Source organism: Numenius arquata, chromosome 2 (genome assembly GCF_964106895.1).
Source record: "Numenius arquata chromosome 2, bNumArq3.hap1.1, whole genome shotgun sequence".
NCBI lineage: Eukaryota > Metazoa > Chordata > Aves > Charadriiformes > Scolopacidae > Numenius > Numenius arquata.
This window is the reverse complement of record NC_133577.1, coordinates 126,472,660-126,544,748: the sequence shown is the minus strand read 5'-3', so window position 1 is coordinate 126,544,748 and position 72,089 is coordinate 126,472,660.

Genomic DNA, 72,089 nt, shown 5'->3' with positions numbered 1-72,089 from the left:
ATTTCCTCTGGTCCTGTCATTATTCCCTTGGGAGAAGAGGCCAACACCCACCTCTCTACAACCTCCTTTCAGTAGAGGGCAATGAGGTCTATGAGGTCAACATGCTTGCTGTGTGTGAGATCTCAGGGATGGTACCTGACGTTTTCCCTTCAGACTTGTCATAAATAAATGAACTGGGGAGAAAATAGTGAAAAGATTTGTGCAACTGTTGAATTACTGCAACTGATGAAAAACACATAGCCATAGAATTCTGACAAATATCTTCAGCTCACAGACAGCAAGGTCACAAAGCCTGAACTGAGCTGCAAAATTACAAGTATTTACCTCTCATTGAGTTAACATGGCCTAAATTCTTAAAGGAAAACAGCCTGCCTTTGGATTCAAAATGTCACGACAGCTCAGGACAGGAAGGCAATCTCTTAAAGTTGGTTTGAAGTGGTTTAAGACAACACTGTGCCTATTAGAAAAATACAGCTCAGAAGGTGGTAGTTACTGCACGTCTAAGCAAAGCGCAGGAATTGATGGTGACTTAAAAGCTGCTGGGTTGTGTTACACCGAGCAAACAGGAGCACATTTCATCTGATGGGTGGTAACCCAGATGGCAATATCTTCTCAAGCTGTTCCTATTTGGTCTGCAGGAGCATGCCTATGCTTTCAGCAACCGGGATGGTAAAAATTTGGTCACAAGTGTGTGCTGTTGGATACTGATCATATTTTCTGTCCCAACACAGCCACAGATTTAAGTCTAAACAATACATAGGAGGATGTACTATTTAAATTAGGGTGCTATGTAGTAACAAGGCAGCACAGCCTGAATTCTCTGAATTGCCACTGCATCCAAGTCCCTGTGATCTTAAACAGATCATGTCCTCTACATCTATTAATTACATTGCAAATTCGCCTGATTGTGTGACTGTCTAACATATTCAGTGTCGTGGCTGTAAATTCTGTTAATTACAATTCTGCCAGATGGGTGACAGAAAAGGGAACAAACTCCAAATTTCTGTGAAAAGTTAAAAGAAAAGAAATGCCATTCTGTTTTTCACGTAGCAACTGTTAAACCAGATCCTGGTCTATGTAAACTGACCAGCTCTATTGCTGGTGTTTGACAGATTCATACCAGCTGAAGATATGACCCAGTGTTAAACGAACAGATGATTCATGCATCTTTTATATTAAACATAAAAATGATGTTCTCTAACATAGTTTAATAGGTACTTATTGGGTGCCAAGTTTCCACTGGTGCCTTATAAGTATACTGACTAATGATAATTAACAGATCTTCTTGGAAAGCAGTAATTTTCATATATTCCCTCTACAAGATTTTTAACTGTTAATGCAAGTTGAATTAACTATTGCTGTAGATGGATCTATAATCCTTAGCTTTTGCTTTTTTTTTACCCTCAGCATTGCAAAGAAATGATCATAAGACACTCTAGTCTCCATCACAGGGGTAGCAAGGACCCTCAGGGAATTTCCCAGGGCTGACTGCAGCAGGGACTTTCTCAGGTAAAGCCGCCCATGGTTGTTGCTAAGCAAGTTGAAAAATGTGTTGACATTTTCATCCGCAGTTTTTTTTTTGCGTTTCATGATCATGGAAATGAATGTGATTTCCCTCCAAAGGTAACGCACCTTTGCAAGGACCTAGAAGCACAGTGGGGGGATTTTTGCAGTGTTGAGATCCTCAGGCTGGTACTCATTGAGTCTGAGCAGCCAGGCAAAGGGATGCCATATAAAATGGAGAAAGAAAACTTCAGACTGCTATTTGCACTGCACTGAACATGGGGAAAGAGCCATCTGGTCCACAGCAAGATCCTCATATAAACAGGTTAGGGAGCTGGGCACCACCCTCGCTAGTCCTGCAGCATCTGAGACCACTGTCCCCCTCCTCGGACTCCCCTTTCTCATCTAGAGTCGCTCCTGACAATGCGAGCACTAAAGGAATGTTTGTGTTCTTTTATATGAGAAAAGGCAGTAAAAACACAGCCCAGGGTCTGAATAATACTGACTCACACCGAGAGAAGCCAGCCAGGCTCTGCTGATACTGATGTTTTACTTTCCCCAAACTAATGAACTAATTCACTACTTCAGAAGGAAAAAAATAATCCAAAACATTGGTGGTTTTGTTTTTTTTTTTTTTATGCCTGCTAGTGGGAAGTCCTGACAGCCCAGGCTTTCCCTGAAACAATGCAAATGAATGCCATCCAGTTATTGGTACCTTTATCCTTTGTGGGCTGCAAATGCAGCAGAGCTGTGCATATTTAGTGTCTGCGAGGCACCTTAGATAATGATCTTTCTCTGATACAGTATTATTGCTGTTTCTGGCAGACTCTAGAAGTGCAGGCTAATTGCACAATGTCAGATGGTAGGTGTGTTATTGGTTAAAACTATAAGAGGCACATCAGCAGAGCTTTTTACAATATAATAGGCACTGATTAGCCAGTCATGTAATATGGCAGGAAAAGTTTCACCACTCACTATTTGCTTTAAGTTCAGGAGGTCTGAATCTAAACTAGGAATAAAATAGGGGCTTGAATCTCTTATTACGGGAGTGAAGGATTAAGAAATTGCACTGCCTGAAAAATCTAGTCCTTTCACTTTACTGATCTCTGTGCCACGTTTTGCCCGCTCCAACACCCATTCCTTGGAAAAATGCAGTTTGTCATTTAGCTTTTCCCAGGCTGGTGATACCAAGAACTCTTTCAAATCCCATCAGAATCACCAGTAATTTAACCTATCAAATAAGATTAGGGTTTGATCCTGCAAGATGAAACAAATTCATTTGTGTAGAAGGATGTGGCCCCTGGTTTTTAAAAGCCCTATAGCAAACTGTATCAATGCAGATTGCAGTGGTAGCATTTAAATGATAAGAAAAATTCTTAGACCCCAACTTACCTGCTTGAATTGAATCTAGAGATGCCTCTTTCCAGAAACCAAGAGACTGATACTCCAAAAATCCCAAGAAGGCATTTCTCTATTAACGCTGAATACATGAGGGAGGTGCTTAGGTACTAGATGGCAGCATAAAACCTTAATAAAATTCACTTTAATAATGACATCCCAAATAACCACACAGTACATTATTGATATACTCACTGGGTTAGCCAAGAAATGAATTTCATTTCACTGCCATCCTGTATATTGCAGTATTGCAATTTCTTCTTTGTAGCTCCAAACAAACTTTTTGGTAAATATTCAGACATTAATGAAACCTCCATGTAGACTCCACCTTTTCCCTAAACTTAAGAAAAATAGATAGATAAAGAAAAATATAATTTTATTTTATATCAAAACTTTGTTACTGGTAAAACTACACTCCTTAAATATAAAATATTTGAACCATTACCTTCTCAGAAGTGCTCTCTTCTGCAAACTTCAAGAAGTTATTTCTGTTTTCACCTATTTCTCCCTGCATTTGTGCTGTGAATGAAAGCAGTAGAGAGAAAAATTTGCCCAGTAAATCTTATACTGAAACAAAATATGTTCATAATTAGTAGTCTTATATGTTGTTTCTCATTTGGACCAATCCATTTTTATTTCGCCAGTTTGGGAAATGCATGACAAATCTAACACTGGTTTGTAGAAACTTAAAACTGAGAAATGTATTGAATTCAAGAGAGGTTGGCTAAGTTAGATAATAGAACAGAGTATCCTGTTAAAAAGATTTATAATCTGCTTTTTATTTTTCATTCTGGAGGATGTTGGCATTCTCCATTTACTCTCATAAGCCTTTTTCATGGCAATATCCATAGTTCATAGACTAAATTCTGAAAGCATTGTTACATTTATCTAATCCAACCTCCTACATAACACAGGTGAGGGCATTTCATTAAGTGTTTCTTGCACCTCGAAAGATACTTTTACAGCAGCTATCATAGCCATGGTAAACTGCCAACACCTTTCTCTCAATTTATGCTCTGTTACAGTGAACTCTCATTGCCCCAGCCCAAAGTGCTACACACTGCCATTTACTTTCAACAGTTTGTGGTTGCACTTTCACTCTCCCAGACTGCTGGTTCTTTAGATTTATCAACTAAATCCACATAAAAGGGCAGAAATAGAACCTGCATGATGCTAAGTTCAGATGAATATAGAGTAAGCAGTAGTAAGACAGGGTATATTGAGTAAGAAATATAAGAAGCAAGCAGCAATTGAAGGGCTCTTGAGCATTTTTCTAGGAAAGGTCCTCTAACCTTTGTGCATTGCACATTGTGCATTTCAATTGGATGTCAAAGCCATCTGGATCCATAGCTCAGCTGAACATAAAAGAGAGCCTACTTGACAATGGCATGAAAATAAGTACTACTTATTATTAACATTTTGGGGATCTTTTTTTCCCCCCGATGAAACAAAACTTTTGAAATCATCTATATTCCACAAGTAACAACAATTGCGTTTCTGATTCTCTGCCTTACTTTTTTTTTCATAAAACTTTGCATGAGCATGAGGAAACTCATATCTGTTATGAAGTTTTGTTGATATGGCAAGGTCACCCAGCCTTTTGCAGACACAGCTGCTGCTGCTCCATGGCACACAAGCAGATGAGAAAGGTCTCATCTGAAAGCTGCTTAGCTTTGTTGGCACATCAGGTCTGTAGCACCAATCGAGCACGTCAAATCAGCATGGCAGCACCTTCAAACTGAGACTTGAAAATGTGTGGTCACCCACAGCACACGTGGAGCAAGCACAGGTCTGTCTGCAAACGCCTGTACAAACACCTATACAAGCCTGCATGCTATTTAGCATAGCAAACCAGGCCCATACAGAATTCACACAACCATCGTGCCTCTGCTTCTGCCGTAGATGGCCTACCAAAAGGACCACAGAGGTATGTTAGCGACCAAAGGGAACAAGAGCCCCAAATGAGCTCGAAAATAGCTTTCTGCAGCTTTGACTGTGATCTCTACTTACCATATTAGACGTGATCATTTTGTTGTTCTTTTATGCTTTTCCATGTTTTCCAAATCCAACAGTTTTCAACTCTAAATTCAAGAAACAAACTTCATACAGGGTGGACAGTTTTTCCATTGCACTGCCTACAGTGGGTCCCTTATCACAACATCCAGATGTTGTTGCTTCACAAATAATAAATAACACAATTTATTTCATATCCAAAGTTGTTGTGCTGGATGACTCCAAATTGTGTCTCTCTTCCCAGATAGGTGGTCACTGTAATATCTGAGAATCTCAAAAGCATCCATCTATTATCTGCATGAGGAAGAAATGTATTCTGTTTTCCTACAAATGAGAAAAGGTCTCAAAAAGTAGTAAGTGAATGTCCAAGTTCTTAGATCTGGAAATATCTTCTAAATCCAAGTAAAGCATTTTCATTATTCTCAAACACAGTAGTTCTCAATGACACCATTAGTGGGACTGTTGTGCTGAAGGAAAGTAGAAGATTTCAAAGTATTTAGGATAGACCTTGGGAAACATTCTCCATCGTATTAAACGTTAGTGGTCAGGTGCGAAACCCCTTGAACCAAACTGAAATCGTCCATTTATGTCAGTAAGTTTGGACTCCAGCACAAGACGTGCTGAATTTCACTTTGAAATGTTTTATGGGTACCAACCAACTGGTATCATCTTAATTTCCCTCCATCTGTACCTAAATCCAGAATCATCCAACTGATATGCACCAGGGAAATGCCCATATTTTCACCAGAGTGCATTAAATTTATTCCCTTATTTTACACCCATTGTGAGGAGGTGAAAAGAAATAATTGCATTTACTTTTTTCAGTTACATGTCATTAAACTTGCCATGTCAATGCACTCTCTTTTAGTTTGTTCAGGAAAAGGTAATTAACATAAAGCCCAAATGTTAAATGCACAGCCAGGGCATATTTTTAATTGCTTTTAGTCACTTTTAGAAAAATAAAGGGACGGGGCATTTTCCTCTAGTTCCTTTTCTCATCAGATTTCAGATTCCAAACACAAATTACAGTCCATTTGTATGCAATTTTGGCTTTTCTTTCTGAGGCAGCTGGGCCTGACTGTTGCGTGTGAGATTGAGCAGGACACCCTTCGCACTGTAGCTGGTTTTCAGCCTTCAGCGAGGAACAGAAAAGTGCCAAACACTTCATTTTCCAACACTTCCTACTGACAGGTAGGTTTTGGTTATAATGGCAGAAATAAGAGATATCCTAAGCCTCTGAACAAAAGTTGTCTACCTTCAGACTAGGCAACAAAATTTGTGCTTCAACCAATTTGTGCTATAGTGAAAGCTCTGACTACATGACTTTCTGTAAGTGGAAATTTAATCTAATGCTCAATACACAACAAAATCCCAGGGCTAGGAATGGAATCAAGGCAAAGTCAAATGAGATAGGGCAGGATTTTAACAATAAAGTTAATTAACCATCAGAATGACTTCATAAGAAAAGTGCTGGGTTTCCCTCCCTTTGAAGACTTTAAAATCAAACATCACTGTCTTTCTGAAAGATCATCTCTAGCTCAGCCAGAAGTCATTGATTAAGTTTAACACAGGAATTACTGTGTATAATTTTGTGTTATGCAGGAGGTCAGAGGAACCAATAGGTTTTTCAGGCCATAAAATGTAATTTCAGTATGGTGGTGCCAAAAGCTTGATGCAATACATTAAACCCAGATGTCTCAGAGCAATGGATGTGATACGGGAGTGAAATCTAATCTCAGCAAAAAAAAATAAATGATTTAACATTGCTCTGGCTTTTAAAGACGAGATATAGAAGCCATGGGATCTAGCGACTGGCTCTGCTCCCAACTACTTCTGCCAGCGAGGAAACCTTGAGCCTTGAACCTGACCACTCTCTCACCCACGGCTGATCGGGACAATGACCATTCTGTACATTCAGCATGGTTTCTGCAGTGCTTCTCTGTTAAATTGTGTTTTCCATTGCAATTAGGTACTACAAAGAGAGCCTCATACAGCATTCAGTCACAAACTGCTAATAGCTGCTGATTCTTCCTTCCGCAGAAACATACATTAAAGAGCAGAAGATATTATCAGGCTCGTGCTGAGATTTAGAAGTCCTCTGTGTGGGTGCAGGAAGAGAGAAATGGGAGGAAGAATAAGAGGGGTGATAAAGAACTAACACAATCTCTTCAAAATTAGGAAAGGAAAAAAATTCCTGGATCGGTCTTGGGAGGCAGACTATTCATCTGAACCTTTGTCCCTTTATTTGCCACTGAAAAAAATTGAAAAAGGGAGATATGAGATTATTTGTTTGAATCTAGACCTTGTCCCCATCTTATGGGAAATCTATATTAGTTGCAGATTGCCTGCTTTATGTTTTTTTTATAAAGAACAATTTTTTTTCAAAAGGCTTGACTCCCCCTGATGTCCATGGGATATTTAGCATTTGACTATAATGCAAGCAAAATTGGACCGATGCTGAGAAGAATGTCTCTCCCATATGCCATAATGAAACCTCCCCTTGTGTTTATGTGCTTTTTAAAGCATGTTAAGTGATTATGATGGGGCAGACACTTTTAATATATAAATCTCTAGAAAATGACAGGACATTTCAGAAGTCTCCTGAGTGGGTAGGAATCCTGAACCAACTGTTATTTCATATTTAATACCATTCCTTTTCTCCCCAGAACTAGGCAATCCTGATTAGGCTTTACTTTTTAATAAAATAACAAATGCAAATAACAAATGCACGTACAGTAGTGCGCATATAAAATTTACATTAGAGCTTTTCTGAGAAAAGCTTTAATGCTGTGTTTGAAGTCATTTTATTTTTACAGAGTGCTGCTTGTTAAAAGTTGTAAATCCGTTTCTGTGTTGCTGAGGATGTGTCTAGCTCTCAGTTAAGTGGAAATGTATAATCCTCCTCATTCATTTGCTTTGCTTCAGCTCGTGGTGCTCTCTGGGCTCAGTCCTGGAAGGTGCTGGGTACTCCCCAGATACTTGTCAAGGTGACTGAACCACAACTAGACCTTCCTCCCTTATCAAGGCAGTATTTTGCTTTCCTGAATAAAAGCCAACCCTTGTCTCCTCCTGTCCGCTTTGTACATTGCTGCAAAAAGGAATAGAGAAATGTTGCAGACTTATGTTTCCAGTTTTCCCACCTCCATCCACTCACTGAGCAGCCGAGCTGAAGCTGTGGGAGAAGCTGGATGCTGTGTGCATGGCACTTTCCCCCTGGGTGAGGAGAAGACCACGAGGCAGACTGGGACTTTGAGGATCTCAGTCTTTTTCATAGCTTCTCCTCTCCCAGCCACTGGGCCAGTGGGTGTGCCTAAAATGAGCCTGAAGTCTAGTATTTCAAAGACATTTTAACAGCTAGCTATTGCTGTGGGACTTTGGTGACTAGCTACTTCAAAACCCAAAAACTGTGCCTGAAAATTAGTAGCAACTGGAACCTCCCATTATTTGTGGAATTCTACTGCAAAAATAGAGAAATAACTAAAACAGAGCAGAATCACAAGGGGAAGGTGACTCACTCTTTATTTCTCAAGGCACCAGAGATGCTGAAGGCCTCCTGCAGTCACACATTTCAGCCTCATAGAGGTTTTGCCTGTCCTGAAGATTGCCAGGCTGGTGCTGATCTTTGGGAGGGAGAACACCACACTGCACCGTTGTACAGACCTGGACCCACGACCCTTACATGAATTTTCTCTTTGCTTCTGAAAGGATCAGCTTTTCTCCCAGTTGCATTTTGTCTGAAGTATAGACAGGGTAAGGTGGTTTTTATCCGGAGACTTTTAGGTTAATGTGACAGATGCCAGAAGTCTGATTAGACTCTTGTGTGAATTCAAAAAAAAACCCCAAAACTCCTTCAAAACATGCCCTTCTTGCTCAATGGAACCAAGCAACTTTGTTTTCCTCCTTCAGGTCTTTTTTTAAATGTAAATTAATTCAAGGTTATCACTTCCCTTCAGCATCCCCCGCTTCACTGGAATTACTCTTAATTTACTTTGATGAAACATACAATATTAGTCTTAATTAGAAGCCTTGGGGACAAACCTGTGTAGGCTCATGACACAGACACCTTGTACTTTTGTTGGAGCCTCTCTTCTTTGTAATTCGGGATGCAGGAGTTTGTCTTTCAGCAAATGATAGCCCTGATATTTTCCAGCTTTATTGATCAGTTAAGTAGTCAATGACTTCACAGAGATTTCCTGATAGACTCTGACTTACACTTAACTAGCTCCTTAAATCAGCATTTGTTGTCAGAGGGAGGAAAAGCAATCTCAGTTAATTGGTTCATATGACCAACCTATCTTACACATGCACTACGTTTCAAGAAGTAAAAATTAACAATTAACTAAAAGTTCAACAGAACTGGCCAATGAGTGACATAAAGAATGAAACTGTCCCCAGAATCTTTTTTTCTCTCTCTTTGGGTATATTGCATGAAAAGAGGGAGGACGGGTCTGCTTGACAGGCTGCCTTTGCTGTTGTTCAGCAGAGGCATGTGACTTCCTACTTGGCAACAGCTACAAAGCTGCTGGTTTCTTTCCAGAAACCCAAGTAGAAAACTGTTTTGCATTCAGTTTGATGGAGTGAAACATCGCAGTTTTCCATGATATTTGAAGAGCACAAAACCTAACATGGGGAGGGGCTTTACTTTTTATATATATATACACGTAAATATATGTACATATATATAGCCATGTACATATATGTATCAATTTCAACGATATGTATCAATCGATACAATCAACGCTATATATCAATGATATGTATCAATATATATCAAAAGATGTGGAAAGAGGCAAAGTTTATATGTGAGTGGCACGAATGTTACTTGTACAATGGAATGATCCTTTATTTTTGGAGAAAATTAGAGGCCCACGGTTGTTCATCCCACCGTTGCTCCTCAGCAAGCTAAAATAATACAACAGGCTGCTCTCCCTCACTCCAGTAACCTACAGAATGTTTAATTTGATCCTTTTGCACCTCTTCCTCTATAGCCAACACTCACACAGCCATGAATATCAAACTCCAGATGTTTGAGATCTTGGCAGCCGTGCCCCGCTCCTGAACCTTGCCATCAGCTGTAGCAAATGGCTGTTACCGAGAGCGGTTGTTGACCTAAACATCTTCTGACAGCAGCTTCACCCTGCCCCGATGATTGGCATTTCCCAGAGAGCTGATGTGTCTGATGGACTGTATCAGTTTCGGTACTTCATCTTTCAGATTCAGTCGCTGGTAAAATGAGTTCAGTCCTCACTGTGCATAATTCAGTAAATGCTGCATCAGCTTTAGCATGCTCTGCATTTAATTTATTAGGAGAAGAGATACATTTCGTACGCACAGATTGATTGCTATTTTACTAGGTGATGTGTTTCAATCAGCAGGTGATATATGTCATTTACCATATTACACTGTTTCAGATGTTGATATATAGTTCGAAGGGAGATGTACTCAATTTAGCAATATTTTCTAAAGCATTTTGACATGCTTTTCATTCAGTAACATATCCAGTTTTTCCTTCTATTATGTAGTTTGTCAGGTGGGGTTTTTTTTGTTTGGGTTTGTGGGTTTTTTTTCTTAAACATGTGATTTATGGATGTTTCTCCTCATTTAGACTCTACTTAAACCTTTTATCACAACCTCACTCTGTTTTGCTTATTTATATATCAGAAATGCTTTTGCGTGTAAACTATTACACATGTAAGCCTCTACATACAAAGCAAAATTAGTAAATTACTAGAGACATGGTCTAAACATTACAAAATGCTTATAACAGTGGGACTCTGAGGTGGGATCTTAGGACGTTGCTTAAATACCACTGAATTCATAACTTGCTTCACATGCTCACTAATTTTCTTGTTGTGTTTTATTACTTTCTAATTTTCCCTATATGAATGTAAGTAGAAAAAGATTTGTGCTAAGTTTTGTGGACTTGAGTAACTCCATACATCCTTTCAAAGAGCTCACAGTCCTGAGATGCACATTTAGGAAATGTCTTCATTTCCATTTGTGCTAGAGCGACATTTTCTGAATTTCCAAGCTGACAACAGTTCTACCACTCACAAACAAATGCTGTTGGACAAAAAGCATATTTTTTCTCCTTGTAAAAAATGGGCCATGTTCCTCAAAACATATTGGTATGCAGTTGGTAGTAGGCAATAGATAAATGTTTTCTCTGAAGAAAGATGAAACATCAGATTAAGCTGCAGCTTCACATAACACGTTGCAGCTGGAGGTTCAGATGAAATTCAGGCAACTTCAGTTCTGCCCTTTGTCATTCTGGAGTGGATGCTCTGAGATAGAAACATTTGGCTTGAATCATGAGGTTTATCAACCTAACCATGCCCCAGCACTCTAACTTTGCAAAACACTTCACAGACAATATGCAGTCCTTAAAAAAACTTCCTTAAAAACTAAGAATGTCAGTATTCCACGCAATTGTTAAAGACCGCGTGACATTCTCAAGTGAAGCGGAGATTTAATCCAGAAACAAGAACAAAGTTTTGTCTCACCTTTGTGTGCTTCAATTCTGCACTCCAATCCTTCAAATAGCTGCTGCAATTCAGAATATTCTCTAATGTTTTTGCTGTGAATGATTTCGCTAGTGCATTCAGGGCACTTAAACTACGTTTCTCCTCTGAACTGCTCTCTGGAGAAGGCGTTCTCACCCTGGTAAGTATAAAGACAGCCAAAGTATACAAATCTCCTAACTTAGGTACCTACACTGTAAATACCCTCTAAGGGACTCCTGCTAGAGAATGTAGCATTAAGACATGTAGTGATACCTAGAAGAATTACTAAAGTGTTGTCACAGGCAGGCAGCTATGTATCATTTTTCTGTCACTGAGCACCTTTACAGCATTAAAAATGTTCTAAGTGCTCAAACTATGTGCAAAGTAAACCCATTTTAAACCAAGCCAGGTAAAATATAAGCACTAAAATGTTTGGCTTGTTTTTTCTTTTTCTTATTTTCCCCACACCAGAAAATAATCATTTGTGAGGCTGTAAAATGTTGGAACAATAAAAGCAATTTTATAAAATGTTTTAACAGTTTGAAAAACATCCTGCTTGAAGGATGAGGAGTATACATATATATATATATGGGGCTGGGGCTTTTGTTATTATTTTTTTTTCTTTTCCACACTGCTTTTCTGACTCACAAAATGCTTTAGTTCATTGAATTTATTAAACGAAAATTGTGTGCCAGTGTTTCTGATCTGGTGATTGGCTGAATATATCTCTTGAGAACTGTGGGAGAGAAGAAATTCTTATTCTTTGTTTTTGCAATGCCATCTCTGGAGGTAGATCCAGAATATTGATATCAAGGGACCCACCTAAAGCTTATTGAAATCAATAGGAAGACTGACCGTGGTGATAATGATACGTGCTATTGGCCACAATTTTGGAAAATTCTTAAGCAACAGCTTTATACTGCAATGGGATTTCAGTAAACATTTAAGCGCTTTGCTGCACCGAGATTACATCCTGCAACTGGGGCTTATATACCTGCATTTATCAAAGCTGGTGTGTGTATATGCTTGCAGGTGTGTGTACCTGTGCCCAAATGAGCAATACATGTAGAGCTGCTATGCCTTTATTACTGAGAGCAGGTATCCAAAAACCCATCACTCAGATAAGATAATACAGAACTGCAAAAACTCACTGGTTTCTCCAGCTGCATCCTCCCGTCTGTCTCAGGGAAGCAGTTATGTTGTTACACTTGCCAGGCTGTCACCAGCTATTTCTCTAGTGTGGGGAGATCCTGACACCAGCCATCAATATATCACATCTAAGTTATGTTGTGCTGAACACTCACATACAATTTTTCAAGCTATACGGGTCTGTGTTCTGAATAAGGCCTTTTAGATGAGAGTAGGGTCTGTAGCTGATTTACATCATGAGGTGAACTGAATTACAAGAAAAAATTCTTTTTATTCTAACTTGTTAATTTTAAAGCTTGTTTATGTTTACTTCAGACTCTGAAGTTTCATGGAGATATGAACAGATCTGCTCTCTTGTTATCCAGATATGATATCCAAAAATCCTCTATCCACAAGAATTAATTTGAGCTCAAAAGGTTTTGCTGTGCCATAGTACCACATAAGCCATCAAGTAAGGAGTTTAAAAATAAGGGAGAAATCATGTTGGTAGGCTTTGTCAATGCAAGAGTTCTGGTAAACGTCGAATTACAAAAGGCTGCCGGTGCCTATGGGTCTGAGAGGCCAAAAAATGTCACTCTCAAGCAAAACTAGAGCAAAAAAGTTTGAGAAGCTGCATCCAAATGTTGCTTTGGAAGATCTTTTTCATGTGAGTTTGTTTTGTTGTTTTGGAACTGCAAAGCCCTCAACAGTGATAATAAGGATAAAAATGTTATGCTACTCTGGAGAGTGTTTTGTGGTAGCGTTACTTCTGAGTGTATTTTGTGCTGCAGTTAGGTACTGTATTCGTAGCGGTTTGGGTTTTTGTTTCTTTGTGGCTGCTCTGTGCTAAATTACTGCAGTGCAAAAGTTTCCCAACTCACTTTTCTCCACTTCCTCTCCTGCTTTCAAAAAATGCTACTTCAATAACTAGCTGAAGATCACTTGCTGAAGAGTCCTGTGTCTATTTCTCAATCATTTTGCACTAAATAGCTTTTGGTTTATGGTTCACAATAAGCAAATCCTTACTTGCTGGAACATAATTATTTCCAGTGGCCATGGCACCACATTAATCCTGAATTATTTTTCTGAAATATTAGCTGCATAACATACTACACCTAAATAAAACAGCATTCGCCTCAAAATTATGTGAAACTGTAAGAGGATAGCAGTTTATTTTAGAGATGCGTAGGAATGATAGACAGACCCAAATAGTTATCTACGCATGTCCAGATGGTACGCTTTAGTGATCTGAGCTTAGAAATGTATGAGAAAAACTTGTGATTTCTAATCTTGGTTCTGACACCACTTCCCTCTGTGGCCTAAGGCAAACCACTTAACTTCTCCATGCCTCAGTTCACCATTTGCCTCTAACTTTCAGTCTATAACAGCAGCTGTTTTCACTTTCTTTGGTAATTAGGCAAGCCATCTCTTGCTTGGGGCCTGGCATTAAAAGCTACCCCCATGCTTAAAGAATAGAGGAGATTTTTTACGTTGGTCACACTCATTTTTCCTGGTTTCCAATACTTCAAAGTTTCTTTTGACATATCTTCCATATGATAAAAGAATCAAGATATTTAGGTTCCTGTAGATGTAATAGCTGAGCAGCCCACACATGACACATTATATCTGCTGCCTCTCCAGTCCCAAGTGGAGTAAGGAAACACAGGCAAGGACTTCAGGTACATCATCATGACTTTGTTATTTATGATGCAGCCATTGGACACTGTGGTTGTATCTATATAATTGAATAAAACAGGCCAGGGACCATTTTCTGCTGCCAAGACTTAGTGTATGCCTCACACTCATAAATTACATAATTTTTGCCCCCCAAATAGAGTGGTTATATCCAAACTGCCTATGGCGATTGGTCTCTTTCATACACTATCCCTTCTGCCACTGGGGGAGGGAGAGGTTTACTTGGAATAGGGTTAATTGGCACTGGACGAAACCACAAGGGATAAATCTGTATGTTGCATGAGGACCTCCTGAAAGGATGTTGTAGAGAGGTGGGTGGTGGCCTCTTCTCCCAAGGGAATAATGACAGGACCAGAGGAAATGGTCTGAAGTTGCGGCAGGGGAGGTTTAGATTAGATATCAGGAAGAATTACTTTACTGAGAGAGTGGTCAGGCACTGGAACAGCCTGCCCAGGGAGGTGGTGGAGTCACCATCCCTGGAGGTATTTGAGAAACGTGTAGACATGGCACTTCAGGGCATGCTCTAGTGCCCGAGATTGTTGGTTTGTGTCTGGGGGTGGGGTGGGTTGTGGTTGTGAGCGTTTGGTTTGGTTTGGTTTTGGTGTTGGTGTTCTGGAATTTTTTGGGTGTGGGTTGTTTTGGTTTTTTGTTGGTTTTTTTTTTCTTTTTTTTGTTGTTGGTTGGACTCGATGATCTCAAAGGTCCCATCCAACCAAAAATATTCTGTGATTCTGTGATTCTGTGACTGCAGGCCATTCTCAAGCCATAGACCTGTTTTACTTGCCTGGATGGATATGGACATATCCCAGGGAAGTATCCTTACTGATATGTGAGGAATAAGTTTAAGAAATAAAGCCTTTTAAATGTTATAGTACATTCTCTGTAGATAACTGAGATACCTGAAGTTCTGATAAAAGTAATAATACCTAACAGGCTACTCTTTGGCAGTGAATCTCAAAATGTACAGGTAATAAAATATCATCATCTCCACTTTACAAATGGGAAACTATGACCAAAAGAGAAGAAATAACTTATCCAAAGTCGTTTACCACACCTTATAAGTGGGACAGGACTCAGACCTGAGGCTCCCAAGACCTGCTGGGTATGCTATGCTGTGGGAAACAACTTCCCAAGACCAAACGGTGGTTAGATTTTATTTAGACACTTATATTGTACAACATTTTTACAAGATTAACTGTAATTAAAATAGTTTGAGAATGAACTAGCAAGTTCCAGGATGATTAGTGACTGGTCTCAGTCAGGAAGTTTTTCCCAGACCTAAGTTTCCTCAAATGTTCGCGCTGCTCCTCTGATTGGGAAATATATTTCTTCTTTTTGACATATGAGAACATTGCCTCATATCTTGGCAGTGTCTTGTTCAATGACATTACCTACCTAATAAATTTTTAAGTAGCCTTTATTTTGATGGCCATACCAACTTACAACCTTGACATCCACTAGTATATCCAACAAAATCCTTCTTCTCCCTGTTCATTTGCAACTGAACACAGCATTTATGGAAGAATTTTTGTTATTGGTCCCCGGATGCATGCACTTGCCCTCAGTGTTATTGAATTTCATGCCATTTCTATTACTCCAGTTTTCAGACTCATCCAGTTGCTCCTTGCAGATCATAGCATCATAGGATCATAGAATGATTAGAGAACTTAAAGATCACCGATTTCCAGCACCCCTGCCATTGGCAGGGACACCTCCCACTAAAGCAGGTTTCTCAAAGCTTCATCTAACCTGACCTTGAACACCTCCGGAGATGGGGCATCCAAAACTTCCCTGGGCAACCTGTGCCAGTGTCTCACCACCCTCAGAGTAAAGAATTTCTTCCTAGTAACTAATCTAAATCTCCCCTCTTTCAGATTAAAACTATTACCCCTCGTCCTATCGCTCCGCTCCACTCCCTGATAAAGCATCCCTCCCCATCTCTCATGTAGCCCCTTTAGGTACTGTGAGGGGCTATTAGGTCTCCCTGGAGCCTTCTCTTCTCCAGGCTGAACAACTCCAACTGTCTCAGCCTGTCTTCATAGGAGAGGTGCCCCAGCCTCTGATCATCTTTGTGGCCCTCCTCTGGACTTGCTCCAACAGATCCATGTCCTTCTGATGTTGGGGGCCCCAGAGCTGAATGCAGTACTCCAGGTGGGGTCTCCCCAGAGTGGAGCAGAGGGACAGAACCCCTTCCCTCGCCCTGCTGGCCACAGTGCTGGGGATGCAGCCCAGGATGCAGTTGACTTTCTGGGCTGCAAAGGCACATTACCAGTGAATGTTGAGCTTCTCATCAACCAACACTCCCAAACCCTTCTCCTCAGCGTTGCTCTCAACCCATTCTCCACACAGCCTGGATTTGTGCTTGGGATTGCTCCAACCCACATGCAGGACCTTGCACTTGGCCTTTTTGAACTTCATGAGGTTCACACAGGCCCATGTCTCAAGCGCGTCGAGGTCCCTCTGGATGGCATCTCTTCCCTTCTGATGCTCTGAACCTCACTGTATCATCACCAAGCTTTATTAGTGTACTTTCACTTTCTATGCCAGGATTGCTTGTGAAAGTATTAAGAAGTATTGCTCCCAAGGTTCCTCTATTAATCTTCTTTCGGGCTGAAAATTTCTAATCTCAGCAGTACCTGTTGCAGTTTGTTGGCTAACTGGTCTGTGGGCAACCCCACGGTTCTCTGTCCTCTTCACAGTTTAACATCTTCCTGGTTTATCCTTCAGCTTTAACTTTTATATGGTTTTGCTGAAGTTCATGCTCCTTTGCTGAGGAAATCAGTGTGGTTTGTTTTTTTTTATAAATGAAAAACAGTCAGATTACTCCAGCAAGATATACCTTTGCCATCCCAAATTGTGTTTTACTCATTTTGCTGAATATTTTTAATTTTCCTTTTCCTTTGAGATTTGTTTCAAAGCTTTTATACTGTTCAGGTAAGACTAACAAGTCTGTAGTGAGTTGGATCATTTTTCTTTCTACTTTCTGAAAATAATCCCTATGGCTTCAACTACCTATGCCTTAGAGATTTAGTGCTACTGGCTCTGTAACTTCTTGTTTTGTAATTCAGGTACATCAGGTCACCCTGACTCCTTTTAAACCCTCTGAGTTTTGTTTCTTAATAATTTCCATTTCCTTACCTTGGTGTGTATTAGTCATCCTGCCTTTGCTACTGTGTTCTGCATTGCTGTTCTTATCAGCCACTTCAGTACTAGTAAATAAAGCAGGGCCTTGGCACAAGCTCAAAGACTGACAAATAACTGTCAATGCCATTTAATTGTAGTGGTACAATTGACCTATGCAAACTAGTACAGACAGACAGTGCCCATACCCAGCTCAGGGACAGGTCTGAGTTAAAACTCTGTATGTGACCATCCTGCTTCGGGAGGTATAGAGAATTTAATCATATCAATACTAGCACTTGCTCCACCCACATGCAAGATTTTATGTTCATTTTATTCATTAGCATAGCTGTATCCATTGAAACCAAGGCACAGTATTCATTTAGATTAGTTCATTATCTTTCCTCCCTCCACTGCTAATTCTTACTTTACAGTGAAAAAAAACAAAGACCGAGGTACTCAGTAACTCACTAAGTTTGGTACGGCCCTCAAAAGAGAGTGAAACGAAACAGGACTAGAAATGCAGAGAGTGGATTTTTATATGCCTTTATAGATTTCTTTGTCAAGCCTCTGGCTTGTAAGCGCCTCCCTGCTTGTGTCTTTTTTTATTCTCTCCATGTTGTGATTTTATCTATTTTCTTTTCTCTTTTGGACAACAGGTTATTTAACTTCTCTCTACCCTTTCCCCTCCCCATTCTGTTGTCTCTGTTGTCTTTTTATAGCTTTGTTTGGCTGATTTGGGTTTGCATGATTTCTCACTCTAATAACCTCTTCCTGTGAGGGTGACAGGGAAGGTGCCATGGAGGGTGGAAAACTCCTTCTTCTTTGTTGTTGTCTCCTGTGTGATCTGACAGCCTGGGAGAGGAACACAAAAGTGGGAGGGATGGAAATGGGAGGCACCAGAGCTGCCAGAATTCCCCCCTTTCAACATTTCTGCCAGGTTTTCTAGAAATGACAGGTTCTTCCACCCTTTTGTTCGAGCCTTTCAAGAGGAGAGGGTGGGACTGAGTGGCAGTAGCATGAAAGGGTGGCTGGAGAAAGAAAATAGTCATAGGCTTGATGTGACAATTTGGGTTTGCAAAGGCTTCACCTCAGGTGAGTTTCTTTTTGCACGATCCAAACCAGCTGTGGTTTGGCTGTAGGTACCGTTTAATTCAGAATGGCTTGTTCTAGGGGAGCTGGGCAAGAGGAGGGCTCATATGGCTGTTCTGGTTTATGGTCTATTTAATCTCAGTAAGGGGGTAAAGACTTCAAGAAAGGACAAAAAGCAATGAAAATAAGACTAATGTTCGGTCTTCTGTGGCTAAGAAGATTCTGAGCTATTACAACATCAAATAACACAGCCAAACCCTGTCACTGTTTTCTCTCTTTATTTTCTGCCAAGTACAGAGCAGCTAGAGACCAATGGCCTGTTCAACTAATTTATAGCAGCTTTGTTTCACCTTCACATTGAAAAAAAAAAAAAAAACCCAAACAAAAAACCAAAAAAAAAGCAGAGCATTGATTTCTTCCATTTTACCACATTTTGGTAGAAATCTGAAGACAGCTCATTTACTGTCTTCAGAGCTCCTCTCCTTCCATCCACCTACTCATATGTCACTCCCTTTAATAGTCCAGTTTCTTACCCCACTGTTAAAACTTTTCCCACCACCCTCATGGTGCTGCTCTTAATATTTTTTTGCCATAGTTTTTCATTACATTTTTTTTCCTTGGAAGATGCTGTGGCGGTGTGCTCTCCCTGTTTTTCCCCCTCTTCTTCCCCCCCGCCCCCGGCTCCTGCTCGGGCCATGGCCACCATGGCCATCACAACATCAGTTGCGATAAGTTGCATCTGGACTTTGGGGGATGGCTGGCAACATAGCCAAAACACTGTCTGGAGTGGAGACCTACACATTTTATTCCCGTGAGAATATGACTATAGGTCAATTATCTTACTCTATAAATAGTGGACAGCCCAAGAGCCCTTTGAGCTCTCCTGTATGGCAGTGGGCTGCAAGCCAGGATCTCCCCTTTTGTGAGGATGCTCGCTTAAGGTTCTACTCCTCGAGGCTGAGAGATTCCTTGCTGCAACAGATTCTCGGTAAGTGACTAATAGCATGCTAAACTTTGAAATCTTAGCTAAGTAATATAAAGGGTTGATTGTGCATATATAATCCTTTAGACATAAACTGTTGACCAAGTTTGGGACTAGGATTGGATCCAGATGCACCTAGACTCCTGTCTGAGAAGGAGTTTAGAAAGCAAGCGGGTCCTTTCTGAACCTCGTGACTCAACAGGAGGGTCTCCCTGACAGCTTGTCTGACCCTGTCCTCTATGCAGTAAATAATAGAGTGTACCTTGACATCGAATCTCGTAAAACACTGTCACATTTATTACTAATTTTGTTAAATCACTGTTTCACCTTAATAAATATTTCGCTACTTCTCTCTTATGAGAGAAGTTAATCACTCTGCCCGCAACAGATACCAAAAAGTATTCTGGCTCAGGAGAGCTGCCCATTGGCCAAACTGGCTACCATGCCTTGTTTTCCAGGAGACTGAGATTATACATTTCTGCCTATTAGAAGGTCTGTTTTCAAAATTACATTAAACCCCAGTACCCCTAGTAAGGAGCAACTTACATCACGTTTAAGATTTAAAGAATTAGCCATGTGGGGTCAAGGTTGCTTAAGATGAACAATTTATGCTGGATTTGTAACACCTAAAGACCATCTCAAATCTGTTGCCACAGCTCAGTTCTGAAGGACAATGTCATTTCACTACATTCCTCTCTTTTGTTTTTGTTTTATAGCAGGTAATTATTCAGTATTCCCATTTATTACAGCACAGAGCAAGCAGTCATCAGTAAGTCTGTTGGGGCTGGTTCTGGTTGGGCTCCTGAGAATCACTTCTGCCTCTCTCTCCATCATTGCTCCCCTCTGACATTTAGTGGCTCTTCACAATCACGTTTCTAATTTATTTCCAGGGGATCTCTCTGTAGGTTCCTCCTTCAAAACTTGGACTTGGTTCATTTCCTGGCACTGTCCTTCAGGGTCTGGAGAGGGAATGCTGATGACTCAAGTAGTTCTTGGGCGCAAAGAGAAATCACCCTCCCAAAACCTCAGAATACCACTCTGCATGCCAGCTGCACCCAATAGGCACCAAAGCTGGCAGTAATACGCGTTCAGTGAATGCTTTTATCAGTGGCTTTGCATGCATCTAAAGGACTTGCTCTGCCTCCTGCTGCACGTGGAAGGAAACCAGGAAAAGCTATGGGTCTTTTTGCAAAACCTTTCATTACAATGTTTAAAGGCTGAGTTTATAAGAACAAATTATGGATCTTTGAGATCACATAGACTTAATTAGAAACACTCTAAATATAACTTTTGCCAGAAATTTTAATAAGTATATTTGGGTGGCTCATTCAACTTTTGAATCCATAATTCCCTAATGTTTTGAAGTCCTTTCTATGAAACTGCAGACCATCCCGATTATAGACATTTCTGTAATACATTTTTTGTTAAATACAGCTCTAATTCTGCCTGTGACTTAATTTAATGTTAGACTCCTCAAAAAGACAACCTCATGTTAGTGGGAACAGTAATTCAGTATTTAAGCGTAGTTTGCCATCCAATAATGTCTTGCACAATGCCAAGATGCCCTTCTCCTGCATTGGGTGGTGAATTCCATGCCCCAAGGCAGTAAACCCCACCAGTCTGCAAGGTGATCCAGAAGCTGTTCCCATTGACTCATGAATGGATGTCATCTCCAGACCATGGGGCTGATGTTCTCTGGGGACAACCCTGAAAGGAGCCAGGGCAGCGAGTCCTTTCTACGAATGGAGTACTGGGGTTCCCCCACCTACCCTAGTGCCTCTGGACTCCTTCATGCTTGTGGGGCTGAGCCTTCAATCACATAAGCCAGCAATCCATGGCTCAATGTATCATTTTGTCTTTTACACTTCTCCATGATCATGAATCACGTCAGGTTGTCATTACTCAGAACCTGTGATCTGGTTCCTCTAAGTACTACATCATGAGCTACAGAAAATTCTCATTTAAATGAGTAAGATGCAGTGGATATATTTTGTAATTCCCGTGCCATTTTACACTGATAGCCTTAAAGATTTTCTGCAGTGTCTCATCCTGTGCTGCAATCCCTGCAAATTTATTCCACATTATTTCTGAGACTGGATAATTGTTTCTTATATTTACATTATTATATTTTCTAGGTTTCTTCAATCTGTACACTCTCTGAATCAAACCTAAGCTAAACATGTTTTTAAATCTAATATTGCCTTTTTATTCCTGCAACTGTATCAGACTTGATCAGTACCAGCTAAAGATAAACTTCAAATCACATAATCCTTTACTTAGAATTAGTTTCATGCTATGCGTTCTCAATTATACTTGTCTTTCCTCTATGTATTTACATTTTCCATTCATTTTTTTTTTCAAGTGATCTATGTTTAGTTTATCATTTATAAGCATTTTGTTATTTTTTAATGAAAAAAAGTCATTCTTTGCTTCAGCATTTTTCAGACAATCCCCATGCAGAACTGCTTTATGTTGCCACCTACGCTGTCCCCTGGAAGAAGGCCTGGTGTGCACGAGAACTTGTCTATTTTTCTGACTAAGTTGGACCATTGATAGGTACTACCTGTACCTGCAAAACTTGTCACTCTCTACTCTCCTGATCAGTGAGTCGTGAGATGTTCTGTTTTGTCCCTGCTACTCTGGGCTCAAAACTCTTGCAAAATGATTGTATTTATTTCTAAATGCTGGATGTTGTCTGGGTCTGTACATGTTCCCACTTCTCAAGCACCCTTTTTTCTTTGACATTTTCTTGCTGTTTATTCTACAGCATCTCTTCCAAATTTCTCACTTTGCTGTGACCTCCTGCTTCCCAGCTTCCTCTCCTGCTGGTCAGTCTGTCGAGAGTAGCTGCAACTTGTTTTCCTTTTAACATTTTCGATCTGCCTTGAGTATTTCTGCAGCTTGGCACATCCTGATAGTGTTTTCCCTAAGTCTAAATCTATGTCTTCCAGGAGTCCTTCCTTGCAGCTCTGGAACTTTGATGCTGGTCACTATCTGATCTCTGTTAATGCAGCCTGACAAAGTACTAGAGTTACACATCTGACTTATTAATTTAAAATCAGTCAACAAAAACTTCAAAAGGACTCTTCCTCTTTTTTTCAGTTACCAGTGAAATCTCTCTTTTTCTGAAGTTTCGCTTCTCTTGGGAAGGCAATATTCCCCAAATTTATGAAGCTTACCCATTTGTTCTGGCTTAATTACATCCAGCTAAAGCCAACAATGGTACTGTAAGCTCTAGGTCAATGCCGTGGATTTAGTTCAGTATGAACTAAATATCTCTGACAGCAAAGTCTTAACAACTGTTAAAAATGGACTGTTGTGAGCTCTTTCAAAGCTCATTTGAAAGTACTCAAATATTATGGCACTTTGGAAAGGCAGACCCCTCTGTATTCCTGCTTTCCAAAGCTGGGACAGAGAAAACTGCAATATTTGACTGGCTTCTGATTGGAAGAGCTCTGTCTTTTTAAGGTGACTTCTATGAAACCAGTTGTCCTGGTTTCATCTGGGACAGAGTTAATTTTCTTTCTAGTAGCTGCTGTGTTTTGGATTTAGTATGAAAATAATGCCAATAACATGTATTGTTTTATTTGTTGCTAAGTGTTAGTCAGGGACTTTTTCAGATTCCCATGGAAGCTGACAGGGAGCAGACAGGACAAACTGGCCGAAGGAATAGTCTGTACCGTAGATATCATTCTCAGTATATAAATTGGGAGAGGCCAGAAATCTGCAACCACTGCTCAAGATGGGCTCAGCAGCTCATTTCCCGGGTGGTGAGAGTGACTTGTGTTGTATCACTTAATTTTATATATTCTTTTACCATTATTAATATTATTAGTAGTATTTTCCTCTTCCATTAATTTTCTGTTAAACTGCCTTTATCTCAACCCATGAGGGTGGGGGTTTTTTTGGCTTATTTTGCCCCTCATTTTTTCCCTTTTCTCCCCACCCTACTGGCGGAGGGTGGGGGGAACTGAGCGAGCGGCTTCATGGTCTGAGTCACTGGCTGGTGTTAAACCACAACACCAGTGCAGCTGAAATACCAAAAAACAGGCAAAAATTAAAATAAAATAATGAAATTAAATAAAATATAAAATATAAATTAAAACAAATCAAAGCTTCATGTCCTAAATTGTAAATTAGAAACAGTTATCAAATAAAAAAGAAAAAAATACATAAAAGAACCCCAGAGACTGCAGCTCTTGTATAGTGTCTTGATCCCAACTGTTGTGCTGTTAAAAAAATCTTGTAAAAATATCTTGTATGACTCATGGTAAAACTGTGAGAAGTGGTGATATGTGCTTTCAGGCCAGAACTGGGACCCATGTTTTGCTTAAATGTTAAGCCAATTAAACATGGGAAATACCGACTCGTTAAATAACTGTGATAAATCATTTCTACATTTGAATATTTATTATAGAGAAAGAATCCCAGTGTATAAGGTCTCATACTTTGAAGACAATGCTGTGTGAAGTAATCATACAGAACTGCCTGTTTCAGCCATGTTATAGTATGAATTGTACCAAGCACCTGTTAGGGCTTTGGAAAATTGTGACATCAGTTCGGGCTGGCTGACCTTCTTGTACCAAAATTGATAATTCTTGGGTCCAGCTTAGATCTGGACAGTCCTCCAGGATCTAAAAAAGCTGCAAGTAATAGCTTTCCATGCTATTTCCAACCTTTCACTTTCTAATTCCAAAGAAGATGCTTTGGTGAAATGAAAATACAAAGAAATAGCACAGGTAAACAATTTATTGAGAGTTTTATGTTTGCTTAGTAGTTTTCATACTTTTTCTTTTTACAATGCTATCTAAGCAGAAGAGTAACTTTGAAATACAAAGCATCATCTTGATTACATTGAGATATATAAAAGGTATTTAAAACACCATTTTAAATACAGACTACGATGCATTCTTTTATTGATTGAAAAATCTGTGCTTGTGATTAAAGGCAGGTTTTTAAAACAATTACACTTTTCTAAAAAAAAAAAAAAGAAGAATATGGGCTAAATTGTTTCATTAACATTGAGACACCTTTCTGGAAAAAAAAAACAAAAAACACAACCACATTAAAATTAAATTTGTGTGTGATTACTTCAAACATGTCCTTATTAGTAGCTACCTAGATGATCGTGGTCCTTCATGCATTCATGTTTAGTTCCCAATTATTCACAGTTTGTTAATTGGTGTGATATGGGCTGAATATTGATGGTACAGGCTGAATATTATTTCCATACCAAAGGAGCCAGCATGTTTACTGTCCACGTACACAGCAAAAAACAAAGTTCCCAACAGATCTGACTTTGAAATTTGGCAAACACCCTCTCGTTGTGCTGTATGTTGGCTCATTATGCAGATAGCTGTGCAACATGCATGATGGAAAATAAAATGCAATACAATTAAAAAAAACAAACAAATAAATAAATAAGAACAAAGTAAAATGGCTAAGTTCAGTTGTTTAATTTGTATAAGCTTCTTGAGAAGCTCTGGACCCAGTAGATGATTATGATAGGTATAACAGTGGTGTGAATTTGTGTTTCTAGTAGAGGAGGGCCAACATGTGGTGTTGGCTATCCAGGTTTACGTCCAGATTGAAAGGTTAGTGTTTTCTGTGAGGAAAAAAGCCTCAGGAATTCAGATCTGCATGAAAGTTTATCATAATTCAGGTGTTAACATCCCATTTTGAGCTCCTCTGTGCATCTGTGTTAAACCTGGCATGGCCATGAGCCAAAATTATTCAGAGGGGAGGTGAAACATCCTTGAGAACCAGTAAAAAAACCAACCTTCTCCTTCACTCATTTCAAAGCACTTTTGTTTGTTTGTCCATTTTTCTCATAGGGTAGAGCATACTTGACCAGAGGGATGCGTTAGTGAATATCAAAGCAACTCAAGCTGGAGAAGCTGGAGGTGGTGACAGTCTAATATACAAGAATATCATCTTTGAGGAGCTGGGAGAGAACCTCAAACATATCAAGAGAAACTTGAGAGATTACCTCTGAGCCAACACCTTAGTGGAGGGTCCAAATTGACACTTAAAATAGGGATTCAACGGGAAAATATGCAAGAAGTAAATGCAAGAGGTGAACAGGAAGGAGGATTTCAACAAGAGACAATACATCTGAAGGAGAACAAGACAGAGCATAACACGAGCCTCATATCCTACCTGTAAAAAAGGATTTTCTCCTAACCAGAATCGAAATGGAGTTTCCAAAGGAATAAGTACACACTCTACTACGGAAACTAGCCAGCAAAATACGGGCTCACAATGTTGTGTCTCGTCTCTTCTTCACCCTGTCCACAGTGTGCAGCATGTAAAACAAACCAGTCTATGCAAGCACATGAAGTTCTTAATGGATTTTATTTTCTTTTGAAATGGCTCAACTTAAATGAAATGTACAGAAATGCAGCTACTCTCTAAATGTTCAAAAAGCCAATGTACAAAAAGAAAAAGCATTAACATTTAACTTGCATTTGAGATGGTCTTCACCTTTGCGCAGAACGTGTAACATTAAAAAAAGTCTTATTGAAATATTGACATTTCTGATTTTCAGGCAATATAATTTTGCACATAAGATGTAGAATAGTTTTGACACAAATTATTTTCACTAAAAAATTCCAGTTTTAGTATAGTCCAGGTAGTCTATAAAATCTGCTCAGTTTGTCTGACTTAATTCCAAAAAAATTTAAAGGCATTATATAAAATAATAAATTATTTTTTACTTGTTCAAAATGTTGTGGGTTTTTTTATAAAATGTGTTAATTCAAACCTTATTTTTTCCTCAATCTGAAACAAAACACATTTTAGGTTAGAGAAAATATGTTCTAAATGAAGTAATTTTGGTTTTTTCACCTTTTAATTTGCTGCTTTTTTTTTTTCCTTTTTTTATTTCCCAGACAGTGACAATGGCTGATGACCTGGGGGAAAAAGTTAAGTTTCCAATTCTTCATACTGTTATAAGCAATGCAAGGCAATAGAAGGTCATTTCTTTTAGGTAATTCTATATGGCAGAGAGAGAGAGAGAGAGATTCTCTGGTTATATCTATACCAGCAAACTGAACTGGGTAGTGTGCAAGACACAAGCACTCACATTTCAAACATCGCCCTTCCAGTTAAATTCTCAGCACAGTCTCTGGCATCGTTTTGACTGGTCCAAATTACATTCTCCCAAAAAATCCCAAGCTTGGCACAGGGCTTAGCTTAGGCAGGAAATAATTTTTAATAGGCAGCTTGCACATATCCATCCAGCTGTAGATAGAAAGAGTAAGTTCAGCTAAATGCAGCAGAATGGTCCCTGGAACATTTAATTTTCGATTAAAGTCATAGCCTCCAAGGCTACATTTAAGATCAGATTTAACCTCCATATAGAAGCCAGGTACACAAGCTTGGCTCCAGGCAAAGCTGAAGGCTGCCTTCCACAGGAGACAGGATCCCATCAGCATCTTAGAAGCGTTTAATGAAGAAGAATATATAAAAAAAGTAAGTAAGTGGTTAGTGGCACAAGCACACAGAGCAAGTACCTGATCTTGCATGCAGACATTAAGTGGAAAGATCCCATTTCAAACAAGCTCCATTAAGAAGTCTTTGAAAACCCTTCCACGTTGAAAGTAAGCCAAGTAAACCAGTCTTCATGATCTTTTCATGAGGCAGGTTGGTAATGCTGAGGTGGGGAGAAAAATAAAGACATGAAGGAGGCAACAGCCTAGGACAAGAATATAGCTTAAAAGCAAGGAACAAATCTAAAGCTGCCATAGCTTTCCACCACTTATTCCACCAGAAAATTTGGAGTTAAATCCTGCACTCACTGTAGTCAGTAGTAAAATGTCCCCTGACTTCAGAAGGGGTTAGGTTTCACCCTTGGTCTCCTTCTGTATTTCTCTTTTCCAATTGTTCCTTCTCACCATCCTCTTTTACCATCTGTTCAAGTATCAGAACAGGGTGCTAACGCCCCTTATCACTCCAGTACATTTCCCTTGTCTCATCCACCAACAGGAGAAAAAAGAGAACAAAATACTTATTCATGAAAGGCTGAGAGCTTAGTTGCAGAGTCCACAGAGCCTCCTTTATAACAGCATGTTTCTTTTCGGGTTTATGGCAGAGGTGGATTTCTTTTCAGTCTTGCAGATCTCTGAAAAGACAAGTAGACTTGCCAAATGTACAGGCACACACACTTAGGCTTGCACATCTCAAGGCTATCAAACATGTCACATTTTATTTCTTTCACCTGCTTACAGACTGTGGACACCTGTGACTTATTGGCAGCACACCCTGGTTGCGATGGGGAAAGTTTCAGATACAGGAATTAGCTTTGTACTCCTCCGGCTTCCTGAAACCTTTTTGGATTTTTTGTCAAACATTTAGTATCTGTTTGAAGCAATTTTGTGTGTTTAAAATAATAACACAAAAAGAAAAAAAGAAAAAGAAAAAAAAAGAAAAAGAAAAAGAAAGCAAAAACAATCTTTCTTTGGAATTCTACAAAAGCCTACACCTAGGAAAGCAAGGAAAACCTAATGAAACCCAAAACCATGTAATCATTTATTTTTTCTTACTACACAATAGCTTCACTTGTGGAAAGTGGAATCAGCAATCTGCAAACTGAGCAACAGATACTCTTAGGTGGTAAGAGTTACTAAGCAGAGAGAGCTTTAGTAGCAGTTGCTAGGTAGTGCAGGAACCATTTCTGGGAGCAGATGCTACCAGGTATTCAGGATATTTGTGCTTCTCTGATCATCTGTTGCACGGGCTTCACTCGTTCAACTGACTCAGAGCTGAAAGCATTTGGAGTTTAGGGTATTTCTGTTGGATTTAGGTGGAGTTAGTGGGTTTCAGAAGGGCAGCAATCAATATGAAAGGCAACTTACCTGAAGACCATGCAGGAAAAGAGTTTTCATGCACGCATTTTGAAAGGGTTTTGGAAGCTTTGTCAATAAAACATGTATCAATATTGTGAGTTTATACTTTTTTCCTTTTTTTTTTTTTTTCTGTTAACAAATACAAAAGTCCTCCTGAGGCTTGAATGCTTACTACATTACTACAAAATATAGGCTGAGTTTTTAAAAGTTAACGGAGACCCTATTTCTTTTGTCAATTTTTTTCTTCCCAGTAAATTTTGTCATCTAATTTGACAAAATGCACTAAACTAGATTGGCAAAGCTGACAACTGGTGTATGATGATTCTGCTGTCCAAGACAGAGTGGCCAGAGCTTTTGGCAGCTGTAGGTGGTATCAACTCCTGAATCTTCTTATGGGATCTCCAGTACAGTGTAACATAGCCATTAACTCTGATGTAGTGGGCACGTATCTGCTGAAGCTGTTTCATTTAGTCTATAAAATTTAAACATTTAACAGAATAAAAACCGGAACCCTTGTCCCAGCTTCTAGCTCAATGCCTTAATCACCAAACTAGAATCCTTTTTTTTCATTGTTTAAGGAGATACTTAAAGTTTCTTATATAACGCAAAGTGGTTCCAATGAGGACAGCTGAGAAAGAAATACAGATCTAGTCCTTCAGGCAATATTCTGAGTGGCAGGAAATGTGTGATAAATTTTAATCTGAATATTGTTTTCCCTCCTCCTGGACACCTATCTCAAGCACAGACAGATCTATTAGATAAAAAAAAACAACTGACCACCACTTCCTGGGACTGATTTGTGAACCCAATTCAAACTCCTACATCTCAGCCAAACCCGTGTGGCAAATCCAGCATGAATTTGGAAGAAGGGTTTGTGACAATCAGCTGCATTTTTCACCCAGCAGTATTCATCAGCTCTTCTTTCAGGATGGCAGTGCAAGGACAGTAAGACAGAATACCGTTTTGCAGAAATGCAACTGAGTGTTTTGAGACGTGATTTGATTTTTGTCTCAGATCCATACATCAGTGATCATTAGCAAAACAGGTTAGAAGGTATGTAATCGCTTAAATAAGTGGCAGAGGGCTAGGAATCTCAGCTTGTAAATGTAATTACAGAGCCTGTCAATAGCCATTGATTTCCTTAGATAGATCACTTGAAAGCATTCAGAAAGCTGGGAATAAAATGGAGGAATGTTACAGAGCTCCAAAAGGAGCAAATAGCTTTTTCCCATCTCTTCCTCCAAGTTGTGTGCTTTCACACTGGAGCATCTTACACTTCAGCCACATCTTTTTTATCTTTGGGAGAAGAGATGCTGAGCATTCCACTGATCATTCCTCTTGTTCTCCTGTGTGTGCTGGTTTTAGTGCATTTCACGGAACTTTGGATTTAAAAAGCCTCACTAGATGCTCTAGCATGAAATGGTTACTAATCAATATTTCTGTTCTCATAGTCCATCTGCCTTCTCTGGAGTAACTATTTTCTCATTAATATCCAATATTTCTTCATATTATCAGCTTTTAAATTATGCTATTGTGAAATAAAAAATAATCCTGTAAAATTGCTCTACTTCCTTTCAATTTCTTTCCTAGAACCTTGCATCTAACCTTGTTGACAGGAGGGAATATTTAAAGACCAAGTCCAGAAACCTTTCTGCGTTTTGTTGGAATTTACACCAGGATGTATTAAATGGCACTGAAAATATCAAACAAAGCTGAACTGTAGTTGAGAAGAGAAAGAAATGTAAACTCATTGTGGAAGTCACCTGTCAGGTAATAAAAATGTGAATATCTGGGACTCCAATTCAAACAGTAGCCTGAAGGAAAATTATTATAATTAGTGCTAGTAGATAACAACCTCTTTTCTGTGCAAGAACTGATAGAGATCCAGCCAAATATTTTACAGCAGAAAACACAAAATGGGTATCATAGACAATTGCCACTAGGTATATCACATTACTCTTCCACCTTCTTATTTTCCAACATTTTCTTCATTCCTTTAACAGTTGCTGCTGTAAATCTTTCCCATGTTGTTATTTATACACAAGAATATAAATTCTATTCTGTCCACTTGGAGCTATTGAAATATGACAACATGGCTGAATTTCAGCTGGAAATAACCAGGGGAAAATTACCTTCCAGTAGAAGGTGGTTTGTTGTTTGTGGTTGGTTTTTTTTTTTTCATATTGACGTAAGGATGCTGTAAACTGCTCCACTCTCCTGCAGCACGAGGAGTTTGGAGGGCAGGATGAAAGTGTAGACAGTACAGCATAGATTTCCAGTGCTCCACTGCTTGTCTTCTCAGTGGATGAATTAAAGTAGACTTAGGACTGCAATAATTTCTGTTAGGTGAAGATTTCGGGAGAGTTAATAATCCAATCATACAGCTCAGCCATTCTAGCCTGGCCCAATCCCACCCCTTCTTGAAGACTAATGGTGAGTGCACCCACAATCAAGAACTCAAAAACTGCCTAATCCTGAAAAAACAGTGGAATTCCTCTCTCAGATAATTCAGTGACGGGTTCTGAGCTGCATTTAGAGACCTCCAAGGCTATGGTCTCCTGTGTTTACCGTATATCCCACATTCCTCTGCTTTAAGAAATTTCTGCTGGCAGCTCAGAACTAGAGGATGGAGAGCAAACACTGAAATTTCAGCCCCTGCCATCAAACAGGATCTAACAGGAATTTTATTCTTCACATTTACAGAGAAAATATGAAGCTGCTTGGACTTCCTTACTAATCTGGGGCAAAATGGAGATTACCACCACATGCTGACTGGTGAACTAAATTTTCTTAAAACAACCTACAGAAGATCTTGACAGTACAAGTCCCACAGAAGTGGGTCTAAGCCAAGTAACCATATGTGGTCAAAAGGAGTGTATGGACATTCTTTTCTTTCAATAACAACTGCAAGATAAAGAATTCACTGGCTTTTGTAGCTAGGAGATAGCCTAGGAAATATCAAGACCCTCCGCTGCATGCACAGTTGAGGATGAATATTTCCAGGGTGTCTAGCCCTTTGCGGGCAAGCTCCTTGGAACAGAAATCTTGTCTTCTTTAAGGTTTCTGAAGTCCCTGTATCCTCTGCAGCAGAAAACAGGTGTGCAGAAAGCAATAGAAAACAGCAATCTGCTGAACATGCCACCCAGATTTGAGAACAAGACAGACAGCTAGGGGAGAAAAAAAAAAAAAAAAAAAAAAAAGGAGCAATAAAAATAAAAGTTAAGTCACTTTAAAAATCCCTTAAAAACTCTCCAGGGTATTGCAAATCCCTGTAGGCATGGAGACTACATAGCTGTGGATTTTTCTGTAGAATTCTGCAGACTTTGCAAACACTTTAGGATGCCGCAGGGAGTGGATGCTTCCTAGCTGTCATTGCTGGAGTACAGCTAGCCAATTATGGTTTTGTTTCTCAGCACCTTTAATACTTTCTGTTAACTTTATCGTTTTCCCTTAATTTTTATTAAGCTAATCATAGGCTTGCAGTTGCCAGCCTGATGGACTTGGAGAAGCGGTTGTTAAGTAAAGCAAGCTTGTCCCTCGAGAGATTCTCTCACAGTCAGATAACAATTCTAATAATAACAATGATATGGGGAGGGGAGGAAAACAATAATTCTGGCAATAGAATATAGACTTCATTATGTTAATTTACTCCAAAGCATTTATACCGTGTTACTTGGCACTAAGAAATGACATTCGGCCAGTCCTGTTCATGTAGGGAATGTGGTAACATCATGTGAAGTGTTCAGGGTTTAATTTAGGGCAGGCAGGGAAACAGGGTAATGTTTTAATCCTTCATCCCATAAAACCTGCATGCAAAACCTTGTATGCCACAAGTGAAAATTAGGGGCATTTTTTGCATCAAGCAGCCCCATTTGGCTATTTACTTGCTATACAAATTACTGGCAAAGATTATTTGTTATGGCTAGCTGTAACGATTCCAGAGAGGCTCAGGGCTAGAAAAGGTATGAGGAGGAAGACACGGCAAGTTAAAACTGAGGTGTTCTGACAAGGAAGTGTGAAAACACTTTAGCGGTAGTGTTTTGCCCTCCGACTGTTATGTGTTGTGTATATCTCTTATCCAAGCCTCACTGGGGGAGATTCTGCTCTGTCAGTCACCACCAACCTCCAAGTTCCCTGGCTGATTTCTGGATAACTCAGGTTTTCTTCTGGGACTATCTCAGAGGGAACAGAGAAGCGAGAATCCACTGTTGTTTTAAACTTATTTGAAGCACCCACATTCCTCCCCTATATATGTGCTGACATGCCATGTGAAGGCTCCACAGTACGAGGATGCAAGCCATTCCTTGGAATAAAGAGACTCTCCTCAAAGCACAGAGTTTGCACAAGGAGGTTTGTACCAGACATGCAGGTTAAATGTGGGAGTTACATGATGGTCACCTGGAGTGATGAAATCTCACTGAAAGTTGAGTCCACCCAGTCTGTGAGAGGGAATAGGATTACTTCAGGGCTGACCTCACCTCCTTCTTCTTCTGATGGTCCCAATAGAGGGACCTTCCAGAATTTCAGGCTTCAAAGTGGAGTTCTGTTTGTATGGAGAGCCAGGGCACGATGAAGGAAGCGAACATCTACATCTCTCTCTGACATGGTGCTGGGTCCCATTCCACACTGCTACTCTAGTATTTTCAGCATGAGGGCTGTCTTGGAAGAACCTTTGTCGCTGCTAGCCCTGCCCCAAAGTCCTTTAGCTTTTCAGACAGATGCAGATTACTAGAGGAGCAAGGGCTAAAAATTCCATCCAAATTCTAGGCAGCCTTTAAAAAGGAAAAAGGGAAAAAAGCATGGCTTTTCTTCATCTCTCTGCCCCCCTGTTTCCAAGCAGGAACTGAACAGAATCCTAATTCCATTGAAATCAGCAGGAATCAGTTGTGCTCCCATTGACTGCAATAGGAATATGTCCTTGGTGCATAATACATGCAGTAATATTTTTTCCTATTCTCAGAATTTGGAGACGAGGAATAAAAGAATTGAAATGTGGCATAATGCAGAGGAAAAGAAGAAACTGCCCACTTATCCAAATAAATCTTTGACTACCTGAAAAAAACCCAACAAATAACCCTGTCTGGACCTACGTCTGATCATTTGCTGTCTGGTAAGGAGATGATGGAAGAAGAGAAATGCATTTAACTGCATAAGGCTCCTGAACTTCTTGAAAGTGATGTTGATTTTAAAATGGAGAGTGCCTGTACTGAAATACTGACTGTGGCCATACCAAGTGTGTGTCCAGGCAAATCCACACTTATTTTAAACTGCCTTACTCATATGCCAGAGCCCTAAACCCTGCAGTTTAGGGTACACAATATCAACATGGGCATGGCGTTGAGTAGGTGCATGGACATTTGGTTTGCCCTGAGCTCTTGAACGAGACAGATCCACTGTACCCGAGCTGACCGATCAAAAGCAAAGCCAGGTTTTTCTGTGGGTGCTACAATCATGGTTGCTTCTTGCACAACAGCATCCACTCAAAGGGGAAAAGCACAGGGAGCTGAATACTGTGGACAGACAGGTGCTTGGTGAAGCTCTCCATGGCGGTGCTTGTTGAGTAGCATGGTGGGAGCTGCCCAGGCACATCGTGAGGCACAGTCTCAGCCCCAAAGCTGCCAGCCTTTCAAAGAGTTCAACCACCCCTCATTAGGAAAACAGCAATGCAGAAAGCAAAGGCACAGGAACTACCTAATGTGGAAAAGGGGGTTCTTAAATGAGTTTCTCCACCAAAACTTTGATGAAATCTTCAAAATGTTGAAGGAAATGTAAGCATGAGCAAATCTCAATTCCTATTTTCTTTATAAATTAGTCTATATTGCACATATACTGCTGGTGTGAGAACATGTATGTGCATGTGTGTGTGGACTCGTATATAATTAACACTCATAGACTTAAGCAATGATTGCTCAGATAGTTTGTTATATTTCCCTACTGAAAGTCTTCCATTTGAAAAAAAAATAAAAATCTTTCCAGAAACCAAAGCAAAGAATGTTGGGATATCTGATCTCTTTAATACCATTTCAATTCTTGAACTGGTTTGGTTCTCTTTTTTTGTGGGGTTTTTTTGTTGTTGTTGTTGTTTTTTTTTTTTCAGTAGAACATTGCCACTGAAGTTATTTTCAGAACATCATATAGATTTTTCATTGAAACATCTGTGTTAACTTTTATCATCCTTGCTTTGCTTTGTAATTTTGGAAACAGATATAAAGAATGAGCAACCCAGAGCACAGTAATATAGTGGGAAGCATCCTTCATAAGTCAATTGAGGAATTTAATAATCTCTTTAGAAATAAGCTCTGCAGCTATGAGAAAAATGTGTGGGTTAAAGGCCTTCCAATTAAGAAAGGTTTCTCTGTGGATTTATAGGCTGGTGGTTAGCTCTTCCTGTTCGTGTTTCCATGGCAACTGTCAGGTAGATTTTCTGCTACTTGCTAGGAAGTTGGAAATGTTGAGTCTGGTTGAGCCTTTCAATTCACTGAAGCTTAAATGAAATTCTTTGCAAGGAACTGGCATTTAGCCTGGGTCATTTATTCATATCTAGAAGAGAAATCAATTATAGTAATCAAATGTGCAAATTTTTTTTTTATTGGAATTATTTTGGGTACACAGTTTTTTATTATTATTGTGCCACAATCTATTTTTAATGCTAGGGTAGGAAAGGTTTGAAATGCTGCAGCTGGCCTCTTTGCTACCGATGGCTTATGGCTTTAATTACAGCCCAAGACACACAGAGGCACGTCTCTTTTTGGTCTGCTTTTACAAGCTATAATCACTCGTGGTGATATTCATGATACCAGCTCGAATCCTGTAGACTCATTAGAGTTGAGACACCTTTATTGCGAGAAACGCAGCTTACCACCTTTTCTCTTTTCAGTTTTCTTGTCTTGTTGATTTGTTTGAATTGGGCTTGTGGAAAGTAAATAATTTGTATGCTGTTATTCAAACTTTCTGAGTACATCGTGTTTTAATTCCACATCAGAATCTCTGTGTGTTTGCGCACTTCTTCGTGCTCCTTATATTTTCCATCCCACACTGACTGCTGCTTGACAGCTCCATGCAAGCTTCATTCTTTTAATTCTCTAACATCAGATACGTAGGCGTGCACGGTGTGTACCTATACTTTCAGCCTTTCTGTAATGCACAATCTGCACCACCCAATGAGCTATGTCCTGCAGGCTTTGTGTGGATAATACCATGTAGACTTCATTGACTTTTCTTGCAAGAATAAAGCCAGCATGGCTTGGCCCAAAGACCACAGATTATCCAAACAGAGGCAGAGATGGTCTTCTGGGTAGAGCAGTAGTTATGAGCTTGGAAAACCTGAGGGCTTGCTTCCCCACTTGGTCTCTGGCTTCCAGGGAAAAGGGAGATTCATTTAGTGGCACATCTCAAACTCCACTGAAGTCCTCTCATACCGGAGTTAATGGAGCTGTGACAATTTATGCTGGCTAAGATTCTGCTCCATTACCTGAGCCTCACTCCAGCTGTATAATAGAAATAATAGCCATACCCTACCTCAGAGAGGTGTCGTGAGAATAAATAGTTAGCCAGGAAACTGTTATGATACTATGATAATGAAGACCAGAAAAATACCTGCGATAGACAGAAATCAGCATAACTGATCTGACATTTACTTTTATTCTTTCAGTCCTTCTGCTACAGAGAGACTAATAACTTGACAAAGAAAAAGTGATGCTCAGTCCTCATTTCTCCTGTTGCTTTTCTTTGCTTGCTTTGCTTTCTTGCCTTTGTTCCTTCTTTTTTATGATTTCAACTAACTTACTTTAAAAGCTTTTAAGAACCAGCTAACAAATATTTCGGTTCATTTTCACCCTCGCCTTCCCCCAGCATATTTAATTGTTCTTCTTTTTTGCTCTATTCTGCTTATCTTCATTTCCATGGATTAAGCCTAAAAGCTGCGCACACAGAAATCCAAACAAAGTTAACTTTAAAATACAAAATTACTTCCTCTGGCATTGATGAAGTACCCAGAACCAAGTCTCAGTGCTTGTCCCGGTTTGAAGTAAAACCGAACCAATTTTCTGTTCTGTAACTTTACATCCTAGCTAGGCCTCCTCTAACTCTCTGAAATTAACGGCATATTGTGGAGAAAACTGCTCGTTCTCAGAATGATAAGACCAATGTTTGTGCTCCATGCCAAGGAACGGTATGCAGGGAGGCCCTTGCTTATCCTTATTGCTATAACAACCAAGGTCAGCCAATTTCGTTATTTGCCCCCTTAGAGGGTCGGAAACGGAAAAAATGTAGAGGGGTCACATCAGTGGGGAGGAGTGGACAGGACAGGTGACCCAAACCTGACCAACTGGGGTATTCCATCCCATCTGCCCCATGCTCAGTATAAAAGCTGAGGGATCAAAGGGTCAGTCCCTTCCTGCGATGGCCGACGTCCAGAGAGGACTCTGTCTGTTCATCTGCCTTTGATCCCGATCCGTGTGTTCCTGACTCCAGAGCTGGAATCCAGTTCCCATTCATCACTGAGTCCAGTCTGGGACTTCCCCAGTGCCTGCCGGTGATGTGACTGTCATCCTGGGAGCTTGATACGGTTTTGTATATATTGTATCTATTTCATTATTTCCTTCTTTATTTTTATTTTAATATTAATTCTTCATTAAAGTAGTTTAGTTCATTCTAAACTTCTGAATCTCCTTATCTCTTTCTCCTCCTCTCTCCTCTTTTAGGGGGGGGGGGGAAGGGGGGGGGAAGGGCCATCTGCCGGTCCGGTTTTGGTAAATTCAGCCAAAACCACGACAGTGCTGTAAATTTTAGCAGTCACTTTCAGGCCACCTCAGAGACAGAGATCTGGTTTGGGTCCAAGGAGACATAGCACCTTGTGCCCTATCCAAGATATTGAAGGTATATTTAGACTGCAGATTTCGTACATACAGCTCAATTGGCTGCTAGAGGTGGTGTAGGAAGAGCAACATGACTCTTCAGTTTTCATGACTGACCTTTTGTCTTAGGCAGATTTGGCACCCCAGGCTAACCTCCTAGGTCTTACTTTGCCATATTATGTAAAGTACCTTGAAGAATAACTCTTAAGTTTTCAGAGTGGATATCTTCTTTCCCTTTGTGTCTGCCAAAGTGCTGGCCCGAGACTTTCTGTGTGTTTCCAGAGACGGTTACACCCCTCTGAGCACCAGTCTGAATTTGTGGGCTGGTATCATCAGACACACCCCAAGGAGCTGAGTGACTGGATGGATTCACAGATGCATAGGTGGGAGGAGGTGCTTCTGTAACATCCACTGCACAAGGAAAAAACTCAGTTGCTGAATGAGTGTCTGGTTCTTACAGCCAGGAGAATGTTGTGGTAAATCACTCTGATCTTGGTTAGGGGTCTATACTTCACCAGGTGTAGAGCTGAGCCTAGTCCATAAATCAGATTTCAAACCATCTCAGTCCTCAAAAGACTAAACTGTTTTGCATCACAGGCAGATAACAGAAAACCAATCTATTGCCAGTGCCACCAGCACGTATTGACAGTCCTGCTCCGAGGTCTGTATTGACTGCCCTTGCTCTCTGCTTTACGACATTAGTATTAACCAGCAAAGGAAGGAGGAGCTGTGGCTGTTCAGAGGACTGCCTCCATGACAATACAGCTCTACAGGGTCTCCAAGGCTCGGACCCTCCTCCTTTCCTGCAGCAAATACACCTGGAATAGGCAGGATTGACCTTTCTTCATCACTGTAGAAGGTGGTGGTATGACCATGATTTTGAAAAGATTTGAAAATGTTCTCTTGTGGTGCTACACAAACAGAGGACAAGGTCCCTTTATTATGGTATGGGAAATTTCAATATATTGTAGATTACAATTCCAAGAGGCTGAAGGTGTGGGTTATAACTTGGGTTTCCTCTGTATGTCTTTCTGTGGCTTTTCAAACACTGGGTTCAGGCACACACAATAAAAGAAGCCAAGTGCCTACTTAACCTCAGCCTAGCACAGCACATGGGCAAGAAGAGGCTGGGGAATAATTGCTCACTCCGCAGTGCAACTGACCCAGTAGTGATGAGTTGGCAAGCTAAGGGTGGTAGTGCTGTGCTGGAAACTTCAGTCTGCCTTGCTCTGGTGCAACTAAGCAAGGAAACGGATGGAATTGAGACTGAGAAGTATAATGTGTCCAGGGTGGTTATCGTCATGCACTGTTCTTCGCTGACAGCTGTGTGTAAAGTAATTTTTTTTAATCATCTCTATGAATACCTGCTGAATATCTGACTCCAGTACCAAAGCAGTACCATGTATAAGATGCAAGTGTCAAAATGGCAAAGGGCTGGAAAGCACCGGTGCTTGTTACACAAAACCCGAAGCAGTACATTCCTTCACTGCTGTATATAGCCACATCTGTTTTAAATGTAAAGGCTGCTGTTGCAGGTGACCTTATATACTTCCAAGCATTAGAGTATGTTAGCGAGTGTGTTTTGGAAAGGTTAAAAAAGATGTCATTTCTTTTTTCAGAAGCTATTAGTTGGATACAAGCAGAGTATTTCAGCCACATGGTGTTATTGTAGGAAATACGAGGATCACTTCAGATTCAGTAATGGCTTGTTCTTGCTGGCACTAAAGAATTGTGGCAGCTAATTAATGACTATACTCCTCCATCACAATCCCAGTATAGATTCATATTTCCATTTATGCAGGTGCTCACAGGATTATCCATATACAATTACTCTGTGGTTGTTCTCAACAGTTCTGCTGCATGGCAAGAAACAGTTTCACCAAGTCACTCTCTTTCCTTCTAAGCAAAACAGCAGAACGAAGAAATGAAAATGAGCTTTTCTTTAGATGCAATGCCTGGACTTCTTCTTTGAGGAATGAGGAGGGCTAGCAAAAGACAGGACCTATTTGACTAGTGAGGCAAGAGCATCCATGCCAAATGGCTTGCCAAACTGCTGGGGAGGGTCTTAAACTGGGTATGGGAGGGGATGGTGAAAACAACTTTAATTTACCTGGTAGAGAAGTGGGAGACAAAAGGGGCCACATTGGGTACCTGTACACAGATTAAGGCAGACAGGGAAACAGGCAGGAGGAATCAGGCTGTAGATGCAGATACAAGCACTGCTGGAGTAAGCGGGACATGGTAGGACTGGAGACCTCCCTGGGCCCCTTCCGTCCTGCATGAGCCTGTGATCTGTGACTTGAGTAGAGTTGTTTTATTTGCACTCCTGTAGAAGGCATTGATCCATGCCTGGTTTCTTGGTTCAGCTCATAACCTTTTAATTCTTCTTTCTTAATTGATCAACATTTTCTCTTTCCAGAACAATAACTTTTACAAAAATTACCTTTCAATTCTTCTCCTACTTACAGTAGTATAAATCTGAAATAGCTTCATGGAGACCAACACAGTGATTCAAATTTACGTTGCTGTCATTGATGTGTGGTTCAAGAGCTGTACGGCAGGAAGATTTTTAAAGGTGGTTGTGGAGGTAGATGAAGTTTTAGATACACTCTGCATTCTCTATACGGATATACCCACCTTTCCAACCCAGAGAACAGCTATGGAGTTTTTGAACCTCATTTAAATGCTCTACAGTGCTGATACTGAAGGGTTACTTTTTTTCTTATTTTTGTGTATAGGATCAGCCTGCACCCTTCCCAGCTCTCCTACTTCACATCAGCAGACACAGGCCAATGTCATGTAATCCCCCACCTGAGACAGAACAAAAAGGTACAGATCACTCAAGTCACACAGATGACTGTTCCTTATCTTACACCCGTTCAAATACTAGCAAGCACACATCATTAGGAAGATCTTTACATTGCATAATTTAAATCTGAGACATAAATTTATTTGAAAATGTTTCAGCCACTACTGATTGTTCTTATTATTTAAAAAAAAAAAAAAAAAAAGAGCTAGTCTTAATTGTTGCTATGGTAACTAACACATCTGCCAGGATATGTTGCTGTGGGAAAAGAGTGTGAATTCTGTGAACATTTCCTGTTGTCTTTCCATGGAAAGACTTAGAGCAGGGCTCCATAGTGGCAACTTTACAAACTCAACTAGAAGGCACTGTGAAATTGAAAGGCAAGCAGTGTGAAATGAACGGAAAGAAGCACTCCTGTTTAAATAAACAAGCAGAAAGAGCATGATTGGCCAGTAGAACTCATTGCCTTGTTAGAAACAAAGGATTTTTTTGTGGAGTTTTTATATAGATGGCAACATACTCACTTGGTAAGAATTCAAATACCTATATTTTCAACAGACTCAACAGAATTACCCTTTATGGTTCAGGCCAACTCATTAATATGGAAGGAAGGAAGGGAGCAAAGGAAGGAGGTCAGGTTCTTTTGAGTTTCCATCATCCGAACGTGGCCTTACACAGGGTGAGTGAGGAATGCTTGTTTGGACGTTTGCCTGTTCCGAGTTCTACAACATAAAAATAAACAGAATATTTCCCAAACTTTATCTCTCATTGCCAATGAGATGACCTGCACCTTCTCTTTCTCACCCTTCCCGCTAACCATATTTTTGTGTTTCATTCTGAAAGAATTTGATGCACTGCTCCTCTATTTATAGCTCAAACAATTCAACTGCAAGGCGGGTGGTTTCATTGAAAGATAAACAAACTTTTAACAAAACCCCACTGATTCTTAAATGACCGGCTCTGCTGACACTGCAGGCTGCAGGGGACTTAAACTACCCTGGGAAGTTAGCCATTTACTGTACTACAGAGTAAGAGCCCCTGTTGTTTCCTTGGCCAGGAAACAGCTGGTGGGGGTTTTTTGTTGTTGTTGTTGGGGTTTTTTTCTTTTTTTTTTCTTACAAAAAATCAATTTCTGTATTGTTTTGTAAAAGGATTAAAATTTAAGATTTTGTTGCTGTTTTAATGTTATATATAAAACATTGTAACTTCCGTTGCATCCTTTGTCTGACACATTTATTGATCTCAAATTGTTTTGGGGGTGATTGTTAGCATCTTTTCTCCTTTTAAAACATACTTCTGAATCTAATGGTTTATTCCCTCGTGTTCAGGACTTTTGACCTTTAGCACTGGGATTTCTTGTCTTGCTCTTGTTCTTGTTGATGTCTCTCTCTCCCTGAATTAAAGCAAGTTTCTGTTCCATTAGTACTTTTATTCCATACAAAAGAGGTGGTAAGACATATGATTTTGTGCTCCATCTCCTTTCAAGCTCTGTGGGCTTCTGGGTGACGGATAAAATTGTTTGTGTAATATTCCAAAGGTAAAATATGCTTTGTCAAACACCACAGTTGTATTTTCTTTAAAGTCTTCTTTTATGGAAATGGCCTAATATCGATGAAATGTAGCCTCTGCATCCCTTAGAGAAACCAAGGAGGAGAGGACATGTCTACATACATGTGCAGCATTTTTAAGCATCAAGACTATTTGAAGGCAGATATGTGCATTATCTTGACTGTTCCTCACTGCCAGAGTGGATTTCTTTCCTTTGTTAGGCCCATGCAAATTAACCACATTTATTTGAACTGAAGATACAATTGATTCACCCAGCAAAGACTTTTTGCAGCAGCTTCTTCCACTTGAGGCCTTTTCATTACAAGGGTGACTCAAGTTGCTGTATTGTCAAGAGAAAAACATCCTTCCTCCATTCTTTGACAGAAGGAAAGAAAAAAAAAGAAAAAAAAAAAAAAAAAAGAATGAAGGACTATATAGCAAGTTTGAGCAAGCAAAGATCAGCCCTTTTTAGGGTGGAGAATTAGCCCTGTTAGTGAGCTCAGTTAAATAAGCTACATAAACTGCCTCCTCCTCTCCCCAGACTATAACCCCATGGCTAGTCATCTGGTCCTGGAAGAAATTTCTGGCTGTCATCCCAGTGTCATATAGCCACACGGACTGAGATTTCAAGGCTTCCCACATCCAGAACTTTCCTAGTCCTGGGAAAGCATGGCAAGTCTGTGTCCTTAAGAGTTATTCTGGATTTGTTTGTGAGGGGTTCAGTATGGTTTTTCTTTTCAGTTCTGAATGCCTGAAATAATGAAATAGCCATGTAGCAGTGCATCAGAGAGGTGTTTCTGTAAAATGATCCAAGGGGTATGTGTTGTATGCCTTCAATATGGCATAAGAGCCACAAGAGAGGTATAAGCCTGTTGAAGCAACGTTAAAGTACTGTACAGTGAGAGGAAGCAAGATAAGGTGTGATTTCATCCATATTTCCTACAGGACACAATCTCTGGAAAGACCTATAATCTGAATTATATCTTGATGTCACCTAGGAGGGAGGTAGCTGGTTCCTTCCAAAGGGGAAACTCAAACATGAATGAATGGATGCAGAATGATTGGGGGACCAAGGCTAGAGAGCAACGTGAGCATAAATTCGCTCTACCAACCTTTGCATCTTTTTCATTTTGTGATCTCCTGTTGCCTAGTTTGGTGGGAAAAAATTATTTCAAAAAACAAAAGTGAAGAGGAGGCCTGGCCTGAACATAGCATTTTTAGCGGATTTTTGGTGTGCTACTTGCTAATGAAGACACAGATCAGAAAAAAAAAAAAAGTGGTTTTTGCACTTTCTTTGACTGTGTGGGAGAACTGCTGAAATCCTTCTCTGGACCTAGGCATACTACACTTGAATCCATTTAGCAGAATTCTTCAAAATAGGAAAGGAACTGGTAAAAGTAATTTTAGCCTGATTTTTTTTTTCTTTTCCATTTTATTTAAAAACTCTGAAGTGCTTGTGTTTTGTTAAAAATAGTACAAATCATATTCCTTAAATTAAAAAAGGGTATTTAATTCAAAAACAAGTCATTGTAGCATATTTTCCTTGTTATGAAAATGCAACAACAACAAATTGCCCAATTTTTTAGAATACGCTTGAAACTTAATTTTTTTGCCAAATTATCAATTCTCCTAGTCTACATCTTTTCCTGAAGTTGAATCCAAGTTATGTCAGCTGGTTTGTTTTACATGCCTTTTAAACTACACTTTTTTTTTTTTAAATGTTGGTTTTAAAAAGCCAACAAAAAAGGACAAACTGAAAGGGGGGAATTGTCTTTAAATTACTGGGTTTTGTATTCAACATCCCACCGTGTACATGACAGAACCACAGAAACTAGCAATGTCAAAGATATTAGATCATCCGGTCTTTATTTCTTAAAATGCAGAATTCTATTTGCTTTGATATCAAATCAAAAGAAACTGAAATGGAACTGTATGTAAAAAATTAAGGCAAACGGTCCTGGCCTTAGAATACAAGATATGTTACAATTTCATATTTCATGTCTCTAAGGGAGAATTTTCTGAAAATACAAATGGGAGTTGGGTGCCTGAGTCGATGGAAATCGGACACCTGACTCCCATTTGTGCCTTTGAAAATCTTCCTTTTATAAATCATTGTGGAATTCCTATACTATGATAGAATGTAGAAAGGGAGAAAGGGCTTAGAAGTAACGCTTGAAGTTCTCCAAGGACTATAAGGATACCCTTTCTACTTTCTTGCCTTTGAAACCAATATTCTTGGTTAAGTCACTGTATTTAAATATAGCTGTTCTTTTGCAAAGAATTATGGTTTGCAAATTATGATAACCAGCTTTCCTGCTGCTGGTCATTCAAAATTCTGTTGTATAATCTTTTAAAAAAACCTGCACTATTGTTTGCACCCATCTTTTACTAATAGTCTGAAGTAGTGAATCTCTGCAAAACACGGGAAGATGAAAGGGTTCTGTAGCTCATTGGGCCACTGATTGCTGTAATTATTGCAACACTTTTAAGTTACTTTTGTTGCTTTCATTATTTTTTTTTTCTGTTTTGAGGCTTTCTGACCTGCTATTACGCTATCCTAACAAGAATGTACAGAAAATCAATGACCTGAAAAGTTCAACGCACTGTAATATGACTTAACCTGGAAATATTGTGCAATATGGTATTACTCATGGTCTAATCCTACCTCAGTTTCTTTTGTTGTAACAATCTTCTTAATGCTTTATAGATCTGATGCACTGTAACTCTTCCTTCAAAGTAAAATCATTTCTGTAAGGTATAGGATAACAGCAAGAGATATTCTGATTTCCCATCACTATTTTTTTCATCACATGGAAACCCGAGAGAAATACCATTCCCTCTCAGTTGCGAGAATATTTTGAAGGCTTGTTTGTATTCTCGCCCAGGATAAAGTTTTCAAGGTCTTAAAACCAGACTTGAATTCAATCAGAAGAGCAAGAAGTTGTTTAGGGAAATGAAAGATATTATGAAGGAATGGGAGATTCAGTTTGAGGAACATGAAACATTTTTTAATTCACTAATAATTGAAGAGTACATAAAATAACACCTAACACATGCTACTTTTTATATCAACAGGCTCAGACAACTTACACGTTGCAATTCTTTAAGAGTTATTCAATGAAATATGACTCAGTTACTAAGATATTCTTAATAGATCCTAAAAAAATCCTGAAGAACGAAAAAATACTGTGACAATCTTCAGAAAAGATGCATGGAATCATCTGGTAAGGTTCAGGGTTGTCAGAGTGACATGAAGTTATGCAAAATATGTAAAAAAAGAAATAGGAATTAAGTTGATGGAAATTCAAAGGATGAACTATCAGCCAGTACTAATTAATGCAAAAAATAACTTTTACAAATTTGAATGTCATCTTCGATGAGATTATGAGTTTGGTATGGATAATTAAGAGATGAAACATATTACTTTGGGTATGCAAATTAGGTATTACAATGCCTAAAATGACCTCACATGGAGATTCACAATACCTGCCTAACATAACACTTCAGATGGGCTCAGGCATCAAGTAAACACTTGGTTGAAGAGAGCTGTATAAGTGTGCTATGGAAGGCTGCAGGCAGATGGGACCTCTAAGTCAGTCTAACAGCTTTCTGATGCCAAAAGAGGCAATGCTGACCCTCCTTCCCCTCTCTTCTCCTCTTCCCACCTTCTTCTGTTTCAAACCATTCTCTTCTCTTTCTTGTGGGGCTTTTCTGACCCTCTGGTGAGCTGGTTCAGCTTGCAAACTGTACTTGAATTTATTCACACTTTTGCTGGGCTAGTTTTCTTCTTCTTTAATGGGTGGGATTGATTAATCCAGAACTCAGAGAAGTGTCAGAGCCTGCATATGGAAAACAGCTGGAGCATGTGGCCAGGAGTTGGCTAGGGGAGATGGAAAGATAAGAAAAGTCGGGATGCCTTCCTTTGGCAAGAGAGAGCTGCTGAGTCAGCCCTGGCTATCTGTTTGAAGGAGAAAGTTCATTTAGTGCATAAACTGAAGTATATCCAAAGAAGAGCCTTAGCTGAAGTAGATTTGGTCCTCCAACAAAAATGCCTCCAAAGCAGTGTCTCAGTTTGAGCAGACTGGTTCTCCATCATGACTGAGAGAAAGAGAAGAGGGGTCTAAAATCTACACTGTATTTTAGAAAAGAAAAACTATTCCCAGAGGAGAGGAAGGAAGTCGCTGGTTTGTGATCCCACAGTCTTGAATAACAGGCTGAGTAGCTCTTTAGCATTTAGGTGCCTAAACTCTGACAAAGTCCATAATAGGTATTCAAATGGTCACATAAATACCCATACACTTATTCTTTTGAAAAGTGCCAAGTAACACTATAATAAAAGACTAGCTTCACAGAAAATCATTTAAACAATGAAGATTGAACTGAACATCAGAAAAAATACTTACAGGAAACATTGCACTCTATGAACATATTTCTAGTAGGATTCTGCAGCAATCTCTATTAGGGCTGAGAAAATTCTGTGTTTCCATAGTGATGTAGAAGTAAACACGATACGGCTGCCAAAAACTGGGTAATTATTGGCAGAATGATAGATAACGATAGTGACAAGGAAATCCTGCAGAACAATTTGACAAGCAGGGTCCGTTCAAAGAAAAATGCCTACAGATATTTGCATCTGGATAGCTAGTTGCACAGATAAAGTGAGGAACATTACAGAATTGGGGATTGTACCCTGGTAAACCACTAACCCTAAAATTATATAGCACTGGAGTGTAACAGGAACTCAATATAGAGTCCTAGTAAGTTATTGGGCCATAAGGACAATCGTAACTCTTTGAGGGGGAGCAAAGGATTGATACTAATTGTTTATGAGCCATTAATACCCAAATAATCTTGCTTGATCTTGTTGGCTTTATTATTATATTTTTAAAAGGAAAAAGTTGATAATAATTGGACAGGGTACAGGCAAAGTTACAAAAATTATTTAAATGGTAGAAAAAAAAAAACCAGCTTTCATTTTCCTATTTAAAGAGCTTAGACTATTTGTTTTGTCTAAGACCACACATATACGTATCCTGTAAAAGTCTGCTTGCCCTGAGAAAAAGGTTGTGACTGCAGGACACAACTCCTCCAACCATAGGAAATCTGCTCCCACCAAGAAAATATTACTTTGCTCCAAGTGAAAGTAATTTCTTCCGGAGGTGGGATAGGACAGCTTCCCAGGTTAATTTGTGCATGGCTGTTCTATTTCAATTAACTCCATGCTCTTCCCTTGGAGCAAATCCGCACACACAGCCATGGCTTGAAGGAAGGTTGAGAGGTGACTTGATAAGTACCTCCAGGAGCAGGAAATCAGAGGTTTTAAATGGCTCTTTAATCTAGCAGAGAGAGCTGTAACAGTGATGCCCAACCAAGCCAAATTTGAACTGCAAAGCAGGTACCTGCTGTAAACAGTGAAAGGGATTAATCACTGGAACAAATTACCAATGGAAGTGTTGGTTTCTCTGTCTCTTGACGTCTTTGTGTCAAGCATAGATGCCTTTCTGGTAGTCAAACAACTGCAATTTGGTTCAATTCAGGCAAAATTAAATGGCTTCTGATGTACTGAGGGTCAGAGTGCATGAGCTGAAGATTTTATCTGCCTCCATCTGCATGGCTGTCTGAGCAAAAGAACAACATTAAGGAATTATTACATGGGTAATTTTAATATTTTTTTTTTAGTATCAATTATCCCAGAGCTGATTAAATATTAATGTAAAAGCCAGGGTTTTTTTAGTGGAAGGTACACTCAGTGAGATTTGTTTTCTCCAGTTAAGGTAATGAAGATATGGGGATCTCAGCATTTTACAGGACTAAATGAGTTTTTCTGCTCTTTATGATGCATGTGGTACATAAGTAAATGCCAACTTCAATCTTTTTTTCTAATTTAAACTAAATATTACCACCTGCTCTCATAAAAATCGGTAACAAAACTAATATTTGCATCCTCTGAGATTATAATCCAATTTAAGAAGACAGAAAATGATTTAAAGAAAATCCAGATGTGTGGCTAGTCACCTAATTCATATGAGATTTTCCTAAAACTTTTTTTGCAAATAGGGTGAATGAATAGTAAGTAATAAATTCGAGAATAGCAAATATGTATCTGTTCAAACGTTTATGCTTGATACTTTCCAGATTCATAAGCATTTTTGCAAAACATCTGGCTCACTGAATACTCAAATAACGTGACCCCTCTAGAAGTGTGTTGATTAACTGTGTTTATTTATGAAAATGTTCTTGACTAAGTTTTTTCATTTTTTTTTTAACTCAAGCAGCTCTAATGGCAAGAATGTAAAGCAAGATCTTAATTAAAACATGATGGTAAGATCAAATGGTTTTAATTAGAGTAAGGGTAATATTCCATGTGTAATGAAAGTGATTTACAATGTGGTTAGTTTGATCTAAATGTCTCTCAACTCGAACCTTGTGACTTCTTCCTCTAAAAGTTACACAAATCCTGGTGAAATTTTGTAGGATTTGAGAGTCTTGACATTCTCTGAAAAATTTTAGTCTGAGTCCTTTAAGGTTGCAGTACTGTATGTGAGAGCATCTGTGTGCTTAACGAAGTGCTTAAATGGGATTTTCAGAAGAAATTCCTTTAGGGTTAGCCAATTGTCCCTTTTTCAGATGTCTAGTAAAGCAACAGCTTTTGTGGAAACACCTTTTTGCTGTTTCAATTTAGCTGTAGATTTGATATTCAAAACCACAGAGAATAGCCTATACAGACATTTCCAAGAACTCATGGAGAGGTTTGGGTTGTTTTTGGTTTTTTTGTACTTTCCTGAGCCATTTTAAAAAGATAGATAATTTGATCCTGAAACTTTTTAATTATAATGTGTAATTGAAACACTTACATTTCAATTAAAACAAAGCAGTCTAAAACCATAGGGTGTTAGAAGCTTATAAGCAGGGTATAATTTATTGCCATTTTGATGATCTGTAAGACTTCAACTTAAATCAATTATAAATAACTCATTTGAAAATGGATACAAGTAAAATTAACTAAATTGATACCAGTTTCTTTTTGTGATCTGAAAATATATGCATAAATGGCAAGAAAATGTTAATTGACCTTAACCTTTACTGTGATAAGTCTCTTCAGTAACGTAGTAATACTTGGCACTTATGTAGTATAGTACCTCTTATCTAAAGATCTCAAAGAGCTTTACAAAAATTAATTAAATCTCACAGCACTTTTTTGACATAGGCATATGAAGTATTAAATAGGTGATTAAACAGAAAATGAGAGGCTAAAGCCAACATTTTCAAAATAGGGTGCCTAATGTTAGGAATGAGATCCTAAATCTGCTTTTTGTGGCACCTTATTTTCATTAAAACCACACTTCCTATTGATCCTAGGGCTTTAATGACTCATAAGCACAGAGCTTTTGACTCACAAGGTCTTTGATGCAAGAACTTGATTACTTTGGCCTTTACAATGCCAAGAAAATCACAGGTCAGACAGTGCAGAGACTCCTGCTTGGTGGAAAAAAAGAGACATCCTCTCATCGTTAACACCCCCTGATTCTGCTAGTCCTCCACACAGAGAATTTAGCCTTGATATGAGGCTTTGAAACATATCACTATCCAAGACACTGGGATGAACTGTCTCCTGGAGGTTCCCCTCTCCATCAACAGTAGAGATAGCCGAGAAACTAGTTAACAGAGATGTCTAAATTTTAGACAGCCAGTATCATGGAAGATGAATTTTGACATAATGAGAGGAAATTCTACTTCTGTTGACCTGATTAGCATAGTAATGCTAATTCTAGTCTTAAGAAAGCACAGCGAATAGGTAATACTAACAGATATCTTTTAAATAGAGCACTTTGAATCACGTATTTCTGTGTCACTTTGAAACTAAAGACATAAAGGCAGAATAAACTTTATAATTATTACCCTATATTCTTGTTAACATATGTTGCAATCTGGATAACCATAAAAACTTCCTGCCTGAACAAGGTTTACACTCACAAAGCTTGGAAATGTGAGGTGTTGTCAAGCAAGGTGTAACTACATATTTGCGAGGATGAATGTGATGGTGTGTGCATATACTGCACCTTACTTAAAAGATTTCCTGCCTGAGGAAACAGTTCAGTGTAAATTCAAATAGAGGAACCTGTGCAGAATGAGCACTCTCTCTTGCATGTAATTCATCCATGATGAATTTGAGGAGGAAGACTTATTCTCATCAACAACCAAGCATTCCCCCTTGGAATTAATTAGGACTATAAGCAGGGATGACAATTTGTGTCAATGCAGAGCTCAGAAGTCCACCAAAAATCTCCTAGAAGACACTGGACACCCATAGGTATTCCCACAACCAAGAGGAGACAGGCAGCAATGTATTTTCAGCATCTCAGTCCCCAGTTCCCAGGTGTCTTCTCAGGTGATGTAAGAAAATTTTTTAATTCTGGGTTCTAAGTGCCCTCTGTTGGGTATCTCCAAAACTGAGAACACAGAACCTTAGAGGGGGAAAAAAAAAAGAAAAAAGAAGGGAAAGAAAAGGACAGAAGTTTATAAAGATGCATGGATACTTCATTTTCACTGGAGTCTCTATCTGTAGATTCATGGTGTTACAGTCCATGGAAAATCTCAAGTTTATATACTGTTGTCTCCTATATCTCCACTACCTGTTTGTCTTGTTTTAATTTGGGTTTTTTTCCTCCCTCAACCAGGCTAAAGCAAAAGCAGATGATTCATATTTGGAAACCATCAACCAAAAATATAACCAGCTGACGATCAGTCTCATAACCACTTTGTGGGACTGGGCTACCTTTATTTGTGTCACATAGTGTATCAGCAAGAAACAGCGATTGATAAGAACATGACCCAGCTCCCCTTGTGAGCAAACCTATCTTAGTTTATTTTGTTTGGTAGGGTTCTAAAACTACTGCATGACTTTGTATCCAATAAAAAATGAAACTATCAAATTTTAAAAAGTTTCATGTGTTTGTGGGTGAAGATCACTGAAGTGAAAACCTTTTCAAAGAATAAAATGCATTTCTGGGTAATTTGTTAAAATAACAAAAGACAAGTTCAGAAAATACATCTTGTGTTCCTGTCACTGTGAAACCCTTGAACTGGAGTATTCCTGGCACAACAGAACCAGCTGGAGCTATTGAACATAATTCTGGTAGTAGCTTACATTTTTGTAGCTCCAGGGGCCAGTAGTGTACAATGCATATTTGGCACCACAAAAGACAATAGTAAGTTTTGATGCCAATCTTTTGTTTTTTTAAAAAAATAAATTATTTTTATTCAGCATGTAGGCTGCAGATGCTTTTTCTAGGAGTCTCCAGGTACACAGGCAGGATGAATACAGTCCACATTATTCAATTACACACTGACATATTTTCTAAAATGGTATGTGGAGTATTTCCATGTGAGCTTGGAGCCTGTCCCTGAAATAGCTTAAAAAAAAAAATAAAATACAGAGCCAAATCAGGTATAGTCTTCTTTCCTTAGATTAATTTGCCTTTTCTTGTTCTAGTAGCAATAGAGTTTGGCTGGATCAGCAAATTGTAGAATTAAACCACTGCATTATCTATCAGTCCTCCTTGAAGAGTGCTTTTAAAGTTATCCAGCTCCTCAAACGGATCAAAGCAACCTTATACACCATGAAAGAGCACCCAAAGTGCGCCCAAGAGATCATTCTCAATTGAACTTTGCATTCTCTTTGAAAAAAAAAGATCTTACGCAATGCCATCAGCTGTATGGATGCCAATTAATAATTGGGAAGACAGCTGCTGGTTCAGTTATTTAAAAAGGTTTATTTGCCAACGTGACCACTGAGAAAGTCGAAACCCTAGGTGTAGATTATGTTTTCAGCTAGATTTTGCACTGTCCATCCTGTTATTTTACAAATAACTCCTGTATCATTATCTGTGCTGAAACAACGCAAGATGCATGCCTGGGTATTTAAAATTCAGCAAATGCTGCAGATTGAAGTTGACCTTTGCCCTGCTGCGAACGAGCGCTGTGATTCCAGGGTAAACTCTCTTCTAGCGGCTGTTGGCAAACTGCGCAAAGTCTCCTTCCTCAGCACCCGTCTGCGGCAGCCGCTGCCTTGGCCCGGCGAGGGGCTCTATTTCGGGTTGACTCCGAAGACCTGCACCCCTCCTCTGTTTGTCCTACTTGTGTGGGCCTGATTAGCATAGCAGCGGAGCGGCTTGCAAACAGCATCTGTTACCTAATGATACTGCCTGCTGACACATTCATATATCTTTCAGGGAGTCTTTTCTACCTCTGCTCGCAGCTGCTTCTAGTTCCTTTCTGGTCCCGTTCAATTTGAGTTTTGCATAGCCGGGTGAGGCTCGCTGTGGCTTGGATCCTAATTCTCATTTCACTGCCTCTCTGTGTGCATTGTCCTTGCTGGAGATTTACTTTGCCTGAGCTAACTGCCTCTAGATTTCGATGAGAAGCAGCTAATTGTAGGGGATTTTTAGCACAACTCAGATAAGGAACTTTTTTTTTTTCTTTTTTTTTTTTTTTTTTTTTTCTCCCCTCCTGCCTAGCAAAGCAGTTTGCTGCTCATATGGGACCAATGCTCAGCTGACAGAAATAACCCCACTGACACCGGCGCAGCTCAGCAGACTTATATCAGCTAAGGAACTAGCTTTCCAGGGTATGCTGAAGGCCTATCTTCTCACACAGGCTTTTGCTTCTCAGATTGTCAGAAAGACACTGGACTTAACCTTCGCTGTTGACTTGACCTTTACAGCCTGGTCCCAAGTGCCGCTCTTCCCCACCTGAAATGAAGAGTCGGCTGAAGCTCCTTCAGCCTGGGAAGGGTTGGCAGGACACCTCCCTTGGCGCCTGAGCTCTGGCACGCACCCCACGCCAGGGATAACGGAGGCAGCTGCAGAGCTCATCTACGTCCAAAGGCATCCAGGGAGGGGGATTTGGCTTGAAACACAGTTTATAAGGTTGGATTTTCTTTTTTTCCTCTTCTTGTTGCCATTAGGAGTTTGTTGCAGCTAGTTTTATTTGCAGGACTGGATGTGTCTCTCAAGTAATTGTAAGGACACCTGCAGCTCTGGGGAAGGCTACAAATATGAACATTCATTTTTGATTGCTCGATCTTAATTGTCCAGCCCTGGAGGGATTTTGTGATAACAAATATTTGCACTTAGTAAATCAAGTTGGACACACAAAACTGAGATACAACATAACAAGAAGTAATCAACAACAGTAATAATTTTAAAATAGCTTGCCTGGTGCTGTTTTTTAAATCTACTTTATATATCATAACTGATGACCTTATATCTTGTAACTTGTTTAATGTGTCCCTTCTGATTTTTCTAGCGCTCAGACATTGAATGATGCTTGAAACCAAATTAATTGGAGCCTTATTCTGTGTGCTGCTTGCTAGACTGTCCTTGCAGTAATAGAAAAAGAACGGTAAACGGCATCATTGAAAACAATCCCTTATGGCTTTAGGTGACCCTGTCAAATAATCCCATTCATAAATCTATTAAGCTCCATCTTCAAACAAGTTAAGATTTTTATTCCACCTCTTGTTGTTTATATACTGAGCCAGGCTGTTCTGATAGTTACAACTTTGCATCTCTTTCTAGTTTAAATGTATTTATTCATATATTATGTTCACACATAATTTGTAATGTCCCTTATTGCCAAGTAATAGCAACGAGCATCTTTTGACCTGCATCGTAAAGTTCATAATTAAAGATAAGAGACACAAATCACATTCTGTAGCAAGGTGTCTTTGCTATGTGCCCTTAGAGCATGCAAGGAACTATCTAACTGTTTAGGCAGCACGATGGATGAAAAGAGTCTGTGTTCATACCCATTGCAGAGAGAAATTTGCTAAAGTATATGGCACAACACAATTACAGAATGCAAGAGAGTTTTGTGTAATTTCTGTTTCTAAATAGTGTGGTCTGACTATTTCCCATACTGCCAGCTCAAATAGCAGCGAAGAAGTACAAACAAGTTCCTAAATTCTAGCACAGACTTACACCTAAAGCCCCTGGTTGAGCTTTCTGAAGCATGTCTAAAACCGCAGTCAGGTAAAATTTCCTACTGATCCATGAAATGCGAAAGCTTAAACAGTACCATTTAGCTGCAACCACCTGTTTCAATTAATTCTCTTACATGTTTCATGCCTTGAAAGCTTTCTTCTTTCTCTTTAAGTTGCTCTGTCAAAGAGCACAGATGTTTTATTATTGCTAAAGCCCTATTATGCTTTCAGTAATAACAAGAGGTGAATTAAATAAATCTACAAAACACAGCATACATGGGCATCCATCATCACTTGCAAAATGTGTAGGCACGGTTGTCAGATAAGAGAAACAATCCTAAAGGACTTGGCAAGACAACAACCAGCCTTGTGTTGTACTTGCTGGATATCACATTCAGTTACAAGCTTAGGGAAAGAAATACAGTCTCACAAGTGGGGCACTAGACAGGGAACTGAACTGCTGGTTATAATCCCTGCTCTACTGCTGGCCCGGCAGCCAGTATTTCACCTTCCACTCCATCTTGTGAATTTATGCTGAGATCTCTGTTTGCTTAATGTGTGGGGCACCACCTTTGGCAAGAGCCTTTCAGTAGGATACTGATATGGAGAGTAATCTAACATCAAAGTCATACACTGTTTGTCACACTCCTGATAAAACCAGAGCCACTATATTGAGCAGTGTGTGGCCAGCAACACACAGTGTAAAAGGAAGATGATACCCACCTGCAATACAATGAAGGATTGTCTCACATATTTTCAAAATCCTCGGTTAGCATTTATTTCCCATCCGTGGCTGTCATACGTGTGAAGACATCCTGCTCCTGCCACCGAACCCTCATCCTCCCCGCATTGTAGGTTCTGCCACAGGTGACTTGTGCTTCTCTAAGGAGACCTACAGTTCCTTGAATCCTTCTCTCCCCAGTACAGACCCTTACTTTTCTAAGCAAGCACAGAGAAAGGCAATTTTGTTACTTTATAAGTGAAGACTAACAAGATAGTTTATCTCGCTTTGTATTGTTTTGCAGGAGGACCACAGTGGTACACTGAAGATCTGGTTTGTCTGTTTATGTTATTTACAGGATTCCTTTGGCTCATCTTTTCAGTTGTTCTGAGAGGCTCTCAAATGACACCTAGAAGACAGTACCTCCAGCTCACCCAAACCTGATATCCTCCATAGAAAACCTATAGGCCATTTATCCAGGAGCACTTTTCCATGGAGCATCCTTAATCAATATTTAAATATTAAATAACATAATTTAATTTAATAACATAATAACACAATAAACAATAATTAAAACATATAAAATGTTCTTTTGCAAAGAAGGGATGTCATTGGGATGTCATTCAGAGGGACCTGGACAGGCTGGAGAGGTGGGCCCAGTTGAACCTCATGAGGTTCAACAAAAGCAAGTGCAGGGTTCTGCACCTGGGAAGAAACAATCCTCAGTATAAATACAGACTGGGGGATGAGGTATTAGAAAGCAGCCCTGAGGAAAGGGACTTGGGGGTGCTGATGGACGAGAAGCTGGACATGAGCAGGCAGTGTGCTCTCGCAGCCCAGAAGGCAAATCACATCCTGGGCTGCATCAAGAGATGTGTTGTCAGCAGATCCAGAGAGGTGATTCTGCCACTTTACTCTGCTCTGGTGAGACCTCACCTGGAGTACTGTGTGCAGGTCTAGAGCCCTCAATATAGAAAGGACATAGACCTGATGGAGTGGGTCCAGAGGAGGGCCACCAAAATGATCAAGGGGCTGGAGCACCTCTCCTATGAGGACAGGCTGAGGGAGCTGGGGTTGTTCAGCCTGGAGAAAAGGAGGCTCCGGGGGGACCTCATAGCGGCCTTCCAGTACCTGAGGGGGGCCTACAGGAAGGCTGGGGAGAGTCTGTTTACAAAGGCCTGCAGTGACAGGACGAGGGGCAATGGTTTTAAGTTGGAGAAGGGGAGATTTAGATTGGATATTAGGAAAAAGTTCTTTACCATGAGGGTGGTGGAACACTGGAACAGGTTGCCCAGGGAGGTGGTTGAGGCCCCTTCCCTTGAGATATTCAAGGTGAAGCTCGACGAGGCCCTGGGCAACCTGGTCTAGTTGGGGGTGTCCCTGCTGACTGCGGGGGGGGTCGGACTAGATGACCTTTGGAGGTCCCTTCCGGCCTGGACCAATTCATGAATCTATCTATGAAAAATGACAGGGATAAATCAAGTGTGGTAAACTGTGAGACAGTGATATTCTCCAACCAAGTTTTTTGATTTAAGGCCTTTATGTCAAGAAAACATTTCCTGGAACTGCTCATTGACAGACCAAGGCTTTCATTATTATTCTTGTCATCCTGTATCGAGGTGCTGGAATTATACTGTATATATTTCTACATTTTTAATTCAGCATGAGATTTTTTCACAACTCTTGGCTAAACTCAGCTCAAGTTCAAATATAAGGAAGCTTTAGCGTTGATTTTGCTGGGGACAGATAGACCAATGCCTCTTAACATCTTGCTCCAAATGGGTAATCACGGGATAAATCACCAAGTCTGGAAGACTCTTGGCTTTAGCATGAAACTGGATTGAAGCTGAGCGTTAGATCTACATAAGCATTAACCTTTCCCTCTGTTGCTAAAATCTGGGGGCTGTGGGAGAAGGTTTCAGCCTTGTTTCAAATTGCAAAGCTCTAAGAAAGCACTTTGAACATGCCAAAAATTATTTCCTTTAAAATATGCTCAGATGCCAGTGAAGTAATGAGATTTGCCTTGAAAACCTTCATGGTGCATCCAAAGATTTAGACCAAGACTTAGCTTTTTGTATTGGAAGCAGGCCGAAGATCCTGGTTTAATGGCTCCTAATATGACTGCAGAAGTTAGCAAATAAAGAAGATCAAGGAAATAAACCTTTTTTTCTTTTCACCTCCATTTCAGGGAAATAGGTCATGCAGCTCAAGGAGAAAATATCACAATGCTATAGGGACCACCACTGATATCTCAAGAGCAATTAGTGCTACTTTCTTTTCAATGAAATTATACACAGCTGTGAAATTCAAAACATACAAAAAAAATGAAAGTGAGTTTACTTGTTGGGAAGCTTAGATGTAGATTTCAGTTGCTTACTTTAAACACTGGTCTTCTTTTATTACTGTTACGCTTATTTTTCCACAGACATCTCTCTGGCTTCAGCCAACCATAACAGCAGCTGTCCTTGTAGAAATAGGTATATGGAACTTAATACAGGGAGAAACCAACAGGTATCCAAGGAAATAAGTCTAACAGTCTTTTGATGTACGTGTTTCTACCTACATTGCAATCTGGAGGTGGGTGGCTGTCCTGTGTAGATATATCCAAATTAACATCATTCTAGCTGTGTCTCCATGGTAGCAAGGACTTCTTGTGAGATGTACAATCCTGCAAGACATGGCATGTGTATGCTGGAAAAGCTGTGTCTCCTGCAATCCACAGCTGTCAGATTAAAGTTCACTTGGAGATGTCCATGTAAGATGCCGTCACACAAGAGTTTTGGGTGTATTTTTGTTGTTGTTGAACACTACTGAAAGAAGGCTAGGTCACTTTTGAATGATTCAAATCCTTATAGCTTGAAGAGAGAATGAAATCTGAGGTGTTTACCCATCTGGGGCAAAAATCAGAAGAGCTTTTGTCAGTTCTGATTTTCAAACATGGTCTGTGTGGAAACACTGACACATATCTGTAGCCCTGACTGAGAAACCTAATTTCTAAAAAGATCATTCTAATGTTCAATGTTTTCCTGTAGATTGAGCTGCTCAATTTTAAGTATTGCTCTTCTAAGTTGTTGATCTTGTGAAATTCATTGCATGGCAAGCCTATGTATTTAACTCCAAATTTGGGGATTTATTTGAAAACTTGTTATATCAAAACAGAGATGCTGCAGCCCTTAGAAACACAGACACTGAGGTTTTATTCTGCCTAGTCCTCAGACCCTAAAATTTCCCCATGCTGCTCATCCTCAAAGACAGATAGATGTATTTCATTGTGTTCCATAGGATTTCTCGCCTCTGTGCTCAACTCAGACAGGATTAATTCATATTCTGGCCCTTAACTAGCTGCAACCTGACTAGAAAAAGTGAGATCAGCTCTCAGAAAACTTTCCAGGCTGAGGATAATATAGATATTTCATGTGTCACTCTCTTACCCTTATCACAGACATCTATATAAATGAGTTTCTGGCATTCCCTTACTTAATCTGTTACACAGCATTACAGATTTGTAAGATTACGCTTTCTGTGGGTGCCGAGATTCCCTCTTGAATTCAGACATTCAGCATTGTTTTCATCACACTTGGACTTTGTTCCACTTTTAGTAGCAGCATGATGTCAGTCACATTTAAATCAGATGAAAACCTGAATTTTTCATATTAATTAAAGTTCAATAGATTCCTTATAAAGAATAGATGAAAGGAGCAGCAGTGACAAGGGAGTCATGTAGGCCGGATTTTCTGCAGATTAGCTAAAGCTGGTATGAACTTCCTCCCTGGCTTTCTGGAATGTTTCCTGATTTTTTGAAGAGATTGACAAATAAGGTTTTGCATAATAGCACAGGAGCAATTTCCTCATCATTTCTACAATGTAAAGAGGAGGCAGGAATAAAAAAAAAAATGAAAAAACCCAGGGCTGTCTCTCCAAAGCATTTTTTCTTGAATTGCTGTTAAACGCACAGAAGCAAAATTAATCTCCAGTATAATTCTCCCAGTCACACTGGGTTACACCAGTGATGAATTTGGCCTTGCTGTGTTTAGGTGTGGTGTCCTGGAAAAAGCACTACTAGAGTCTTTTAAAACTGTCGATTTTTGGAGACTGATCGTAACTGTTATTTCCAAAGGAAAATCCACACATTACATTAAAACCCCTACTTTGGGTATAATGGGCTATATTAACAGCATGTTATGCTGGTGGATACCTGCATGATCTTACCTTCCCCTTAGGACAGTGACTTCAAAGCCACCTCTTAGGAAGCTGCACAACCACATCAGTACAGTGAAACAAACAAGCTAAAAGCCCTGCTGAGAGGTGTATAATCCCTCCCATATGCTGTTTGGTTAATGAGGTTGGAGGGCTTCTGGTCCCATGGGCATGGTGGGAGTACACAAGCACCTGCTCCCAATAATCCTCCCATACACAGGTTTATACGCTATATTCTTCCTGGGATGAAGAACCAAGAAAACAAAGAGCCATCAGTGAAACACAACTCTAAAGTGAGCTACATGAACAAACGCTCTTCAGACCATACATACGTGAAATTATACATACCATGACTGAAGCTTGTGTCACCACAGATTCACATCCATTCTATGTATCTGTACAAATATCACTCAGTATATTACAGACAAAGTTGTCTTAGAGTTAACCAACTACAGACAGGAAGGCTGTAACTAGAGGCTGTACTTCAGGATTCCTGACCTATTGACTGTTACCAACTCTAGCAGTGAGGCAAAAAAAGAGGACAAGTGACCATTTTTGCCAGTACCTTCCAAGCTACTCTTACCACAAGTGCTGTAGGTCCATTTATTGCTTCTTGCTACAGGCTGAAGAACTTGTTGCTAAAATATTATGTCTCATTTGTCCTCAGTTTCCTTAAGTCTTCAGAAGAGTCTGTTAGTTGTACATCCGGAAATAGGGCAAAGAAATGTGGGTGTTTGAAAAAAATCAGTAGTTTAAAAATGGAAAAATGTGCAAGTGTTTTAATTTAGTTTAGGAAATAGGTAAATTAATAAATAATTAAATAGGTGTACTAGTGACAGATTGCCCAGTACAGCCCTTAATTTAATAAATTCCATTTTAAGAGAACCACTCACTGTTATTACTTAAGGAGATTCTGCTTGTATATTTACCTACCTTTTTTTTTAGTGAATATTTGTAAAACTACATTTAAAATAGTGGTTCTATATTTTTCACAGACAGGTCAATCAAGAGTAGTGTTAGTTAACTTTGCAGGGGGAGGTTTTGGTTGTTTCTTTTTTTTACCTTGGTCTAAAATCTTTAAGGTACCAGTGTAAGCCTTGGCTTGACTTCATTTTGGATGACAGTCTTGAAAAGAGGCAATCCAAGACAAGCATACCCTAGAAGCCTTTGATTCAGAGTTCACTTGCAGCCAGGAAAATAGCAAGAGAGCCTGGTACTAGAGATGCAGTGGGGAAATCCCTCCTGCCTTTCTCCTTTGAGAAAGAGGAGAGGTGGGATTTGGGAGGTAAGTCTGTTCCCAGCAGGAGAAAAGATACACATCATTATGTACCACATACAGTATTTCTGACACATATAAGAAAATATTTCCATTTTCTAAAAGGAGAACCATTTCTCCCCTTGGTAACAGAAGCTATGAATAGTGAACTTGCTTTCTCCTCCCATAGCCCCTCAGAGGACAGCAACTCAGCACTTATGGCCTTGGGTCACTTAAAAGACTCCCAAGTCTCCCTTAGCAGAAAGAAGAGTTTCCTCACCTATCCAGGATGACTCTGAAGCTGGCAACCATGGAGACCCAAGTCTGGGCTATCAGGGCCCTCAACTACTCCCGGTACCTTAAAGGGCAGCTGGTCGCAGGGTCGCAGGGTCCATCAAGTCAAGCCACAGACCTCTGGTGTAGCTGCATGAGACAGGAGAAGAAGCCTCTTCTACCACAGCCTCTACAGTCATGTATATGTCACTGTACCCTATTTCTTTAGTCTGTAGTTACCAGATGTACATCCCAACATGACAATTTTTAGCATATTAAAAAGCGATCCAGACTATTAGCCAAGGAGTCAGGAAGGCAGGGATGTCTCTAAATAGATTAACTGCTTTCTCCATCTCTGCCGAAGCCACCTGCATTCTGGCTTTTTACAAATAGCAAGGCTGGACTGAAGTTGCTGCTACACTGATTCTTAGCTGGTATTCCTGCAAAGGAGCCAGTGAGATAACATCCATTAGACGGTGGTTATGAATATCATCTTTCCACTAAGCTGTTCCTGAGAGTGTCAGCAGCAAGGTCCAGCTGGTCTAGTATTACGGGGAGCATGAAGAGAAATTCTCAGCAGGAGGCTAATGCCATGCTCTATTAACTCTCCCTCATTCCCAACCAGATCTCCCAAAAGCTTTGATCTTTTTTGATCAAAGCTCTGCTTTGAGAAGGCAACTTCTTGTTTCACACAGGCTTAAACACCTTAAAAAGGTTAAGCTAGACTAGGCTGTGGTAAAGACTGGGGCCATCCTAGGGGATTATCATCCTCTCCTTGCACAAAACCTGACCATTTCAGGCCAAGATAATACAGATGGTTTCATTTCTGAAGTATGTTTCTGCATGGGATGAGAAAGTATGGGTTAAAAGGATCCCTAAGCCATTTCATCTTGCTGCAGTATCCTGATAGTGCAATATGAGGGTGTGCTGAGAATAAAGAGATCTCTGGAAAGCTGGAAGGTAACCCTCAGCAGTAGCAAGAAGCCTCCAGAAAATGCTGGTTTGGTTAAGATCTGTATGTAATCCACCTTGCCTGGGATTTGTCTCTGGCATAAGGGAAAAGCACGTACGCCTTTGGTCCTGGTGTATGGGTATCTCCACACTTCCCAAATTGGAAGAGGGCCTGCTGCTCATTTCTGGGGACACACAGACTCAGAAGGGCACAGGACCACTGTACAGACCTGTAGGAAATGTTGGTAATCCATAGCAGATCCAAGCAGTAGCTCTGTCAGGTATGTGGCCTTCAAAATTTCCTGAAAGGACACATTACGGTGCACCATACATCAGGTGCTCCCTACACACCTCGCTCACTCTTCTGTCAGGGTAATCAAGTCGTTGCCATGTACAGCCAAAGGGCAATACAACACGGACTATCAGGAATTTGCTTACTCTGTCTCCTGGAGGAAGGCCCAGATCCCCAAGAAGCATTCAGCAAATCCCTTCTAATTTAAATTCTTCCAAAGATGGAGGTCCCAGCGCTACGGTAACTCATCCTACAACAGAGCAATGCAAATGAGCCTTCAACCAAGGAAAAAAACTAGCTTCCTGTATTGTTATCTACTGAAATTGTATTTACAGATATTGTAAATAAACAGTAGTATAAGTCATTTCAGAACAATTTGATAAAAACTCGGATAATGTTCATTTTCCAGTCAGAGGATTACTGCTTAGAATTTCTTTAAAGAGCCAAAGTAATAGATACGCTAGTGAGCCATGTGAAGAGAAAGTCTACTGACTATTTTATTAGGGTTTGAGGGGCTTTAGTTTTACTTACCATTGTTTATAATAGATATTCTAAGGTTGAAGAAGCATCTTTTTATTGTCACTCGCATTGAGAGCTGTCTAGAGGATTCTAAATGATGGGTAATACAAAACAAAGTGGAAAGTTGCTGGGAGGTATCTAGCAGGTACTGCAGGAGTCAGGTCAGGCCTTAATGTCTTCATTTTGGTCCAGGGGAAAAGAGTAAACAGAATACTAATGAAAGTTGCAGATGGTACCAAAATCAGTAAAGGTTATCAACCCCGGTGAAATAATGCAAGAGGACCTGAATAGGTTAGGAATGTGGGCTTAAAGCAAAATTATGTTTAGCCTGGAAAATTGCAAGCTAATCTCACTAGAGAAAAAATAATTAATGTTGAGTAGCAACGGCAGGAAGGTAAAAAAAAAAGCCTGAAATGCTGGGTTATTGAAAGAGATCTGGGGTGAAAGAAAACTTAGAGATAAATCTGCAGCGTGAAGCAGAAACAAAAAGTGTTGTTGAGTTAGAGACTTAGGCAAAATTCACATCTGTCATAAAACAAGATGAAACATTGTAGTTTTGTGCGTGGCAATATCTGGCAGACCATCTCTAAATGAAAGCATCTCAGTACCAGAGGGCACAGTACAAGGAGTGAAGACATATTTTTTTCACTTCAGGGATAATTGTTTTGTAAGAACACAATAAAGAACTTCTTGAATAAGTCATGTAAAAGTGGGCTTGAATAAGTGATGTGAAAGTGGGCATGTCCCTCCAGAAATAACTGTTTTCCCTCTTCTACTAATTCTTTCATTGTAGTTGGCCAAAGAGAATGAGATGAATTTAAAGAGATCAAAATTGAGTAGGCAATGCAACAGCCACAGCTAGAGAAGACATAAGCTTTAGCACTTCAGGCATCTGAAGGAACAAGCAGGCAATTTTAGAGATGTGCAGTAATAAACTTTGGTAAAATTGGAAAGTAAACTAAACAGCACAGCAGATCTTTCACACCCATAACCTGTGTTACTTCGTACTGATTTAACCTTTCCTGTCAGATAAAATGTGATTTCTAGGAAAGCATGTTTCAAACTCACCTGGTCTCCTGAAGAGCCTTCCTTCAGTATTTTCACATACGATGGAGATTTCTTTTTGGTCAGGTTACATTAGTCTAATTAATGTGATAGATGACTAGATATTACTGAAGATCAGCCCTAGTACTTAGTTATTTACTGCTTCATCCGTACAGCTTTGGAAATAAAACAGTAGTCATGTGTCCCAAGGGAACGTGCTCTGTGTTCAGAGGTTTGTCCTTTCTCCTGTCCCTGACTTTCTTTGTCTCTGTAGGGAAGTTATTTAATATCTTTTAGACTTTCCTTACATATTGATAACATGGAGATAGTAGTACACATTTTCATAAACTGCTGTCAATGTATGGAATTTTCTGTATCAGAGAAATACTTTATATAATGAAATATTATATAAATAATGATATTGCATTCTAAATTAACTATATTAATTTTGTGTTCAGTTAAACTACTGACATTTGTTTCCAAAAGCTCTTAATTCTGAATTGATAGATTTTTTTTTTTTTAATAAATATTTTCTAGTCCAGAAGAGTTTCCTCGGTAAATAGCAATTGATCAAATTTTGTTGGATTTTTTTTTCCCCTCTGACATATCCAGTTTCCACCACTTCAGCGACAGGTTCCTATTTTATGTACAAGACTTAAGAATGATTAATGGGTTTCATTGTGAAGGCCAAAACTTTAATAAAATCTATCCTAAGTGCTGTAATAACTAATAAGCAGTTCCACTGAATTATCTAAAGTCAATTGAATTGAAACAAATATTGTTAAAAAAAAAAAACAAACGCTGCTTCATTATTTAGGCTGTGCAGCATGCAAATTCCCAAATTTGCACAAGCAACATAGACAATTTACTGTAGACCAGTTAGTGCAGTTTTACCTGGAAACGCCTGTGCTTAAGGTCATTGCTTTTTCTACTTCATGGCAAATGGTCATTTAACATCGTATAAAAGGAGTAGGGATTTGTGATGAGGCAGACATGGGGCAGACCGATTGCTGTTTCTCATGCTTGTCCTCAAGAAAATCCAGTTCTGCTCCTGCCTCATTAGACAATGGAGGGATCTGGGAAGGGCGTCGGGCTGAAATCTTGTGAGGATTAAAAAGAAAGGTTGTTCAGTCACACAGCAGGGTTTTAGCACATATTTTGACCCCTGTGTATCTCTCAACCTCCTTACAGGAGACCATCACAACACCGTTGGAGGACAATTCTTTCACTGAGCCACGCACGGAAGCTCTGGCCTGGGGACCATGCCAGCGGCACGGGATACGAGAGCAAAGCAAAGATGAACTGCAGCCTGTAAAGTGACAGCTAGGGTGCACTGATACATAAGTGCCTGGCAACTGCTCTAATTTATTGCAGTAGCTGTTATGGCTCTCTGTGAAGTCCAAAATAATCTACGAGCATTTCACATTTAAATAGTATTCATGTTGAGGGCCTCTGTGTGACTGCAGCTATATGATAACATATGCCCCAATCGGATCTGCCCTTTGTGTACGAGATGACACAATTTGTGCATAGTTAGCCATGAGGGAGACAGAGATTGCCCATTTCCAGTGCAGGAAACACCGGGTCTTCGAGACTCTTGTATACACCAAAGAGATGAATATTTTCCTTTTCAAGAGCATTTACACCCTCAGAGCTCAACAGATGGGATGTTCCTGCCCTTCAAGGCAAAGCTCTGCTGTCAGAAGAGACACACAGAGGAGAAAAATATGTATAAGGCACAGAAACTACTTAAGAGTTTAATGGGATTTGGCTGATTATTAAGTTTTCTTTCATTATTATTAACTCAGCTTTTCAATAACACCAAGGACCTCAAGCAAGGGACACCATTAGGAGTCTGCACAGTTCCTAGCAAAGAAAAACACGTCTAAGAACTTTTCTGTTTATAGAAGCCAAGCACTTCTAAAAGTTAGGAAAAACTACAGTTAAGATCACGAGCAGTATTCATTCCCTCCTCTGAAGTCTCTGTTGTACAATCATGCATTCTTCACTACACAATTCCTCTTTCCAACAGTGTAGCTCCAGACTCCGTGACTGAACCAATCCCTCTAACTGTCTGCTTCCACCTTACTTCCAGGCAAGCAGTCCTGCGTAAACAACCTATTCTTCTCTCCAGCAGCATCTCAGTTTTAGGTCTCTTTTTCCAGGCATTTCAAGTCTCCTTCCTTTCTCTGTCCTCCTGAGTACATGTCCAGATTTGCTCTCCTAACATGTTGCCTCCAGTCCACTCTTGCTTCTCTTGTCTTTAGTTTCAGAGCATTGGTACCAACAGTCCAAATGCTCAGTGCTTACTGAGATGGCCATAACTACAATAGTAATAGAATCATAGACTCATAGAATCATAGAATGATTTGGGTTGGAAGAGACCTTAAAGATCATCTAGCTCCAGTCACCCTGCTGTGGGCAGGGAGACCCCCCACTAGATCAGGTTGCTCAAAGCCCCATCCAACCAGTCCTTGAACACCTCCGGGTATGGGGCATCCACAGCTCCTCTGGGCAACCTGTGCCAGTGTCTCACCATCATCTTCAGAGTAAAGAATTTCTTCCTAATACCTAATCTAAATCTCTACTCTTCCAGTTTAAAGCCATTACCTCTCATCCTATCACTACATGCTCTTGTAAAAAGTCCCTCTTCAGCTTTCTTGTAGGCCCCCTTCAGATACTGGAAGGCCACTATAAGGTCTTCTCTTCTCCATACTCTCTTCATAGGAGAGGTGCTCCAGCCCTCCTACCGTTTTCGTATGCAGCTGGGTTAAGTGGGTGGCAACCTTAAGAACAAGTGGCACAGCACAAATCTATATGCCTAAGCCTTCCTCCCTGAACTTTCTCCTCAAAAATTAGGATAGTGTCATCCTGCCATCCCAGTCATGTTGCACCGTCCCCTAAAACATGCAAGCTATAGCTTGTGCATCCTGTGTTTTTTACCAGCTTCTCCAGAAGTGCCCTCATTTGTATAATTTTCTTTATGGATGTATTTTTTTGCTGTCCCTGCCATAAATGTCACCTTTATGGACAAATTTCAAGTCCCTGCTTGAATCCTAGCAGAAACACAATAGTTGCAGACCTCCTGAAAGAAAAGGCTACTGCCATCTTAAGATGCTTTTCCCCCAGCCTGGCTCTCAGCAAAGACTGAGTTGATTTGGCTGAAATTTTTCAACAATCAAAGGCAGACCCCTAGCAGAGAAAATTTAATCCCAAAATGTACTGCGATAAAAAGCCATAAGCAACTGAAAACAGGGTTATATAAAAGGAAACATTGTGAAATTTTGACAGGCTCCTAGCTCTGCTAATAATACATTTTTGACTGGTCTGATATTCCTTGATCCTCTTGCAAAGATTGCAAAAGATAAAGAAGATTTTACAGGCAGGCTCAAGAAATAACAAATAATGTCTTTGTCTGTATATTTGCATACTTCTCACCTGTTAAGTTTTAAGCTCAAAAGCAAAAAAAGGTGTTCGTTCAGGAGCTGCCAACCTGCACTTTCTGAATTCATGACGGATCTCTCCCAGATCTATGCAATAAAGTGTGAAGACGAAAGTCAAATGTCAGGGTCAGTGCTGCATACATGGATGCCTTTTTGCTGAGGAGCCCACAGAGCACACTCCTATGGTACATGTCAGGATTTAACTGAGCACATTTAGGGAAGCTGCCAAAGTGTTTGGAGTGATTTGGCAGCAGAAGAAACAGCTGGTCCCATCAAAGTGATCACATTCTTGGGCATTAATTTAGAGTCTGAGAGGATGGAGTGATGCTTGCCAGGGGATAAGCTTCACAATCCTAAAGGGTTAACAACTCAGAAATTAGGGGCTAGTAAAGGTGTGGTTAAAGCAGTTGCAACTGCTTTCTTAACTAGTCATTTGAACCTTGGAGAAAAGCATATTTAGGCAACATGCAGTCTCCAAACTGACAAGTTCTTTCAGTGGCAGGAGCTATAGATGGTCTGGCATCAGGCTCTGAGCACTGGGAGCCAGTTTATGGAATCTCAGTAAATAACAATAAGTCAGCACTAATGCAAGAATGAATTATTCATGAACGTGTATTGTGAAAACACACTTGAATGTGTCTGGAAGGTTTTCTTCTGAGGACCACATGCTGGAGGTATGTGGGGATATGTTTCAGAAAAAAATGAAATATGTGTTTGTGATGACCTCCATTAAAATATATAAGGCCTATTGCTGTCTGATTTATTGTGGCATTTCCTAAACACAAGATAAGTAGCTGCTATAAAGTTTTGGTGTTGACCTTCTCATAATGGTTGTAGTAGACATCTTTTCTGGTTTTTTACCCTTTCAATCTACAGCAGTGAGAAATGTCCAAATACCTCCTGAGCTAATTAATAAGCCCCTTTCTGCTCTGAGGCTGTTAAGAGGAAAATTTCACAGGAGTCTGTTATGAACACCTGAACTTGATGTTGGTAAGGAGAGTCTGGTTATCTTCCCTTCTTCTCCTATTTTCACCAGCATAGAAAACACGCCCTTTCACCTCAGATCCAAGGCTGCTATTGCAACATTACAATATTGTTGAGTAATTTTCTTTCTCTGCTTAAATATTTCCAGTTTTAGCATCTGGAAGTTTCCATCAAATCGTCAATTAACATCCCATCAAATGCAACCAAACCCCAAAACACATTATGAACAGAGTCGGCACCCTTATCTTCCACATTAGTTTTCCTGTGAAAAGAGTGGAAACTTACACATAGCATCTGTCTCTCTCTCTCGTCTTAGGGCTTTACTTTCACCCCACAAACCATTCTTTAGACACAAACATTTGGAAGGTTAACACCCAAGGATGGATTAATGTATCAAAGCACCAAATTCCATTGAGATTTTTTTTTTTTTTAAGTTAGTCCCCTTTGATTGCAAGAGAGCAGGATGTATTGAGGGGGCAGCAACATAGGTGTGAAAAATGAATTCAACCACAGGCAAGACAACAGGGAAGAACTAAGATGTGTAACTTCATTTATTAAATGGAATAAGCTACAGAATTTTTTCTTCCTCAATAAGAAATTTTGGTTAGCAAAACTACCTATTATAAGATGATGATCTGTTAATGGAAAATGTAACCAGCCAATTTTTTTTCAGCTGTAAAAAAAAATAAAAATTAAGTGATTTTTACCTACAAGGCAATCAGAAGTTTGCAACCTCACTTTTCACTTTACCAAACCATTTTTATGGGCTGGATTTTGCTGGGGGAATGGGTGATCTCCTGGTAGGTATTTTTTTCAGCATAGGGTAATTAACATATATAGGTCACCACATCAGATGTAGAAATCCTACAACAACACACTACTTCAGAAATAATGCACTGGATTCAAAGACTATACAGAACTGTACACAAAGTACTCCATTAACAGCAGGTGCTGTACAAAAAAGCTCTCTTTAAAAGAGCTTTTAATTACTGTATATCTTTGTTTAGAAGCCACCTTCAACTACTTTTTCCTTGAGAGCTGCAGGGGAAAGCAATTAAATGTATGGGAAAGCCACCCACAGTTTAAAGCTGCGGAAGGAAGCAATTAGCGTAACAGAAGTCTTACCTTGTACACAAAGAAATACGGTACATGAAGTCACCAGAGGCTGAGCATTACTTTGGCATAATTAATATATATGGTAAATTTTAAACTGTGTGACTTCTGAAAGTCGAAAGTCATAGCTGGCTGTGTGGCCCATGTTTATTCCCATGTCTCCCTGTAACAACGGAGTTGTAATTTTTACACAAAATCACATTTATATCTCAGCTGTAAAATTCACACCTTCTCTAAATTCCCTTTACATAGGCAAAGGGTCTCAATATAGCTGTGTGAACCCCTTTGCTTCCGAGGGCCAGGAAAGCACAGGGGTTTATTTATTTGAAGCAAGGCCATTTAGATAGATCTGGTTACAAAGACTTTACAAGAGGAGGAATGGGATCTTTCTGATCTCATTTGGTATTTGCCAAGTTTACAAGTTTTGAATTTAACACTGGGACTAACCTCATACTAGGCTAAAATCCCTTCTTCAACCTTTTCCCCATTACTGTATAGCCGGGTCCACTTAGACATAGCGCAAAAAGGAATTTTGAAGGTTTGGTGTGCTGGTGTTTTGATTTTTTTTTTTCAAAGGAATGGAAATTTACAAAATGGTTTCAGTGTTTTTAGGAGCTAATCCTTGATGGTCAATGACACGAAAGCTTGTGAAGGAAAAAAAACCCAAAACAGTCGATATGAACTCCATTGAAGTTAAAGGCAAAAATATTCCTGACTAAAACAGGACCAGAAAATGTATCACTCCATGGGGTTTTGGAAAAGATACAAAGGTTAATTAGATAGTTTCTGTTGCATTATATAGTAAGAAAACTCCATTAATTACTGCTTCTTTAATTTAACTGATTCATTAAAACCTGACTATAGAATCACAAAGTGTCATCTTTCCCATAGTACCAACTTCTACAGCCCAAAGCCTATGACCCTTAACCAAAATTAGACTTTAACAGCGACACTGAATGGTTAATAGCAATGTACAGCATCGCTAAAACCCTAAAATGAATGAAGTTTCCAGTGAAGTCAATCAGACTCTGCTCTTCTAAACACCTCAATGTTTGTTCTTGTGTTTTCATGTGTCTTGTGTTACAGGAGAAAAGGTTGATATTAACAGCTTACTTTACAACTACTTTTATTTCAAGTTAATAGCACAAGAAAGGTGATTCTATAAATGTTTGATTTTATGAGCTCTTGTGCATTTTCTCAACCAATTAGTCAAATTGCCTTCTTGACTGTGCTTCTTTGCTAAATCTAGCTTTTTTAGTTTTTGTTATTTAGTGCACCACCGTATTCCATTAAAGGCAAAGTTCAATTATTTGTCTTTTGAAGGTCTGAGTGCCTTGCTTAAAATGCCAAGTGCATTAAAAACAGACCACCCTTGACTTTTGCAAGGAGATATAGAAGGATAATAAGTTAGTTGGATTTAACGGAATTTTGAAATTGAACACGTGTGTGTATGTGTGTATAAGGATACCAAAATAAGGATTAAATGCTGTCAAGTCATCAAGAATACTTTTTTGTTTCCTTTTACCATTTGTCCTTCTTAACAAGGAGCAAAACCAAGGAAAGTCTTGTGGCTAAAACAAAAGACAGGGAGTCAGGAGACACTGAACTTGGACAAAAACATGTACTGAAACATTTTACTAGCATAAAAATGGGCTTTAAAGCTACACAAGTGTAAATGGAAGCAAATTTTAGTGAAAATATGCTGCATTTTTGTTGTGACTATTTGGGGAATCTGCCATTGCACCTCTTCCGTATTATGTTTGTCATCTTTATATACTTGTATTTCCATTTTGAAGACAAGTGTCTATGCTGTCTTTTCCCTCTATACTGAGATGGAACCCACAATGGACAGTGAAAATTCTTGTAGGCAACATGAGTCTATTAAGAGATCTTGGTGTACTTTGCAGAGAGGTGGTTCTTGGCCATGCCAATTTAAACCTCATCTCTGGAATGGGAGAGATTTCTTCCATCTATAGAAATGACTTCAGGCTGTCATCCATTAAAACGGTCTGGAGGCTTTAAAAGAGATGAAAAACAACTTTAAAGTTGACTGTGGTACCAATTTAACATGGCTGGCTGGCTGTTCATGAACAGGAGCCTTATGAGGGCTCTAGGGCAGACCCTACACCTCGAGCCATGTTGTGCAACTCCTGGTGGTAGGGTGTCATCAGAGCTCCTTCAATGAGTGAAGCCTGCAGAAGGGATGCTGGCAGAGTAGCAATTAGTTTCTGCAGAGTTTTTAAAAATCTATTTAGAAGGCAATTGTCTATGGCAGGCATGTTCAGCGTGCATGTGTATCTTCCTGTCTAAATGGTAAACTTCGAGTAAAACAGAGATTAATTTAATTAAGTTTAAACATTTCAGCTTTTTATTTTATGGTTACACACATAAGTAGAGCAATAACTGAATACAAATGTTGCATATTTACTGTGGCATGATCCAAGCAATTACTACTAAAGTATTAAGGAAAAGCATCATTTCACTCTTTTAATTTTATTTTATAATTAGGTGGGAACCATATTTTGGTGAATACATTTATAGTTAGAAGTTATAGATTATGCTTCTCTTTGTTTTGGAAGGATGATTTTAGCCCTGTTGCTAAAAGCCTGTTAGCAACAATTAAAATAGCTATAAAAAGGCGTTTATAGCTTTTGTACTTGTTTTTCTTGTTAGCTTTCATCAAATATTTCACACTCATATGATGTATGCAGCCTGCTAATAGTCACTAGCAAAGACCTTCAAAAATGGTTTTAAACATCTGGTTTAAAACATAGCTTTTTATGTACTGTGATTGTTAGTTCGTCCCTTTTACATGAGTGTTATGCCAGTTGTTCATTATGCCTCTGACTTCTGTTACCTTTTGTTCTCAAAAATAATTTGAAAAAGTTTAGAAGGAAAACTTAAAAGCAGAGCAAAAACAATACTGGCAACTTTTTTGAGTGCCAGAGTTTTAACTGCCTACTGTCGAAATGCTTTCCTGGTTTTCCATTCAAACAAATGTTTTTGTACACAATATTACAGGAAGGGCTGAATGCACGCAGGCAAAGTGCAACATGGTGAATGGCTGTGTATATTCTACATATACCATACTGCTAAAATTAATCTGTTCAGGTTAGTTTCCAGTCTGAGCAGAGCTGAGAAACACAGCCACCGGTTTCTGTCACGTGCTGCGTCATATCAATTAAAAATAAATTAAATTTCACGCAAAGAACCCAACTTAAAAATCCCAGCAAACAACAACAGAACCTTTCCACTAATGATTTTCAGTCATCAGAAGTGGAGAGAGACTCAGACAGCAGACAGCATGGTCCCAGCATGCTTTTTGCCTTTTTTTTTGTTTGCACAGTAGCTGTCAGTTGCAGCCCTGCAGGTAGTAGAACCCAGTGGGAAGAGGGGCGGGACAGAGCGATGCTGCCTGAACTGACAGCAAATTTAAATTACTGAGCTTTCTTTTGCTTTTTTTTTTTTCTTTCTTTCTTTGCGTGCCTTTTTTTTTTTTTTTTGGTATTTTTCTACTCTGCGACAAACTGAAAAGATTCTAGCACACGCTAATTTAACAACCCTGCTTCGTCGTCTTCTTTTTTTTTTTTTATCCCTTCTGCTTCCAGGATAATTAAAAGAGAAACCTGTAAAGGCAACATTCCTTCAAGCAAGTTGGTGCTGCAACGTGCTGGTAAGACGAATTTAATTTATTTTTTTCGCTTCCCCATCTTTTCTTTTCCTTTCCTTTTTTGGAGCTGAAAGCTTTTGTATATCTAACACAGTCATAAGTGTGGTTCCCCTGCTGTGGAGGGTTAGGATGTAATGAAAAGGTGTAACTGCTTG